General features: G+C 39.2%; 1 protein-coding gene across 3 annotated transcripts; it reads right to left on the bottom strand.

The window, feature by feature from the left end:
* Nucleotides 1-1020: 1020 nt before the first annotated feature.
* Nucleotides 1021-58765, bottom strand: KIF2A (kinesin family member 2A; the record flags this gene model as incomplete). 3 transcript variants are annotated; one of them, XM_080637835.1, is made up of 21 exons in its annotated part: nt 1021-2741; nt 3981-4116; nt 6555-6656; nt 8042-8192; nt 9297-9410; nt 11172-11239; nt 16917-17027; nt 20242-20446; nt 21157-21299; nt 21543-21634; nt 22593-22656; nt 22793-22883; nt 24067-24229; nt 27039-27093; nt 27857-27952; nt 32012-32112; nt 32694-32816; nt 34065-34119; nt 34551-34670; nt 36109-36203; nt 58702-58765. In XM_080637835.1, the coding sequence occupies 21 exons, from the start codon at nt 58763-58765 to the stop codon at nt 2656-2658; spliced, it is 2235 nt and encodes a 744-aa protein (XP_080493961.1). In that variant the 3' UTR covers nt 1021-2655. The 3 variants fall into 3 exon arrangements, with proteins under 3 accessions (XP_080493961.1, XP_080493962.1, XP_080493963.1); XM_080637836.1 differs by lacking the exon at nt 9297-9410; XM_080637837.1 differs by lacking the exon at nt 9297-9410 and having other exon boundaries at nt 32751-32816.
* Between the last annotated feature and the right edge of the window lie 2183 nt (nt 58766-60948).

The raw sequence follows: 60948 nt of genomic DNA, 5'->3' as shown, positions 1-60948 counted from the left end.
ACTCTGCAGCATCATGCAGGGGTGAAGGCACGGCTCCGTGTATTAGCTACCATAAGTAATTTTTTCATGTATTGCATACCTCCTTCAATACAACCATAGTAAGTGGAGAAGAGGCAAATTAGCAAAACCTCTTCAAAGATGTAATGTCATTTTATACACATCCAGTGTCAACTCTTACAAGTCATTGATTCAGAAACACATACAGAAACAGGCACTTGAATCTGCTGGCATCCCAAGAAGTTGTTTTGAAAAACCAAATTGCTCATTTATTTTTTAATTTAACAATTCTAGTGCTGGTTCACTGCATAGAGAACCAATGTATGGGTGAGGTAAGTAGCAACAGGAATACATTCAGACTAATACAGAAGGAGCAAATGCTGGAGATCTGTGTCACTTAACAGGAAGCTGCTGAAATGTAACTGCATCTGTCTTTCCTGTCTGCTTTGACACCTGCTGTAAACCACAGCCTGGCTGTGGCTCTAGGCTTGCATGGAGGAGTGGGGGGAATCTACTATTCCTGATATAGGGTGTCTCGATTGTTAGAGCATTTTAGAAAGTAAACTGCTGGAGAAGTCTTCAAAGAAGCCCTCTGGTATTGTATGATAACATGTACTGTACTATCATCTGCTACCAAAACCTGCTGCCTTCTATTTCACTGGTTTTTCTTACAACTGTGAAGGAGGACATTCCTAAATGCTCAGAAAGACACATGATATTTCTTTTAAGACCTGCTGCAAAACTTTCAGGACAGCATTCTGGGCAACTTCTTCATGTATGACAAATCTGTACAAAGAGCTGGCTCTTGAAGTAAATACTCGTTCTGAAATCAGAGGCCTTTTGTTCAAAAGTGTAACCCTGATGCGGTTACAAAGTGAAATCCTTCCCAAAGCACAACAGAATTTCCATAGAAGTAAACTTACTCTTAATTCATTTAATAGCTTAATTTTATTAAACACATTATGTAAAATCTACATTGTTTCAGTTCATGTTTACACACAGATAAGATTTTTTTTTTTATTTTTTTAGTTTTTTTTAACCATGATGCGACAAGAGCCTCCCATAGCCTAGCATTCTATGGGAGATAGAAACAATAAACACTACAAGAATTCCTGGCTTATTAACAATCTTTTCAATTGCCTTCCTTTTATCCCCTGCCAGGACTGGCACAAACAAACAGGCTTATATTCCAAAAGTATTTTTTAAACAATTCCAAGGGAAAGTCTGCTAATACAAACTCCTGGAAACTGGGAGAACTCCTAGAGAGGTCTACAAGTCTTCATTTGACAAGAAGTTCTTACATGAAAGGTCAACCTTTTTTGGATATTGACTTGCAAAAATAACTCGAGTGCCACCACCTAAGAAGTGCTGATACACATGGCGCCATTGGTAAGAATTCAGGTACTTGATTTCTAGTAGCGCCAGGTTAAGAGGTATTGTGCAAAATCCCCAAAAGATGCAAGTTCAACCCACTTTTCAGCTGCTGGCACTGTACAAAGGGAAAAATAGGTATTAGCTACATTTATTTTCAAAGCAACAGAGCTACTCAAACTACCTGCAAACTACAGTTAATGAACATGTAAGTTTGTCATGCATTAAAAGCCAAATTTTAACAGTATGTGAAAGGCCAATATGTACGCATTTAGCTGGATCCCTGAACTTTGACAGTTATCCATATGCAGAGGTCAGATCGTACCTTTACTCTGACAACATTACCACATACCATAACACATACTGTATATGTGCATTATCCAAAGATACAACTCTCCTTAGTACTTAAACATTACCCTTTATTATACATCCACTAATTTTTATTTTTGTGGGTTTTTTTTGATCAGTTTTTTGTTGGGTTTTTTTTTAATTACAGAATGAAGCGTTAGAATTATATCACCATTATTTATGGTACTCAAATAAATCTAAATTCCGTATTTTTACAAGGAGGATGGAATGTCCAGCTGTTTGTACACTCTTAACAGCTATTGCAGTTCCTGTTCAAATGATATGGCACATCCTATGAAATGAATCTAGCCACCAAAAAAAAGTCTCAAAACACATTAAAAATGCACGCACACTGGAAGTAATTTATATTGACAAATAAGGAATGTTATCATTAAGGCTGTGCTTCAGGAAGGTGATGCTGAGGGTTAAGTAGCCTTCATCAAGGCACAGAATGGGAAGAAGTAAAGCACAGCTGTCTGCAGAGGAGTAGTTACATACAACCACTAGTGAGGTGTGCATGCACGCAAACACAATTTAAAACTGCACAGCTGGTCTTTGTAACAAAACTGAACATAGTCAAAAGGAAACTGTGGCTTTTTAGTGGCCACAGCTTTACTTCATTGTTAAAAAATGGCAAATATTCCCAAACCAAAACCTCACGATTTGAGTAAATGAAATATTTTAAACAAAGTGCTTCACAGATCTGAACCCTGCATGGTTGTGCTGTCTGGTCTAGAAGCATTTTGTAGACATCATAGGAGCATTTCACACAAAACTTAAAAATGTCATTCAGGTGAATAAGAAACAGGACATTTCCACAGACATTTCTAATGTTTTTACACTTTCAAGTAGTTGAGTTCTTACAGCCACTGGGTTTTGTAACAAATGTGTGCTACAGCAGTACGGGTTCATGGACTCCTTTAGCAGCAAAGGCCTGTTTCAAAGGGCACGTGGTTTTTTCAGGCTGATCTGTTTACTGGCCTGTTCCTCCTCTTGCAGAGCTGCCCGGAAAGATTTCACTTTGTCTTCAATGAAAAAGAGAGAATAAATACTGATGTGCCTCTGCTCAACACAGATCTCAAAATTAAGCCCTGATGCTGCACATCCCAGCTCCAGCGCACAACAGAAAACATTCCTCCACAAAAATAGCTGACACTACAAAGTACAAAAGGATCAAGAGAAGCTTAAATTCAATACTCACCATACACACAAGTTGCAGAGCAACTCAGCAACTCATCATTCTTAGATGCTACCCCTGTCTCTAGCCAGGGCAGATCTGGAAACTGCATAACTGCATTCCTAGCATGTAACCTGTTCACACTTAAATTATCCTTCTAACTCAGAGTATAAGGAGATGCACACTACATAAATCCTTTTTCTTCTCAGCAGCTTCCAAACCATCCTTACAGGCATACAAAATTGTAATAAGTATACAATCAGTAATTTCTATACATTCTAAAACCCAGCAGCGTAAATTCTACTGCCCCTGTTTTTCTATAAATGTGAAAAGCATGTGTGATCAAATTTGGAAGTTATTCACCATAAATAGAGAAATGCATCTTTCATTAGTTTCATCATAACTATAACAATGGGAAAAACCTAGGAAAGTTAGTGTGGCATCCTTTCATACTTCTATTTCTGAGTAAAAACTAAGGTTTTATCTTATAAGGAGTTTCCTAACACAGATCAAAAACACCCCAACCCTACCCTTATACTTCTACCAGTATAGCCTGACTGCTGGAGACCAGTTACAGAAACTAAATTGAAAGATCCATCTCCATGAAGTGTACCAAGCCAACAAACTGATTTTAGAAGCCAAGTGGAAGAGTCAATTTTGGGCTCTAAGAAGCAAAATGCAGACAGAAAGGCTCAGAAGAAAAAGTAAGCTAACCACCAAGCTGCCGAGAGCTCAATGCTGTTCTTAAGCAGAGTCTTCAAAATGAGAGCAGTGTCCCTGCTACACTACAGAATGCAACAGAGCAGGAACTGCAAGTTCCTACTACTTCTTCCTCACTGCATCACCTTCTTTTTCATACAGTCCAAGCATAGATTTTTCCTTAAAACTAGGATGAACACTTATGCAAACATGTTCTTAGGCAGAAAAATAAATGCTCCCTCTACAGGACACTGCAGGGCAACAGAAGGGGAAATAAAGACCCTAAAACATAACCAGATATTTTTATCCTCATTATTACTGCAAGTCTCCATGGCATATGAAAACACATAGCTAATAATGCACACCAAAGTGATGAAAAGCAATCTACCTCTAAGTTCGGTCAGAATTTCAATTTTTTGATCTAGAATTACTTCAAGTTGGGTAGCATAAGAATCCACATCATAGTCTACTTCTTCCGTCATCTCAAGAAGAGCTTTTTCATCCTCCAGCCATCTAAGAGATTCCTAGGTAGAAGTTAAAATAAACAAAATGAAACAGTTAAATACATAAGCAATGTTTACAGACAAGTTTCAAGACAAAGAGCTGAATTAGACCTTTTCTCAGGACAACCACATTTTCACTGTCTAGCCACGTTAATATAACAGATCTCAATCTTGAAATGAAATCTTATTCCTAACTATTGAAACCTTATTGCTAATGCAACAAAATTGTAAGTGTTCTATATTCTTTCTTCATTCCAGTGGTCATACCAGCAAGAAGTAAACCCCAGCTACCCCAGTTCTCTTCAAATTCAGAACATAAAGTGCTTGTAAAGCTAAGAAACTCAGAACTTTACGCCACAGTTATGTCCCCTTAGGCAGGTATCTAACCTTGAAGTTGGGCTTAAATTTTACATATGAGCTGGTTGCCACTGATTATAATCATAGTGTCCTTACTGAAGTCAAGGAGCCAAGATAATTCCACCGTAACTGAATCCAGTTTTGAGAGAAGCTGCGTGAAAGAAGAACTATTTTAAACTCACTATTGAGTAAGCCAACTCTCCAGGAGGTCAAGAGAACAGTGAAAGTTGGTTAACGCAGCTCTTGAGCATCTTTGCACTCTGAATATTACCGTAAAAGAGGAAAAAGATTAAGTCTTGCAGCAAAGAAGAATGCAACCCGGAGCTTAAAGCTTTCAGAAACATGCAAAGCTGTGATCAGGAGAACTGATCCTTGGAAATGCTTTGATTTAAAGAAAACAACAAACCACCAAGAAAGCAGCTGACAGTTTTAGGCATGCTGAGCTTGAAATACTAAAATTAAGACTTTCCCTCTGCTCATTAGTCCAGGTAATATCAAAATTATAGTCCAAACACCATGTATGCTTTTTGGCTTTCAGAACAGATTGAGCTCATGTTGGCATAGGATTCATCTAACGTAAACTCTTAGACTGAAGACACAAGGGAAGGCCAACACTTTCAGAGCACAATTCATTCCACTGATCTATTTCAGACATTTTTGTTAGGAAAGGATGTTTTGGATCAGCAGGTTCCAGGAAGAAGGTGACAGGAGACAACTTCTGCCCAGTACAACTAGTAGATTCTGGTGCAACCCACCTCCCTCACTGGCATAAACTGAAAAGCCGTGCTGTAAATGAAGGGAGCTGAGGCTGAGACACATTTCCTCCCAGTGACTGCTGGGAGGAGCAGTAATCTTCAGAGGGACACACAGAGGTAGTAAGATCTTACACTAATGCAGCTTGTCTCTCCAGAAGTCACAAGCACTGGGACACAGCTATAGCATATGGCAAATGAGTTTCACACATCTGCATGTATTACTTCAGGGCTAATGTTCCAGAATAACTAAATCTCTACATCTGTTGTAAAATGTGTTATTTATTATCCTACTGTATTATGAACACGCATCAACGTTTCACTAAGTTAGATACCTAAACTGAGGACATGTGTGCATTTCCTACAGGCTTAATGGTCTGCTGTTCTCTTGCAGCAGATGTGTCAAATGGACAGCCTGCCTGAAGACTCTAAGGTTATGAACGGGAGCAATTCACATTTCCTCCTGAAAACTAGTAACTCATACTTACTACTACACCTTATTTTATGAATGCAAAAGGCTCTGTGGCCCTGACAAGCATCACACTGCACAGACAGTATTTCTTCCTAAGTCCTTGACTAATAACAAGTGAAAACCTTCATGTATCTGTAAAAAGGAAGCAAACAGGCAATAAGAAGTGTATGTGTCTCTCCTGTGCCTCAGTATCTCAGAGGAAGATGTCACAAAGGATACTCAGATACACTACTTGGAGGGAGTACTGCAGTATCTTGGAGGGAGATGACCAGACAGAAATGGTGCTGATTGAATCATTACTATTAACTTCCAGCTCTGGCATAGGAATGTTGGCAGTTAAATTGAAAATTTCAAGACCCATCTGAATTAATACCCTGTGACTAGAAAAAAAATACACAAATGCTGGGAAAGGACTACAACAGAAAATAAATAAATATAAATAAATATAAATATATAATACAAATATATAATATAAATATAAAATATAAATAAATTAATATAATAATTATATAATTATTATATATTATAATTGTATTATATTTTATTTTATATTATATATTATTATATTAATATAATAATATAAATATATATTATAAATAAAAAATGTGAATAATAAAAAGAAAACAGCAACTTTACTAAATTTATGGGATGATACAAAAATATGCTTCTCTTACATCATGGAGACAAAGTTTAGTGATTACAGGATCTGTTGCTATTTGTTTGCTATAACAGGCTTAGCCTAATAAAACAATTTAGAAGTCTCTGACAGCAGTGGAATATCCAGATGATATCCTACACCTTCAAGAGTATGTGCACTTTCACTGACAAAACCTTAATTCCTGGATCAGGATAAAACAAAGTAGAGGTCCAGCTTTTACCTGGAAGACAGTCCTGTGGTCTTCTACTACTTGCTCTTCCATTTCCACCATTTGTGACACAGCTTCATGGAAAGTAAACAATTGTGGAGAAACTTCTTCTTCCTGAAATAGTTACGCTTATTAGTCTGGAAAGAACCACAGCTACAGGAAATACACTGAATGTGATCCATCTTATCTCAAAACACAAAAAGAAATATGCAGAAAGCAGAACCTGTCAAAAATAGAATTCAATACTTCCAACATGAAAATCTCCAGAAATGAGTGGAGAGAGCAATAAATGCAAAATTTTCCAAAAAAGAGAACCGCAATTACATTCAATACAATTCAGGAAATCAAAACTGAATCAATCTTTTGGGAAAAAGGTGGGATAAATGTAAAGTGAGAAATCTAAAAGGCACATAGTGATTAGAAGAATACACAACATGGATTTACAAACTGGGGCAAACAGAGCTTCTTTAGAAATCAATAGTTAACAATCAAAGCAGAGAACCCTAGGTAGGCTGTAGTTCATGTTTCAGCAAGACAGTATAGTTCCGTATAGGATGCATCTGAAGTCTTTTTTAAAATATATTGTAAAGCTTAATTTAATTCCAAATGAACAATTCCAATGTGAAAGGATATCTGGCTGGAAGGACTGTCCGGTGGGAAGCTCTAGGAATCACTAGCATGATCTCTTAAAATAGACCCCTGGAAAAAGAGCCAGTTACTTACATGAGAAACACAGCTGATGCCCTGAAGAGGTGTCTGAGAAGGCAGATTCTTACAAAAAATAAGTTAAGATATTAATGATTTTAATTTCCAATCTTTCACCAGCATTTTCACAAATAAAATTTTCATCCCTCCTGAACATTTAGGGAACCAGGACTAGAGCTGGTTATCCCCCATGAGGGGAAAATGCCCTTTAGAAGATGCCTCTCAGCTCCCCAGTCCTGCAGCCCAGGGAGATACGGTGGGAACATGATGTGGCTCTCGCATACAGGACAGTAGGGTTTCATCCCATGAAAATCTGGATGTCGGGAAGAGGAATGATGGGTAACCAGGTTTCTAAATGCAGAGAAAGGCAAACTCACCTAAAATGTGTGTTGCATGAAGGGTAAATAATGTTCAAAACCATGAGAGTGTTAAAACAGATGAGTGTCCCAGGATACTTCTAACTGCCTAAAAAAATGTGAAGCTGTACCGGAAAAAATGCACGCTAAAGAACACCAGAGCCTAGAGCAGACCCTGCCTAGACATTAAAAGCTCTAATCAGTAAGGAAAACGAAGAAAAGTAGAGCATTCTGCTTCCACCCTGCAAGAAACACTTTCTGTTTTGAGGCCTTTTTTCCTGTGCGAACATACATAATACCATAAAGTGAAAAGGTGAAGAGGCATACTGTATTTTCTTAATGATCTTGTTAACAGGCTATAAACGCACAGTGCTCTGGATTTGTTCTGCCACTGCATTTATCATCATCTCTTCCCATGTAATCCTATAAACCACTCACATTTTGTTCGCAAAGCAGTTTGAGATCATCTCTCTGAGGAGAGCTCCCCACACCCCACTGTGTCTCCAAGTCATCAATTTGATTGGGAGGATGGTGTATAGTGGGACGGTTATCTCCTGTGGCAGTAGGATCGACTGTCAGCTCCTTCACCCTATGAGCAGAAAATGTTTCATTTGTAAATTAGCAGCTTCTGATGCAAAAGAGTCAAAAAATAAAACAAAAATAAAGCTCTACGGGTTTATACACAATTCAATTAATAAGGATGATGATGTCAGCTTCACAAATTTAATGCACTTTAGTGACAAAAATCTTATTCCAACTCCTAAAAAGCATGGGCCATTGAATTTCAGTTACTTGGAGGTGGATTACAGCTCATCTTCTAGCAAGACGCATTTTCTTATTGCAATCTTACTACTCATTAACAGGGCAAAAATCTCCAGAATTTCAAAATTAACTCCTTAACAATGAGTAATATTTGAAATAAAAGTTTATTCAGCACCCTAAACTAGACCATCTTCTTCTGTGGACACAAAATTGTGCTTTGAAAAAGTTAGTCAATCACTGCCCCCCTAGCTGTTATCCACCACGTGAAGCAAATAAATCCCCACAAGCACATCCACCATGAATTCTGAAGAAAGTAATAATGTCCAACCAGGTATCTCAGAGAATTAATAAATCCTTTAATTAAAAGGATTTCAAAGGTGAAAAAATCTTGAAATATTAGGGTCTCGTGGCATGAAAATAGTTTAAATGGTTTATAATGATTCTATCAAAAAAAGCCCTTAAGTCTGCAGTGTAGCAAGTTTTAGAATATTTTCATTTTTTTAAAGGAAAAAACATTTTTTTTTTCAAGTAATACTTATATACTACAATGGAAACTGTTTCATTCAGAGTGATGAAAAAATTTACAAATACATATGCATTAAAATTATTTTCTTTTTCAATTAGAGATATTCAGATCACCCTAAACATAGATTTGTCAGATTTGGTCCACTAAATGTACAAAGGTGACATCACCATTTTTTTTTTTAAAAGTATGAAGGAAACTAGCAAGAGCGTGGATGTTTAAGGAGGGTGAACAAAAAACTGGGAAGATGATTGCAGATCATGCAGAACCATTACCTGCCAAACAAAATAAAAACAAAGTATATGTGGCTCAAGGCAAGGGGACTAAATGAAAGGTTGGTCTGTAAAAATCACATAGGCAAAAAGAAAACTTTAAGAATAAATATTCCATGTATAGAATGAAGTAGACCTGGTGATTGAAGGAGAAAAGTCGTCATACTCATAGGAAGGAGAGAGATCAGAGCGACTGCCACTACCCTGTGAGAAGGGAATGTCCGAAGGACTAATTCCAAATTCCTTTACTCTGCAGCAGCAAAATACAGCAGCAAATTAAGAGAAAATGCTCTCATAAACACAGTTAAAATGACAACTCTTTGTTTAGCATTCTTCTTTAATACTTTAAATACAAAATAATTTATATTAAAACACAAGTGTGCCAACATATTTAAACCTTCTGCAAGCAGCTTACAGATCACTAAGAAAACTGAATAAAACCAATGACTGCTAATTTGCAGGAGACCATAACAGCAGTGTTCTCAGAAATCTAATTCCAGATTTCAGTTCCTGCAGTTAATATAATTTGTTCTACATTCAATATTCCATTAATTGTCTCCTTCTGAAATATCAAACCACTCCAGATACAAAACTTTGCATTCTATTCTGTCCCCCATCTTATACTGCACACACATTGCTGTCCACCACCCAAAAACTAATTGTGCTATGAAAACTACATATTGTCAGAAAAATCCTAAAATACTACACAATACACATGAAACAACTTTACAGTGACAAGCATTTACTCCATAACAGACAAATACAACACCAAGGAATCAAGCATAAGGTTTCAACACAACTATTTAGTATACTAGATATAGATGCCTAATTAGTTCTGCAGTGTCTCTTTCTAGAAACACTTCGGCACGTATTCTGTGAGGAGCAAAAGATCCATTGAGTCTTGATGAATGTGCAAGGTCCTTTGTTATGTTACTGTAAGCAGAGGAGTGCTTCCTCTTTTAGTGTAAGAGAGGAAGCCTCCTTCTCACCAGGAAGGAAATCACAGAGACTGATCCAAGCCAGGCAGATGTGCTACTAGCTCCCTTGACGCAGACACAGAGACATTAGAGTACCAAGAGGAGCAAGCAGTAAGCTTTCCTAGCAGTCCTTTGTGTGCAACTAGCGACTGGCTGTGATGCCCAGCCAAGCAGGAGCAGATGTGGTTCTGCCCTGCCTGTCACTGGGGTAAGCAGGCCACTAGATGGTAGCCTCTTCTAGCAAAACCAGGCTTTCTGATGGCCCAGAGGTGTGTTTGACACCTTTGCTCTTTGCAGCAAAGCATGCAGGGAGGTTCCTCGTTCACAGGGCTAACTGCAAGGACACACAGGACCTGATCACCCCATCTCCACAGACATTAAAAGAAGGAGAACTGCAGCAGGGAAGGCTCCTTTCACACTCACTTAAGAGACACGAACACTTTTGGAGAGCAGTACAGGTTTCAGAGGTGCTACATTAGCCTCCGTGGTGCTAACCTCCCTACAAGTGATTGTAAACTCACTGTTGGATTTACTATTTAGGGATCTCAGATATTTGCCTGATTTTGGGAAGTATAAAATTTCAGATATATATATATTTTTTTTTAATACATAAACCTGACTGGCAACCGCATGCAATTCCACCAAGGGGATTAAAGAAATAAAAGTAAAAATACTAATAATTAAAAAAAAAAAAAAAATCACATTGCAGAAAGGTGTTTCAGCTAACACCCCCAGGAATCACCATGAAAACTGACTACCCCTAGTGCAAGAGCTGCTGCTCAAAACTAATCATGGCGTCCCCCACATTCCTTGCAATCTACATTATCCATCTCTTGATAACGGCTTAAATGCAGTTTCTACTGATTCTATTGTAATCATTGTAAAAAGTGACAAATTAAATGGGAGTCTGGATCAGCAATTTATACGGTCAAATTATTCAAGTACCTAAAATAGTTATACATCATGGAATGACACTATTCCAGATGTTAGTAACCAACAGCCAATACATTTGCAAGCAGTAACATTTTCCATACCTATTTGCGTATCTCAATGTATTCAGAGTGTTTTCACATGATGCCATTCCTGGTGAAATTGTAGCAATCTGTAGAAAATAAGCCATGTGTTAATAAGTCACTTCGTACAAATGAAAGGGCAGATGAATTCAGGTTAACTTTATTTTTCCAATCTCCAGTTTCATTTGAGATCTTCTACAAAAAGTGTGTAACATGTACAGCTGTCCTTATACAGTCACATCTCAATGAGACAGATGTCAAATCAAAGCTTCAATTTAATTTTTTTTAACTATACCTGGAACATTAAGAATTCATAGAAATTCAGTCGATTTCTCTCATCTCATGCCTTGGTAACATAATATGTTAATGCAAAACTCTAACTGAAAAAATAAGGACACCTCAAAGAGGGAAACAGCAGCTCAGGAGAAAGCAATCCTAATATATCCTGCAAACAATTACCAGGCTATTTTTTTAATATATCTTCGTAGGCTGTTCGCCATTCAAGCAGTCTGTATACTGATTTAGGAGACCTATTTTGACCACAATCCAAAACTGTACTTGATATTAAAGATAAGCTTGTGTTTAACTATTTTCCTAAGTACAGATATTTTCCCCCTCAATTAAAAGTTATCTGTAAACAATACTTGACATCTAATTTATTATCAGATGTATCTGGACTCTACAGGTCTTCCTTTTCCAGTTAAATAAAATACTCTGAAGATCTCATCTTTTTTCCATCACTTAGCAAAAAATAGTAACTACGACCAGGCAACAGTAACATCATTATTTCTCCTAGTCTTTCTCAGCAGTCCAATTATTTCATCTGTGCTCCTTTCAGATGAGCCATAAGGGCACTATCCAGGACAAACACTTCTATGATCCTACACACTAACATTTTTTGTGGCAGCACAGCATCAGAAGACTGAAACTGAGGGAGATTATACATTCCTGGTCTTCTCTTTCATCCTGCTGCTGACATGACCGTAAGAAGCACATGCAGTCATCCTGAAAGGATTTCTCCTACTGGGAAAAACGGAAGAATATGTGGTGGAAGGGGGTTAGGAAGTTATTACGGTTTAACCCCAGCTGCTACCTCAGCACCATGCAGCCACTCACTCACTCACCGCCCTTCCCCCCACACCCCCACAGGCAGGATGAGGAGAAGAATTGAAAGAATGCAAACCCCACAGGCTGAGAGAACAGTTGATAAGTTAAGTTGATAAGTTTGATAAGTAAAATAAAGTATAATTACTAAAGTAAAATATAATAATAATAATAGAAGTAATACAAGCACAAACAATACTGATAATAGTAATAGCTAACAACAAAAAAAGGAGAAATGAAAATTCAGAAAAACACAAGTGACGCACAGTACAATTGCTCACCACCCACTGATCAATACCCAGCATGACCCAAGCAGCGATCTGGGACTTCAGGTGACTCTCCCCAGCTTATATACTGGACATGACGTGCTGTGGTAAGGAATACCCCTTTGGCTAGTTTGGGTCAGGTGTCCTGTCTCTGCTTCCTCCCGGCTTTCTGTGCCTCTCCTCACTGACAGAGCATGAAACACTGAAAAGTCCTTGACCAGCGTGCTACTGAGCAGCAACTAAGAACATTGGTGTGTTATCAACACTGTTCTCACACTGAAGCCAAAACACAGCACTGCACCAGCTACTAGGAAGAAAATTATGCCAGCCAAAACCAGGGCGGAAGTCTAAAAAGCCTGCTACCATATAGACTTAAATTTAAACCTCAAATGCTGGTCCGCATCGGCTACTAACGAAAACAAGTTTAGCTTTTAAAAGATTACATGATTGCATGTTTCTTTATGAAGTGTTCTAGCTGCTAATTAACAAAACCTACAAGTTCCTAAAGTCCTTCTAAAGTCATTTAACATGAAAGATGCATGCACCTCTTCCACCAGTTCGATGTTCAGAGTACAGTACACACAGCAACTGCCACAGCATCAGGGGACTGCTTCAGCATTTTGAAGGGTATACTGCAGCTGCTGTCAGCCATGCTGGTACTACATTCAGGTCACAAGAACCCATGCACAAGATCCAGGCTGTTGAATACAAACATCCAGAACATCACATGTCCTCATGCCCCAAGAAACCCAAGACAGGAGGACTCCAACTTCTCTGTTGCTCGCTTCCTCATTCATAACGCCAAATGCTGATGGAAAAAGCTGCACTATTTATGAACAGGCATATCTTTAAGACCCACAATTACCTTTCTTTCTATTTTGAGAATGTCTACATTGCTCATAAGCCATCACAATAGAATCAATGGCCCTTCTGGGACACGAAGTCTGCAGGTTCCTACTCCCATCCCAAAGGTCTCAGGTGTCTGGCACACCAAGCTTTGGCTGCAGCACTTCAAGGATGCAACAAATCAAGGATGCAGCACTAGTTAAAAAGTTAAAACTATTACATGTAGCTACATTGAAAATTTCTAATAATGATACACTACCCTACTAAGTAACTCTTCAAAACCAACTTCAGATGGTTTTTTAATCTATTTAAGGACAAGAACTTCAGTAAAACTGCAGCGACTAATGAAGTTCAAAACAGCCTACTTATGCTGACTGTATGCCTCTGGATTTCTCTAGAATGAAGCAGATCATAGTCATAACTGTCCACATTTATGAGTTATTTTTGAAGTATTTTTCTCAAATTTGGAAAAAAAAAGTTTCCAAATAACAGTTTGCCCTTACATACAGAAGAAAATGTTTCACACTAGAGATGTAACTTCAAATTGTAACAGGAAGCCCATAAACAATAACAAGAAAAGTAAAATAAAAATGAGGTGTAGAAATCACCAATTAAATTTGATTCATATATCCCACTTACAGATTAGAATGTCGAAAATCAAGCAGAAGAGCCCCAGCAGGTATTTTATACCAGAACATTAAGAATTTTAGAAAATTGAAATCACAAGTTTTTACTACATCATTTTATATGCATTCCATATTGAAAAGCTACACATATTTGCAAAACATCTTACTTTCTACACACATTGCTGCTACAATCCAGAATACTGGATCAAGCCGTTGTTGATCCCTTTACAATAAATGCCTCTTACTGGCAAGCAAAAGCAGTACCTTAAAAGAGGTCTTACATGATCACTAAGCAGTATTTTCCACTTGAATAGTATTTCTATGTGGCAAACTCAATTTATTTTGCCTGTAATAGGCTAAAACATTTTTCAGGGAAAACAATCATGACCTACATATTTCCTTGTGACAGTTATACTGGTTATCACTAAAAAGTTCTTCTATGCTTTAATTTATTTCACAAAAGACTGTGTGTCCTGTAGACACTTCTAGAGAACACAGCAATGATCTATGCAGTCACCTGTAGGAAAGTAAAAAGAAACTACTTATTAAACAATATCTGAAGTAATTTTTAGATGTTTGAAGCAGCACAGTTAATTACATGGCTCTGCTGCAAAACAGCAGTTAGCACACCTGCCAGAGAAGTACTCTTTTAATTTAACAAAATATCATTCAACTTTAGCTATCATAAACCATAATAACTTGCCTTTTTCTTTTCCTTTATATTCATTAGTAAAATTTTGCTCATGCATGATACAAAATCTGCACATGAACATGCTTACAAACCAGGCACACCCTGCCAAGGAGCCAAGTGTAAATACCACATTGCAACACTGAATAAACTGTCCTCATAAAAGAGGCAAAAGAAGACTCAGAACACAGGTAAAGCTGCTGATCATTATCAACTATTCCCATCACTTGACCACTGGAATGCAAATCTCTCCTTTTTCCAGGGAACTGGAGAGGACTGCAAGTAATTCCAGGCTAAGTTATCTCCTATACCTCCCTCAATTCAATACATGCTGTTCAGAAAGCTCTCAGATCTCTCTACAGGCAGCTTTATTCTGTATCCATATAGTTATCGCAGAATCAAGTGCTACAAATGTGAGAGCTCAGTTCAAACAAACAGAAGGATGCACTGTAGGTTTCTCTTCTTTGCCCGCTTCCTTTCAACTGTAATTCAAAGTAAGCCACAACGGAAGGAAAGGACATATAAACTTACTTCCCACATCAGAATGTGTCCTGGTTTTGGCTGGGATGGTTACTTCTCTTTCTAGTAGCTGCTGGAGTGCTGTGTTTTGGATTTAGTCTGAGAACAATGCCGATTACACACGGATGTTTTAGCTGTTGCTCAATAGCACTTACTCTCAATCAAGGACTTTTCAGTCTCTCATGCTCTGCCAGTGAGGAGGGGCACGGGAAGCCACGAGGGAGCAGGGACAGGATACATGAGCCAAACTATCCAACCACAACTACAGGCTGGGCAGAGAATAGACTGAGAGCAGCCCTGAAAAGGCCTTTTGTGTGCTGGTTGACAAGAAGCTGAACTGGCATGTTGACATGAAGTTGACATGAACCGGCAGTGTGTGCTTACAACCCAGAAAGCCAACTGTACACTGGGCTGCATCAAAGGAAGTGTGACCAGCCGGTCAAGGGAAGCAATTCTCCCCCTCTACTCCTCTCCCGTGAGCCCCCACCTGCAGCTCTGTGTTCAGCTCTGGGGCCCCCAGCACAAGACGTGGACCTCTGCCCAAGGATTCAAGATGCTCAGAAGGCTGGAGCACCTCTCCTACGAGGACGTGCTAAGAGAGTTGGGGCTGTTCAGCCTGGAGAAAGTTCCTGGGACAACTTAGAGAAGCTTCCAGTATCTAAAGGGCCTACAAGAACTCTGGAGAGGGGCTTTTTACACGGGCATGTTGTGACAGGACAAGAGGGAATGGCTTTAAACTGGAAGAGGGGAGATTTGGATTAGGTATCAGGAAGAAATTCTTACTACGAGGGTGGTGGGACACTGGAACAGGCTGCCCAGAGTAGTTCTGGATGCCCTATCGCAAGAAGTGTTCCACGCCAGTTTGGACAGCGTTTTGAGCAACCTTTTCTAGGGGAGTCTGTCCCTGCAAGTGGCAAGGGGATTGGAAGTAGATGATCTTTAAGGTCTCTTCCAACTCAAACTATTCTATGATTCTACCAGCTAGAGGAAAGATTAAGCTGCCCTAACACAATAGTTTTTTTGTGGTCTGCAGACTTCTCTGGCCTCTAGACTAATTAACTCCAAGGAATCTGAAAAGTAACCAACATAAATAAGCCTGCCAATCAGCATCCACTGCAGAAAGTTTGCATTTCAATAAGGAGAAATGTTAAGGATGCACAAATAAAATGACTGCACACCAGTGTTATTATCTGACAGAAGAACTGGTTTTCATGCTGTTGCAACTGCACATTTATACAATACATAACTATGTTTCCCATCTATCTCTATTTCTCCCCTTGACAGCCTAGAACGTACTCTGATGTCTTTGATACCAACTTTAAATTTGTCGTTTAAAGATTGTAACTCACTGTACTTCCAGTCTACATATCTTTTTCCAAAATTGAGTGAACAAACACTGCTCTCATAATTCAGACATTACTAAACCAAATCAACCAATCAAACAAACTTTTTGAGCTAGAAGTGTTTCTAGCTAGATGCCTAGGTAGAAAACTAGAAGCAGCAATAAGAAACACCAATAAGAAGTGAGAAGGGAGCAAGTTAGCTGAAATGTCTTTGCTGAAAGTCTCATTCCCCATATAGTGTTAGTGGATAAATTTAAGTTCAAACCATTGCCAGTAGCAAGCAATCAATTTTAAACAGAACAGTTTAAAACTGCCTAAATTCCCAGCGTCTTTCCTTTTTGTAACTGTTAGAACAAACAGTTAAATCAACTTACCATACAGGTACGGGAGTTTTCTCCGATGAATGAATCTCTTAGCACCTGAGTAAGTTTACTTGCTCTGAAAGGTGTATGAGGTTTATTTCGGCCTAAGGCTCTAATGCACTCCTGAAAGAAATAATACATTTATGTATTTTAATTTAACATGTGTTGAATAAATATAATACAAATACAGCTCAAAATCATTATACACATGCCTTAGTTATGTTGCTGTCCCCTAAAATATCATTAAAATTTACCATTAAAACTTGGATTCATAAAGTGTTTTCACATCTCATTAAGCTCAACAGAGACATAGGAAATTAAAATGTACTTAGGAACCTACAAACTTTCTGAATCTCATGCAAAATATTTACATTTGTTGTATCCAACAATAACAAGAAAAGAAAAAAAAAAAAATCAGTGCTGATGTTGAATTTCTGATTACCAGCTGTAAAAGCCAGAATGATCTATAACCTCCACTAGCAGAAGCAGTGTGGACAGGGACATATGCTAATTCTACCAATTAAAAGCAGTAGCTTTGATTCTGGCTCTACCACTGACTTTCTTTACAGCTCAGAATCTTCTGAAAGCTTCCACAGGTCACAAACCTAGCAAGCATAGCTTTCTATTGATGTACTTGATGTTGTAAGACACTTAAAAACACAAGTTATTCCCTGTTTTAAAATACTCTAAATATCAATAAACAGAGATAGGTCTCTTCTTTCACTTAAAAAGTTATGGGGCTAAACTGGCATTTGCAATCGGTTGGCAAGTTCCAGTGAGAAATACTGTACAGATGTAAATATTACAAAATAACTACAGAAGTTGCAGCAGCAACTAAGCACAACAGCACAAACCAAGACCAAGCTAAACATCACTTCTGCTCACTCAGAGCTCTAACATCAGTTAATAAGTTACTTCTTACACAAAGAAAGTTTAAATTTGAATTTCTGTGGTGTTGTCATCATCTCCATATTTTGCTCATTAATTCCAGTTTCTAACTTTGCATTAATATTTTGTGTACAGGTATGTTCAGATGCATGGTTTCCTTAGTACGGTTTTGACATGTCTACACACAAAACTTCTTTGAACAATAGTACTTCAGAATCTTTTCAAACTAGAGGTTTGCTTTTAGCAGCACTAAAAGATTAAATGGCTTTTGTGTTACACAAATAGTTTGACAGTAGTTCAGCTAACCCTTCAGCTACAGCCATAATCTTATGGATTTTTGAAATTTCCTAGAACAGCTTCTTCCAAAAACCTAGAAGCTGCAGGATGATAATCCAAGAAAGCACTGCAACTGTGAAACAGCATAAAACAGAACTAAAAATGGGATCGGAGTAAAACTGCCGTAATACAGAACAGAACAAAAACAAGTTGGCTTTAACTGAAGCAATTACTGAAAAACTCATCAGCTGAATTTTACAGAATGGACACAGCTCAGACAAACAGAAAGACTGACGCTTGTTGAATGTGAATTTCAAGTGCAAATGCTAAAAAAGACTCAGTACTTATAGGCAAGCAAGGCAGTGAATTCCTTGGTTATTTTATTGTGCATTAATACTATACATAAGGGAAAAGATTATTAGATAGATTGTTAGATACAAAGAGGGGCAAGAGATTTTCAACAAGTGATATTATAAATGAAAAACAGTAACGCATGTGTATGTTGAATTACTGATATGGCAAACAACAAGTTTAATTATGATATTTTAATTTACTATAATCATTTTTAGTCTGCTTAGTCCTGAAAAATTAGAATTGGATTATCTCCTTATTCGTTAAAGGATCATAGGAGGAAACTGCCAGCTTCTAAAACTAATGGAATTTTTAACTACTGCTTTTCATCAGAGCTCAGAAAACCAGGTAACAAAATGACACTACTACTTCCATGTAGAGACATTACAGAAGGAAATTCTACAAAAAATGTGAACAGATCAGCAGATACTGATACAGAATTGACAGCTAAACTGATACAGAACTGATACAGAACTGATAGCCAAATACAAATAGCAAGTCATGGATCACCACCAAAGGTCACTCCTCAGAACACAGCAGTTTACTTTGAACTTGACAATAACTTCAGGGGTCTTGAATAGAAATGGAAAAAGCTGTGTAATATTTTTAGGGATAAAAAAAGAAAAACACAAAAACTAACATCACTGACAAACTCATATCTTCTTGCACCACTGTTTAGACCTCCATTTGTTTTTAGTTTCCCTTCCCCATATAATTTAGATCACAACCAGTAGTACGGCAGCAGCAGAACCTTTCACTGTAATTAAAAAGCCAAGCTGAATGAAAATGAACCAAGTATATTGTATGGGTATTGACCTGAAGGTACTAGCTAGTACAAAATAAATGAGTAAAGTGGAAAAAAAAAATAAAAACCAACCCCCCTCCAGCACAAACCAGCTTTATTTAATTACATTTGGAAACGTGTGATAATATCAACACAGTCTTGCTTCGTTATATACTTTGATGCTAAGTCAAAATAGGCCACAGTTTTGGAACTACTGCTTCTACTTTTTCAACATGCCATACAATTTTGTAGTGATACATTGTAAGTTACAATTTTGTGATGTTTTATGAGATCTGCTTAGTCAGACACCAGTCTTCTCCCAAGTTCATACTGTGGATAAAAAGTAAGCACAGTGATTTTGGGATTCAGTTCTTAATATAAAACCACAGGGCTGGTGCTGACGGTAGAAAAACTAAGCAAAGGTAACCAGCAACAGAGGTAAATTCTGTGATATTCAAGATTGGTCTGCCCAGTTAAGACTAAAATATTACTTTCCTTATTGAGACTAAACCTCTTCCAAGCATTATCAAACACACACACACAAGGCATGTGAATGTTTAAATAATATTTCTTAGCTGTCTTGATATGTCCTGGACTGATGTATGAAAATCTATAAAGTGACTGGATGAGACAATCTGCTGCAAAGGAGATCAGTCAAAAATGGATTCCAATTTTCAAGGATTATTTTGATCTGTTTGTTAGTCTTGAGTAGCAAAGTCAGATATCTGTTCCTCCCATTTTAGATGTATATCACTAAAGCCTTCAAACTCCACTACAGGGGAATTTTTGTTGATTTTTTTTTTTTTTCCTTTTTTAAACTACATGCAAGTCAATAGCACATTTTAGCAATATTTCTACTTGGTAATTATCAAGTGTTCCTTCAGGCATTTAGAGGAAAAATCAATACATTATTTTACCTGTCACACCAGTAGATAATGTAGAACAGCAAAGCTTGCAAAAACACTCATTTTCATAATCATTGCTATTCTCTGTAGAAGGCTTCCACCTACTCAAAGGCAACAGAAACATTTCACCTACCTTGAGTGCTAAAAGGCTCTTGTTAATTTCTGCACCTTCCAGTCGAGTCTGCCTATCTGCACTGGAAGTATCTGCTCCTCTTTCATTGCCAGCCAAATCAATCAGAGAAAATTTACCATGCAATTTGCCTTTCCTTCTGAGAATAATCTGAAACACTGCATGGCTTCGAGATGAGTGTGCATTTGCAGATGTCTGGCCAGACGTCCTTTAAACAAAAGGAGAGAAAGGAAGAACATACAAACAGGTGAAGGACCATACATGTTAAACACAATAACCTCAGAACATTATTTTTTTCACAGCAGAGACCTGTATTTGCTTACACGTGTTGACAGCATGTCTAACATTGTAGACACTAGAAGTACAACCCTACACAGCACAATTATACTCCTGTTTCATCTCTTCAGCTATAAAGGGAAGATTAGCTTTACCTCCCTTTTAAAAGCAATAGTCAGATCTTCAAAGATTTCAGATTATCAGAGTTTACATGTAGGAAGCCATTGGCACTTTTATCTGATCAGGCAGCTGTCTTTGTATCTGGCTGATTTTAAAAACAATGAGGCTGAGTTCTTAAAAAAATACAAAAAATTTTACACTTAGCCTCTGTCACTACATATCAAGGCCTTTAAGAGGTGATGAATCTGGCAGTATTCCAGATTACAAATCACATGAATTTAAGTCAGTGAGATGTTTACATAACGCATACAATTCACCTACTGCAGAAAAATCAGTTATTTCTCTCTAGGAGACAGAGAAACTCTAAACATTTATTTAAAAGATAGGCAGGTTCCTAAATTGTAGCCAACATCATCAAAACACCCATATTAAAAAGCCATCACTACAAAGAGACCCCAAAAAATATTCGTATTCTGAATCTTTAATGTATAATGAAAAACTGCTGTAAGTTATGGGAGATACCTGCAGCTGTTGCCTATATCAATAAGCTTAAGAACATCTTCAACACACTTAACTTCCCGTTCCTGTAATCCCACCACCTGGACTTGCTGTTTACCATCTTCTAACACTCTTAATTTTGTCTTCCTGTTCAACAAGTCAAAAACCTTAGGAAGTGGAGGAAAACAGAACAGTTAAAGAGGAGCTTTAAAAGACACTTCTGTTTCAAATCCTGAATCAAAAATATGCAGAGCGTTCCATGGAAAACATGACTGCAAGGGAAGTATAAAGAATTATGTAAAATACAATTTTTAGTACAAATAGGGGAAAAAAAACTTTTATGTGACAAGCTCAAAATCTTGTTTGTGAAAGAGAAATTCCCCTTCCTTAGAGAAAGATCAGGTACTCACCTTACCACTGTAGATCTCAAAAAACGTTGCATATACTTGGAGTTCTAACTTCTTATTGTTTGGTTTCTTTAGCATGAGAAAGACATCTCGAGCTGTCAATACATTTCCAGAATAGAAAGAAATCTCATTATGTATTTTTGGTAAGTGAAGACTCAATGTATAATAGTCTATTTTACAGCATCTGTCATATTTTGCAAGTATAACAGATATGGTCAGTCAACCAAGCCCAAAACATTACAGTTTAAACTGCCACATTATATCAGAAGATCCAAAAGACTCTAAAGTTATAAAATTAACTACTCATCTATTATTACATTTTTTAATGATCTACATATACACATTTACTTTACTGTGTAAAACCTACATGCCTAGGAACTACTTATGATGTTACCAAAGCTCCACTGTAACGCAAAATATCACAGAATGATAGAATGGTTTGGGTTGGAAAGGACCTTAAGTTCATCTAGTTTCAATCCCCCTACCATGGGCAAGGACACCTCACACTAGACCATGTCACCCAAGGCGCTATCCAGCCTGGCCTTGAACACTCTCAGGGATGGAGCATTTACCATTTCTTTGGGCAACCTGTTCCAATGCCTCACCACCCTCACAGTAGAGAGCTTCTTCCTTGTATCTAACCTGAACTGCCTCTGTTTAGGTTTTAACACATTGCCCCTTGTCCTATGGCTACAGTCCCTGATGAAGAGTCCCTTTTCAAGCATCCTCAGAGGCCCCCTTTAGATACTGGAAGGCTGCTATGAGGTCTCCACGCAGCCTTCTCTTCTCCAGGCTGAACAGCCCCAACTCTTTCAGCCTGTCTTCATACAGGAGGTGATCCAGCCCCCTGATCGTCCTCGTGGCCTCCTCTAGACTTGCTCCAACAGCTCCATGTCCTTCTTATGCTGAAGACACCAGAACCATACATAGTGCTCCAAGTGGGGTCTCACGAAAACAGAGCAGAGGGGCATATGTAGGCATACATAGAGGGGCTTTTTAGACTTTGATATTTGTACTTCAGGGAGTAGAAAAAACAAGCCAATAAGGTTTCACCTGCAAGCGCATATATGCCTTTAGAACAATCCTGGTTCTTTCCTGAAAAGTCACCACCCATAGTCTAAATAAAAGAAAAGATTAATCAATAAGTAAAATGACAGAACTGTAACTTACATATTTGTTACTTATTAGAACTTAGCTAAGTGTACCATACATAAAAAGAAATGTCTTGCTTACATGTAGAAGAAAATACTTACATGGGTTTTTCCACTGCCTGTCTGCCCATATGCAAAACAAGTTGCCATTCCCCTTTCAAATATGGTCTCCACTAACGGTCGAGCTGTAAACCTTAAATACAAAAATCAATAGTACTTAAGAAACTGAATTACTTTGAGGTGCCATTGCTATAAATTTATAAATTACAAAGGCCAGAAGAGACAAAATTGGTCCTCTACTTTAAGGGGACAAAGGACATTTCTACATTAACTCCTGAACTAAAGAGACTACCAGCCCCAAGGCATAAAAATATCCCAGACAACCAGAGAAAACTACAAGGTCTCACACGTTTATTTTCCAACAATATTATCCTCCTTTAAATCCTAAGAAAAAAAAAAATTCCTCATTTGAGTACCACAGCATAGCTCACTACATAGAGTTTGGAGCTTCCTAAAGAAGACAGAATTAAAAGACAAAGTAGGACAGTGAAGCAGATAAATACTTAGGTTTTTCCAATACTAAAATTCTGCTATAATTTTGCGGCTGTTTTTTTAATTCCCGAACACATTTTTTTAAAGCCTTGTGTGCATTATTCTGTGCCAGCTGAGGAAATGAAACAGAAAAAAAAAGGAGAAAATGGAGATCCAAATACCTTGGGGCTGAAAATGGATGTATGTCTTTGTTGTAGTTCTTTTAAATTAGAAAGATTGAATATTTTCAGCAAGATAACTTAGCTCCATGCACCTGTATGTTACATCAGCCAGATTGCTTCCAGTAGCCAAGCTAGCTCAGGCATCTCAGGAACACAATATAACCTCTCTCACTTTCTTTGCACTCCTTCTGTACCCTCTCCTGATTTGTTTCCATATCTTAATTATCTTATATTCAATCTACAAGCTCTTTGAGGATGGAGCTGTCCTTTTCTCCCAAGTTTCCTGAAGATTAAAAGCCATAACTCAGGTTCCTCAGGTGCTGCACACACACTAATTAGTAAAATAAGCCTAAGGCAAATGGAGAGCTCAAGAAGTTGTTCATGAGGAGGCAGGCAATATATACTACAGCCTGGAGACCAGGCAGGCTTGGAGAACAAATGAGAGGTGGACTGAGGTTAATGGAGGTGGAGATGAAATTGCAGGTTAATAACTCAGGATATAGTTAAACAAAAGTAAACAGGTAAAGGAATAAAGGTAGCAATATACATATCTGACAACATAGAGAACAGGGGTAAATGCCCAAGGGCTAAGCCCACAGTTATTGACATGAAGTCACTCGAGAAAAGAAGATACACAAAAAAACAAGAAGTATATACACATACCTGTAAACCATTTCATTAGGAGACGTTTCATCAAAGGTATAATCAAAACGGAAAGTTTGGTTTTCTAGGTACCGTGTTAAATCCACCTTTTGTTTTGGTTCATGTACCATCACAACATCTTTACTAGGAATTGTTATAACATCAAGGTCTTTCATTAAAGTTTCTATAAAATAAGTGAAATATTTAACTAGCAACACATTTTTTCCTTTTTTCATTGTGTACACTCTTACAACATCTCAGATAATGCAGCTCCTCCAAGTAACAACACTGTAATCTGTTAAGTAAGAGATTTCATTTTGGAAGACTAGTCATCCTATCCTACCAATTGCTTGAAATTAGACAGGTTGTACAAAGCTGGTAAGAAAATAATCATTAATTTTATCGTTATCATTGTAGCTTGTTATGTATTCTATAACAACGCTTTCCAAGGATTTCACCTGTTTTCTCTCAGAGCTTCTATGCTGTTTTACAGATTACTGACATATCCTTAAGTTTTTATAGATTCTCTACTGGACAAACTGGACACTTATTTTCCTTAAATCCTTAATATTACCATCACATGTTCATAGCCTTCCAAAAGAATTTTGCTTTCATTTTATACCGACTTTTTTGTGTATTCCTCCTGTAACCTAAAGTACACACCTTAAATACAGAATTTCTCCAAAGCAAAATACTTTCTAAAGATTATCATGTAAGCAGAAAAAGCTGAAAATGCTAAAAAAATTCTTCCTATCACTGGAAATGATCAAAAGCCATCTAGATGCGATTTCAACAGTGAGGTCCCAGGTTATAATTACTACACAGCACTACAATTTACTGGTAATTGTTGTATGAGATAAAAAAAACCAGCAAAACAGAGAACCCAGTGATCCATGATATGCACAAAAATAAAGATCCTTTGTGTGTACATTCAGGATCACTCATGTGTCCTACTTACATTTCTACGTAAAATTTCTTAAAGCATGCAGTTCAGGAATTTGATGTGGCTGTATGCAATCAGATAGAAATCTTTTCACTGGCTAACAAGCTGATCAAACAGTACAATGGTTACCATTGCATAATACTATACATCAACAGAAATATGCATTCAATCACTATATAATAATTTTTTCAACTGCTCTGCAATAAAATAAGATGCAATTATTCTGCAGTAATCACAAAGAAGAAATAAGGAACAGGGATAAGAGATGTAAGATGGTAAATTCTTTGCAGCAAAAGCCTTTTAGTTTAGGCAGTCAAAAGCTGTTTTTTCTTAAAGAGTTGCTCAGAATAAGACATTTATGTGCTCCCAGCTACTTGTTACATTCCTTGCTGATGAAAATTTGGAATACTGTCTCTGAAACCCATCATACGTTTCTCAATTATATGTCACTGAAATAAAATCTCAATGTCAAAAGAAATTGAAAATAAGTTTAATTTAATTTAAAAAAATTAAATATCAAAACATTTTTTATTTAAATTATATAACTTAAATGCTAATGTGAACACCTACTTCCTGCAAAGTCAATCCACAGAAGGATTAGTACAGAGGACTCTAAAGATCCTGGTGATAATTTTGTGTTTACAAGACTGACAAAACAAACTTATTTTTTTTTTTAACTCTTCAGGGAGTTAAACTCTAATATCTTTGATTCTTCAGTTTTAAAACATGGCGCGAGAAATACTCTTTCCTAGGAAGTGTGCATTTTCAGAAAATTGTATCATGTGGGTAATAGATTATGTCTATAGATTATTTCACTACAGGTTATTTTTGAAAATGCAAAATAACTTTAATACCAACCTCATTTTTTCATAGACACTCATCTTCCTACAAACAATTTGAGCTATTTTTTTAAATAGCCTAAACCACTAATAGCTAAGATATGCAAATTCCACAAAATCAAATCCTACTTTGGATCCAAATTCACGCTCCATGACAACTTGCTTTCATTTACTGTAATCTCATTTTGTCCACCTTCAGCAGAAGGTGACATTTCCTTTAAATGCACATGATTTCTAAGTCAAATTTTATCCAAGAAACCTCCAATGATGAAACAGAAATTCAACTGCTATCAGACTTGTACATTGAACACAACATTAAATAGGTTGTGCACAGTATTTTCAAGCAATGAATTCCGGAGATTCTGCATTCTTTTCAGATTGGTACATGAGAAAAACAGAGGGAATAGGAAAACAGTAAAAGTAAAAATTAAGGACAAAACTAGGGTAAGCTAAAGGTCTTTTCCAACCTAGTTCATTCTATGATTCTAAGTAGCAACATGGAGGGGGGAAAACAAACCAAAAAAAAAAAGACAAAAATTAATGATATAGTGGTATCAACATGTTTTCCCTTTCCCATACAATTCTCATGTTTGCCTCTGAATATGCTCCAGATAATCTTTCACGTGTAGGTCTGACAGTACAAAAGTAAGAAAAGCATGCCATGCTGTCTCAAGGGAGTGATACTCTTTGAGTCCTTTAGCTAAACAAAATATAGAATCATTGAATCATAGAATGGTTTGGGTTAGAAGGGACTTTTTAAAGATCATCTAGTTCCAAACTCCCTGCCTTTGGCAGGGACACCTTCTATTAGACCAGGAAAGGGAAGGAAAAACATATTTCAAAGTGAAAGTCCGCTTACTTAAGCACTGGATTCAAGCAGAAGCATCTGCATTCTTAATTTCCCACTGAAAGTAAAGAACTTCATGGAAGACTGGAATTTTAACTGGAGTTGGAAACCTCAACATTTTCTTTTTTTTTTTTTATTTTATACAGGCTCCAGTCTGATGAATAAATAGTAAGAAGTTGTAATACTAACCTCATATTTAACTAGTGACTATTAGCATAATAGTTTCACCTTTGATCAGTATTCCTAGGTCTCTAACATGAATATTGCTATCAGAAGCAGCTTTTCAGAGGGGAAAAAAAAAAATAGCCAACAAAAATACCACCCCAAAACACCAGCAAAATCTTTAATGGTTTAATGGTCATACCTTTTTTATTGAGTGGTCGTTTCCGTACACAAACACATATCCTGTGCTCATCAATCTGCAAAGGAAATAATCTTTCAGTGAACTATACCCCAATTCCAGTTATAAAATAGCATTTTACTTCTATTCTTGAATTAAACAGTAATTTAAACAAAGAGAAATATTCAAGACAGTGAGTCATCTGAACATGGAAAAACCCCTTGTGTCTGCACAACAGCAAAGAACACAAAAGGGAGAACCATGCCTTAACAAAAGCCCTGCAGACAGTGGTCTAGTCCTGTAGCATCCCAGGTGCATCTTGGAATATTGCAAGCAAATCCAGACCTAACAGGGTAGATATGCTATTGACAGAAATGATCACCATCTCTGATTTCCACAGAGATCTGATAATCTTCCTTTAAGAATCCTGATCTTCTGACTTCTCTGCAAATCAAATGCCCTCATCACCTTCAAAGATCAAATATTAAACTTTATACTCAACAAGGTTTTTAAGAGAAGCTTAATGGTTCTTTGTGCATATCCCCTAGCATCCCAGGAAAATTTACAATACAGAGGCTGAGTGACTACTTAGTACATACTGGTATGATTTTATAGTAAAAGGATATTTGAATAACATAGCATAGTAATAATTTAGACTTTCAATACCTACTAATTTCTATATCATCAAATTACTGGAAAAATAAATCCATGTGATAATGGACACTAAACCATATTAAACTACTTACTTTTCATGTTTACAGACATAAGTACACATTGAAAACATGGAAAACATAGCAAAAATACAGACCGATAAGAAACTTCAATGTTATTGGGGTACTTACAGGATCTGCATTTGTCAGTGGTCTGTAATCCAAACTTGCCCTGAAATCTCTTATCATACACATAATTTCATAATTCGGGTTTGTAGCATCAACATCCTAGGGAAATAAACAATATAATTTCTAATATACTTTTTCTACTGAAACTGACAAACTTCAGTATCTTCTATATTTATTTATGAGAAAAAAACGCATTAACAGAAACCTTAGTTTTTCTCCAAAATGCCAGAAACATCCCAATATGCAAGTCTAATGCCTTTTTCCATTCTGATGCAGCTAATTTACTGATCACAAAACAATTACATGCCTTCTATTTAATGTTTTTGGTTGGCATATAATGGAAAATACTTTTTATTGGAGGACTTGGTGACAGAAGATACAGAGATGGCAGAGTTATTGAATGCCTTCTTTGTCTCAGTCTACTCTGCTGGAGGCAGTCCTGAAGAGCCCTGTACTCCTGAGACCTCAGATGAAGTCAGGTCAATGGAGCAGTTTGCCTTAGTCGACGAGGAATGGGTTAGAGACCAGTTGAGCAATCTGGACATCCATAAATCCATGGGCCCAGATGGGATGCACCCGCAGGTGCTGAGGGAACTGGCGGAAGTCATTGCTAGACCACTCTCCATCATCTTTACCAAGTCTTGGGAAACAGGAGAGGTGCCTGAGGACTGGAGGAAAGCAAATGTCACTCCAGTCTTCAAAAAGGGCAAGAAGGAGGACCCGGGTAACTGTAGACTGGTCAGCCTCACCTCCATCCCTGGGAAAGTGATGGAACACCTTATCCTTGATGCCATCTTAAAGCATGTCAAGGATAAGAGGGTTATGAGGGGCAGTCAACATGGCTTTACCAAGGGGAAGTCATGCTTGACCAACCTCATAGCCTTTTATGAGGAAATAACATTGTGGATGGATGATGGCAGAGCAGTGGACGTGGTCTACCTTGACTTCAGCAAAGCATTTGACACAGTCTCCCACAGCATCCTCATAGCTAAACTGAGGAAGTGTGGTCTGGATGATCAGGTAGTGAGGTGGACTGCGAACTGGCTGAAGGAGAGAAGCCAGAGAGTTGTAGTCTATGGGGCGGAGTCCAGTTGGAGGCCTGTATCTAGTGGAGTGCCTCAAGGGTCAGTACTGGGACCAGTATTATTTAATATATTCATCAATGATTTAGACGAGGGAATTGAGTGTACTGTCAGCAAGTTTGCTGATGACACTAAGCTGGGAGGAGTGGCTGACACGCCAGAAGGCTGTGCTGCCATCCAGCGGGACCTGGACAGGCTGGAGAGTTGGGCAGGGAGAAACTTGATGAAATATAACAAGGGAAAGTGTAGAGTCCTGCATCTGGGCAGGAACAACCCCAGGTTCCAGTATAGGTTGGGGAACGACCTGTTAGAGAGTAGTGTAGGGGAGAGGGACCTGGGGGTCTTAGTGGACAGCAGGATGACCATGAGCCAACACTGTGCCCTTGTGGCCAAGAAGGCCAATGGCATCCTGGGGTGTATTAGAAAGGGTGTGGTCAGTAGGTCGAGAGAGGTCCTCCTTCCCCTCTACTCTGCCCTGGTGAGACCGCATCTGGAATATTGTGTCCAGTTCTGGGCCCCTCAGTTCAAGAAGGACAGGGACCTGCTGGAGAGAGTCCAGCGCAGGGCAACTAAGATGATTAAGGGAGTTGAGCATCTCCCTTATGAGGAAAGGCTGAGGGAGCTGAGTCTCTATAGTTTGGAGAAGAGGAGACTGCGGGGGGACCCTATTAGTGTATATAAATATATAAAGGGGGAGTGCCATGAGGATAGAGCCAGGCTCTTCTCAATGGCAAACAATGATAGGACAAGGGGTAATAGGTACAAACTGGAACACAAGAGGTTCCACTTAAACTTGAGAAGAAACTTCTTCTCAGTGAGGGTGACAGAACACTGGAACAGGCTGCCCAGGGGGGTTGTGGAGTCTCCTTCTCTGGAGACATTCAAAACCCGCCTGGACACATTCCTATGTAACCTTATCTAGGTATTCCTGCTCTGGCAGGGAGATTGGACTAGATGATCTTTTGAGGTCCCTTCCAATCTCTAACATACTGTGATACTGTGACTCATTAACAGACTACTCAAGAAAGAGAAATGACTTCTGCCTTCAACAGATTCTTCACGCTAAAACACCTCTGAATGACTGCACAGCACCTGATAGCATACACGATCAATGCTTCTTAATCAGAAGTAAGGTAGTCCAATGGACAGATGGATACACTCCATTACACAGGTATAACACACACTGCAGAAGACAGTGACAATACCCAGCTGCTCCAAACACAGCTCTGTTGGATCCAACTTGGTTTAAGGAGCTTTATCCTATTACTGGTCGTGCACTCCTACAGTTACTTAGATGCATTGCAAAAGCTTCCAGCACTCTTAGACCCTTGCGAACGGAAGCAATTCAGAGCTACAACCGGGCTCAGAAGGCTTCCCATCCTTAAAGCTGGAGCCATCAGTACCAGAGCAAATGGATATAAAAGAGGCCTTGCATGGATCCCCTCCAAGCCTTGCTAAGCCTAAGCCTACTGTGAGCTGAGTTGGTTCTCTGAAGAACTGATCAAACGCCCTTCCTGTCACTTCTCCTTCAAACTTTTTACACCATTTCAGGACAAGCTAATGATGCAATACATAGCCAGCTCTGGTGCAAGTATCTTCTTAAGTTTTGCATGGCTCCCTCAAATTATAGAATGATTTCAAACAATAGGAAACTCCTTCTGGGTCACAGCTGGTTGTGGAAACAGCACAGACACTCTCAGAGAGCACTGCACTGGTGTTAACAAGCCAAAAGGGAGCCAGCTCATGTTCCTGTACCTGTGACACAGCTGATCCTCACCTCAGCTAAGACTATGTCCTGGAAATCAGAAGTTGACCGTACTTTCATGTTATTCAGCTTGACAACAGTGAACTAAAAACTGCTGACAGTAAATCCACAAAAAATGTATTCCCACTGAATTGTTTCCTTCTAACATTCAGAAAGGAGTACCACTTATTATGGAAAAAGCATTTGCCTAAAATTCTTCAAGCTCTGCTTAAAGGTCTTGTCCACTAGAATGTAGTACCTGGCCAATTATTGCTGCATTTCACATCAGTATACGCAAAGGAACACAAAGCACAGATACATACAGGTTACCAAGACAAACAGAGCTTCTTCATACAGAGATTTAAGACTCAGATTCAAAGGGAAGCTTGACAGGAGTGATAAAATTTTAGCTGTAATGCTAGGCTAAAGTATTTTAATGCTTGGGGATTTTTAGTGTTTGTTTCTTAGACATAAAGACACAGTAAAGTTTTGCATTTATATAAATGGATGGAAATTAGAGAACATGAATTCAACACACGAGATTTTAGGTCAACTAAGAAACATCATTAAACCCTGATGTAAATTGTCTAAATTATTTACCTGGTGGTGGTACTTCTCATGTCAGTAGCGGATTCCTAGTATCTCTTTAGAGACTAACACATACACACAGGACTGCCATCAAGATTACACTACTAGTTTTGCTAAAGCTTTTACACCACTGCAACAGAAGGTCATTTAATATTAAGAGATCTTTCTCACAGGATTATCAACTTCATTTTCTTTCACACAAGTTTTTAACAACTTGCTGCCAACCTGCTTGCATGATGAATATCTAAATTAGAAATGCATAGACTGGCTCTAAAGGGGAAAAAAAAAAGTCCTAAAAGTTAATGATCAAACTTAACCCTTAAATGAGCCTTAAATGGATCTCCTACAGAGCATCAAAGATCATAAATAACAATTTATCATCATGTTGCAACACCTCATGTACAACAACACGGATATCTAAAAGCTAGAGGTTTGATTATTTTCAATATTACATATTCCCCAAGAAATAGCTATCCATTACCAGTATTTGATCTTGAAAGAACACGCAGCAAGACAGGCAATTGTAATTTCTTCTGTAGAAAGAAAAATAGGGGTAAAACTGTCTAAAGTAATAGTTATGAGAGCATTGCAACCAAGGACCAAAAATACTTACCAAGCTTGTATGCAGGATGAAAACACTTAATTTCAATATTATGAGAGTTCATACATAAACAGTGAAAAAAAGCACTACAATTCTGCAAACTTATCTGTCATACATTTTGCATCCAAGCTAAATATACTAACCTGAGCTCTTTTTTCTCTAAGTTCCTGCTGCTGTAACCTTCTTTTTTCACGTTTCTCTTGCAATTTTTCAACCTCTTTTACACAATTAGATTTTCTACGTGCTTAAAGAAAACAATATAATTTTTAAATTTCTTCAACATTACATGAACTTAGTATTTACACTGTTACAGTTCAATTAGATTAATTTATCACTGGAATGCATTTATATCAACTATCTTTTCAAGCAACTCATATAATATATAATAATTATGGCAGTCATTATCATACCAAATTATGGCAATTTAATTTATAAAATTCATAAAATTAATTAGAAAAAAGTAATGGGAAAGGTACAGTAAGTACACAACCAAATATGTAAGGACAATGACTATCAAAAAAATAATTGGACAGTTACATGTGATTTCATGGTTTTAATTAAAACAAAGCCCAAGCAAACAGAAAAAAGAAACAAACAACACTGCCGTGGTCAAAACAAGATAAAGGAAAACCAAATTCCAAATACTAGTACAACTATGACAAAAGTGAATATTTGTTTAGCCACAGCTCTCTGAAAAAGCTCCTCGGGGAACCCAGAGACAACTGCGCTTGTAGACTGTTTGTCTTTTATTGACGACAATGTAATCCACGAGAATGTACATGTAATGCCCAGAATGAACGAATCCGTGATACACGGTTTACATACAAGGGGGTCCAAATTCCTTTTTTGCAGCTTGAACTGGAGATATATCTGAAACACTACCATTCTGTTGAGAGGAGAAAGTCTGATCGGGAAGCTGAGAAGGTCGTGCACGTGCAGAACCAGACACTGCAACGAAAAAGCATAAAGCTTACCTGGACAAGGAAGAGTAACATTTCTACCTGATTCTGAAAAGCTTTGTTATGGCAAGATAAAACAAGACCCCTTTCCAAATATTTAGAACATCTATTAATAAAGATATTTGGTGTGCAGGCTTTTTTATCCTAGTGCTATACACTAACACAAGATAATTATTAAGCACCAATGCTGCATGTGCACATTTTTAAATACTCCACTACAGGATCAGTACAACTTACTATGTGCATAGATTGAAACACGTACTTGGGAGACATTCAGTCCTGAAGTTTAAAGTGCTGGAATTTTATTTATATTGTGATTATATGAAAAAAGTTAGTAAGAAAAGCCCCACTGTTCCACATTCTCTAGAGCTCCAGATGATCCCACCCCCTTGACCTTATGATCTCTGGAGAAGCAAATTGATACAAATGAAAGCAACAAAGTACAGTTCAATCTGTGAGTGGAACTAAAAAAAAAAAAATAAAAAAAATAAAAAAAAAAAAAAATTTTGACACTGTGCTGGAAGGGATACAGATACAATCAGTACATCTAAACTTAGGCATTGATTCTATATGTGCCAAGGATGTCAGCTGCTGAAGATGCAGTGTTGTCTGCTCCCAGTGAATGCAGTGGGAGTGGTAAGCATGCAAGACACTTTGGTAGAGTATTCTTTCTCATGTTGTAGATTCATGACATCTGTATTAATCCAATATATTCTTTTCACCTATCCTCCTGTTGTATTTCAGCATTTTTTGTAGATTTTTCACAACCAGCTTAGAGTGAAAAATAACCCCTAGAGCCTAAGTACTCTTTGAATGAATGTATACACACACACACAGAGACTGTTACAAAACTAAGTTAAAAAATTGAAAGTGCAAGAATTTTAAGTGTATTACTTAAAATATATTGAAATGCTCAATTATAGTGAACCAAAATTGAGGGTGCTTTAACTTGGAAAAAGCCACACAGGCTTTGATATAGCATAATTAACTTAAAATTTTTGCATCTTCAGTTCATTCAGCTTAACTTTCCTAATGCTACATTGCCTGCACATAAATACTAGTCATACAGTAAAATTTCTAAGTATACATAGGAACTGTAGGAACAATGTACCATGTCTTTTATTTCTCACATGCATACGTGCCGAACGAGAAATACAGAACTATTAAAGAGTGCTAGATGAGCAGGAGGTTAAAATATTCCCACATGTTTTACTTCCTTGAAAAAGGTAAAATTTACCTCTGTTATCTCTGACAGGGTTCTCATTCTTAATAGGCACCACAGCTCGACGAGTCTATAAAGAAAGAAATATGTTACTCAATCACCATCTTACTGAAAATGTAAATTGCAGTCTCACTTCTGCTTCTTTCCAGTGAATGAAAATAACATGACATCAGCAATAGAAAGAGGTGATTGCTGCCAAATCCCTCCATGAAAGCCTAGGGTGAAAACTACTTGAACTATATACATACTCTGTTTCAAAACAATCTCCGTAAACATTTTTTCCTTGAGATATATTTATTTATATAAATATTAGTTCCCCAGTTCCTCTCCACCAAAACTATTACTAAAAAAAATTTATAAACTCATATTCATCATAGGAAGAGAAACATGGTTATCAAATAGCTCCACAGACACAAAAGTTGAAGTGAAAAATTCAAACATAACAACATGTATAGGAGTACTACAAGTTTAACATGAACATGTTGCATTGATACTACCAACCTTCAGGATTTTGTTTACTTTGGCTGATGGAGCAGGTGGTGGTAGTGACTCTGGACCAGGTTCAATATCTTCATCAGGTGCAAGATCTGGATTAAGTGAACATATACTCTCCAAGTCAATCTGGGTAAAAGAATATAAAAAAACATTAATGAGTCTTAAAACAATATTCACCCTCTTCATTTCTCCTGCTACATTTGAGAATAAACATTAAATGTATTTAGCTGGTTTTACCTCACAATTTGTTAAGTATACAACCTGAATTATCTTGTTTAATGTTCACTAAAAACAGTGTAACCTTTGGTCTTTGTATTAGTTGAAAATACACCCTTCAGGAAAGGTATGAACTAAAAATGACCAGGAGATATTTATGATTTTGCAAACTTATTAAACTAAACCAAAAGTAGACAGTATAACTGTGGTAATTTGACAGTTACTGCAAAATATGAAAGGTATTTGGTAACAAGGTATCTCAATTCTTTGAAATATCCCTGGCAGTGAAAAATAAGCAGACAAATTACAACCACCCAAGAAATATAAGCACAGTTGAATCCATGTTGAATTTATCATGTTTTGGGTTTTGGTTTGTGGTTTTTTTGTTTTTTATTTTTGTGTGGTGTGGTGTTTTGGGGGGAGAGGGGGAGGGAGTGTTTTTTCCTTTCAGTTTCTCACTCATTTCAGTTTCTCACTCATTTCAGTTTCTCACTCATTTCAGTTTCTCACTCATTTCAGTTTCTTATTTTCCTTTCAATTTCTCATTCAAAATACTGTACAATGTATGGGGGAAGGGGCAAGATCTTAAAAATAGCTGGCTTCAGATCTACTGAAACTTGGTTTTCTAAAAATCTGAAGTAGCTTTAGTCTCTACAGACTCCCACTTCCCCTGACTGGACCTTTCAAAAACCTCACTACTGTAGATTCTCTGTGGCCAGAGGGCCAAGCTCTGGTGATGAGATCACCAGGACCATCTCACTTTTTCTTTTTTTCCTCCTTCCTGTGTTTTCACAAAACTGGTGAAGAGCAATTATTTCTGAGATGCTTCACCAAATCTTGGCTGAAATTGGCTTACACGGTCCAAAATTTAAAGGAAGAGGGAGTACAAAGATGTTACACACAAAGACAGAGTTTCTCAAGGAAAGCAAGGCTGGAAAATTATTGCCAAAACTACATACATCGTAAACAAACTGGCAGTTAAGTTCCTCAATAACACTAAACAAAAAATCTCTCTAATCTAGCTTTTACACCAGTTTCCTGTCCAAACTCAGGTCACTTCTCTCAAAAATTTAATTTTTCTACTTGTAAGAAGAGGATAATGAGGTCAGCCTTTGTTAATCAGATGAAAATAACTACTTAAAAGCTATGACATAGCTCAGAAAGTCAAATTCCATACAAAAGAAACCAGCATTTGCCCAGCAGCTTCCCCGCAGAAAAGTCTGTAAACAAAGAATCAAGTAAATTAAGACTTATACCTTGTTTTTGTTTCCAATGCAAATTCCAAAGTAATATTCATGTAGACCACATATTTTTAAAAAGAGAAGAGCTCCAAAATAATTAAGTTTACCTCTTTGCCTTTAGTATCTCCATTTTCAATCCATTCAACAGTAACACTTTCATTTTCTTCATTTAGGGATGTTACCATAGCTTGGTGGATTCGGCCTAGAAAGCAAACACAAATGATCATTTACTAACTGGTGGGAAAGCTTTCCACAAATTATTTTCATTCCTGCACCAAGATATGCAGAGAGAGGCAGGAAGAAGAGGGTTAAAAAGACGTAGATGATAAAACACAAAATGATTCCTGGCCACGCTCTGTGACATGGCTCAGATCAGATCCATCAGTGGAGAAACTAACAGTCAGCATACTAGTGAAGAACAAAATTAATAGAAAACTGAATGGTAAGTAAAGAAAATACTACATGAAAGCTACACCACTTAGACTCTCTTTTCATGAGAGAGAGGGAAAATCCAATACCATGAGTCTCCCACAGGCCATAAGTCTACTAAGGTATGTTCCACATCAGCTTGTCTGTCCCCCTTCTAGGCTGATACTACACCATATGTCCCTATACAGGAGTGAAGCTTACTGAAATTGTACTCTGATATCCATTTCTTATGGGCATCCAGACAGTTGGTAACTTAACTATAATTAAACTGCCAGCAAATACAATATAAATCCTCATTTTAAAACCAGCTGTTTTACACAGACTGCTGAGCTGGAGTTAAGGTGCCACTGCTTTGACTTAGAATCATAGAATAGATAGGGTTGGAAAGGACCTTAAGATCATCCAATTCCAACCCCCTGCCACGAGCAGGGACACCTCACACTAAACCATGTCACTCAAGGCTCTGTCCAACCCCACCTTGAACACTGTGGGGGATGGAGCATTCACAACTTCCCTGGGCAACCCATTCCAGTACTTCACCATCCTCACAGTAAAGAACTTCTTCCTTATATCCAATCTAAACCACCCCTGTTTAAGTTTTAACCTGTTATCCCCTGTCCTACCACCACAGTCCCTAATGAACAGTCCCTCCCCAGCATCCCTATTCATCTCCAGTGAAAGACCCAGCAAGCTCCCATAAAGTACAATAAAACCAACAGGAGTAAGGATTCTTCTTAAATACTGGGTGTACAGCAATTTTATGTCCTACTTGCTAAGCACAGTGGCAAGGAGCAACTGGAAAAGCAGAACAGCCATGCACTTACACAAAAGGATCAGGATCCAGGTGTCACTTTGGTTTCACATCTTTGCTTTGCTCTAAGACTACTAAGAACCGGGGTTTCTAAAGAAAACAAGCCAAATGCAACTGCTCCTCTAAGACCCTCCTTTAATGAGCCACAGCACAGACAAGCAATCCCTCACTCCATACACCCCAAGCCACCCCCATTCCATGCCCAAGACCAGGTACAGCTCCCATTCTGGAGCAGTCCATGCATGTTCTGCTGCTGCTACCTGGCACCCACTGCCAGGCAACAACAGCATGGTTCTTACCCATCTGCTCTGGCCTGCATCTCCTCTGCCTTGTACCTTCTATTCTCCTTCTCTAAAGCTCCCAGACCTCCAGATCCACTCTGATGATTGTTTCAAATTTTTGGTTTAGCCATTTCAGTCATAATTTGACACTTTTTTACAGTTAATGTTCTTATACAGTTGTCGTGGTTTAAGCCCAGGCCGTAAATCAGAACCACGCAGTCTACTTCCCCCCCCACCTTTCTTCCCTCCGCTCCTGGAGGGACGGGGAGGAGAATCGAAAGAATGCAACTCCCACGGGTTGAGATAAGAACAGTTTAATAACTAAGGTATAACACAAATCACTACTGCTACCACCAATAATAATAATGATAAAGGAAATAACAAGCAAGAGAATACAACCGTTCACCAACCGGTACCTCACCCCCACCCTGCCATGATCCAGCCCTTCCGGGAACTCTCCGTTCTACATCCTGGGCATGACGTGCTGTGGTATGGAATACCTCTTTGGCTAGTTTGGGTCAGGTGTCCTGTCTCTGCTTCCTCCCGGCTGCTCCTCCTCCCTGGCAGAGCATGAGGCTCACAAAGTCCTTGGTCAGTCTAAACATCTGTGTTATCAGCTCTGTTCCCACGCTGAAAGTCAAAAACACAGTGCTGCAACAGCTACTAAGAAGGAGAAAAACTGACTGCTACTGCTGAACCCAGGACAACAGTCTAAGCCTCTTAGGACCTGCTGAGGACAGAAAAGCTTTGCCTGATACCTTGAATTATGGTTTAAACCCAATCAGTTCTCTGTTCCCTCTCAGCTTCTTGTGTTCCTCCTCACTGGCAGAGCATGAGAGACTGAAAACTCCTTGACTTAGAGTAAGCACTGCTGAGCAACAACTAAAATATTGGTGTGTTATCAGCATTGTTTTCACACTAAATCCAAAACACAACACTGCACCAGCTATTAGGAAGAAAATTAACTTGATGCCAGCCAAAAACAGGACACCGACCTAACAGTACAAGTAACAAATGTATACTGTTAATATTAATTTTATTGCAAAGGCTGCCTAAACATTCACACCTAGTTAAAAATTAAGCAAGAAGAGTGACTACGGGGAAGCATCATGGAAGGTAACAGCAAATCTGTGTACTCTAATATGACGGGCAGAGGAAGAGACTAACTGAAATTCAGGCAAGGCATATCACCAAGGGGGTTCACAGGGCAGGTGGCCCCCCTGGGCAGCACTGCTTTCACATCTGCAGTGCACATCTTTTACCAGCAACGTATATTACACATATAGTTACAGCCTCTGCACTTGTCCTTGGCCAAAGCATAAGATTCACTCCACCACTAAAGACAGTTAAGTGGGTTTTTTACCTAGGAAAAGCCTCCCCCTTTGCTTCACTTGGCTCCCTTCCCCCAGCATTCACTCGTTTTTATTTCCATGACCCATGCTTTGTCTTACTAAGCCCTTCCTTTTGTGCTTCCCGAGCACCATTCTCCTGGTGCCCCAGCTATGTGCACTGCATCTGTCCTGCATTCTCCACCGAGGCACGGCCAGATGTGCGGACAGGGACCACCACCATGCACAGGCACTCCTTCCTTTCCCCTCACTCTAAGGAGGTTGTACAGGCATGCATCCTGCCCTCAAGACTCCTCCTGAATTCTGCTGGTGGCTGGGCTGAAGCAGCCGCACTAAGCATGATGCTCTCTCTCACCTTATTTTCTTGGATGAGCATTTCTGTGCAAGTTTTCTTTGTGTAAGGTCCTCAGCACCTTTCCATCAATTTTTCTGCATTTAATAACCTCTTTTGTACAAGAACACTTTGTTGTAGAGCTGTTTCAATTAGCTATCTGGTTCGCCAGCGAAGTAGCAACAGAAGCTACTATCTTCCTGTGGCAATGCCACCTTGCCACTCCCACAAAGAGCATGCTGATAACACATAAGGAGAACAGCAGTGTGTTATTAGCATTGTTCTCAGACTAAAGCCAAAACATAGCACTGCACCAGCTGCTAGGAAGAAAATTAACTCTATTTAAGCCATACAGGGACACAAAAACTGTGGGAACTGGAAGACACTTAATTGGTATAATCTGCAACTGTTTTAAGGCTTGATCCAGCTGTCAATCCAGAATCAACAGAAATATGATACATTAAAAATGCAAGTTTAGCTAAACACATTCTATACAATGATAATAAGCTATAGTATGTGTCGTGGTTTAAGCCCAGGCCGTAAATCAGAACCACGAAGTCCACTTCCCCCCCCACCTTTCTTCCCTCCACTCCTGGAGGGACGGGGAGGAGAATCAAAAGAATGCAACTCCCACGGGTTGAGATAAGAACAGTTTAATAACTAAGGTATAACACAAATCACTACTGCTACCACTAATAGTAATAATGATAAAGGAAATAACAAGCAAGAGAATACAACCGTTCACCAACCGGTACCTCACCCCCACCCTGCCATGATCCAGCCCTTCCGGGAACTCCCAGTTACATCCCCGGGCATGACGCGCTGTGGTATGGAATACCTCTTTGGCTAGTTTGGGTCAGGCGTCCTGTCCCTGCTTCCTCCTGGCCCCTTCTCCTCCCTGGCAGAGCATGAGACTCACAAAGTCCTTGGTCAGTCTAAACATCTGTGTTATCAGCTCTGTTCCCACGCTGAAAGTCAAAAACACAGTGCTGCAACAGCTACTAAGAAGGAGAAAAACTGACTGCTACTGCTGAACCCAGGACAGTATGTTACCAAATCTTACAAATTTTGAAGAAAAGCACTATTCAAAGTTAAGATGTGTGACACTGTATTAGCCATGCAGCCATCATGTAAGTCCTATTACCTTCTCCTGTGCTCTACTACTTTTGACATAGAACGAATAACAATAATAATTTAAAAAGGCTTTATCTTTGCCCTAACAAGGGAAAAGAGATCAAGGCAGGCTGATCAATGAACAGAAAATACTGAACTCTCTTCACAAACACAGTAAGCCAGCATGCTGTCACAAAAGAATCACAATAAATCTTCCATCTCTGTGCCAGATTTCATCTATTCCCTGGCCAAGAAAATCAGAACCGAATAAAAAAAATAAAAAAGAAAAAAACAGTAGAAAAAGTTATGTCCATCTTTCAAATATTCTCAAAATGTTCTCAGCTTAAATAGAAAATGTATACTATAATGTTTAAACTGGCAATCTACCCATACAATTTTTTCCTAAAAATTCTTTCGTGTTACTAAAAGTTACACGTTATTGATGTGCCAGAAAGCACATTTACATCTTTACAATTGCCTCTTACTCTCTGCAAACAGTATTCCATTATATTTTTCTAGTACACAGCTGAATACAGCAGCTGGGAAATTCAGGAATGCCAGCAACCAATTAGGCTGGCATAAACCTCGTCTAGCATATAAAGCAAGACCAAGCTGCAAATACTAAAGCATAAGAGCCAAATCAATGTGCATAGAATGGTTGAAAGGTAACATCCCTGATTTCTGGTGCATTTTCTAGAGTCAGTATCAGAATATGAAATGTAAACATGCCTATGAAAACACAAACATGCATTAGGACAAAGAAAAAGAAACAAGTGGTTCAGAAAGACTATCTTCACGCACACATCAAAAACAAAAGAAAAAGAAAGTAGAGTCATAGTGCTAATACGTTGACTCTTCACTTGGCATTTCTTTAACTTCAAGTGCCTTTCCTCACACAATTAGAATTCACATCACAGGCAAAACCTTTTCTGGGAAGTCATTCCATTGTTATATGGCTCAAAACTAAGGGAGAAGTTATTTGAAAAGGCTACTACTTGTGTGAATATGTTCTGTCATACAGTGCGTGGCATCTGGCTTATCTCCTACTGACCAGAGAATGTAGAAAATATTTCTGCAAATACAGCAATACAATACTTTACAATTACCTAAGAAACATAAAAGTTACAAAATTCTTCCCCTAATCAATACAAGCGAAGAACATCAATTCTCCATTCCCTCCCTTCCTAGTCATCTGATGAACATCTGACAAACAGAAGAAAGCAAGCATAAACATCTGCAGAAATATCAGATAAGTCTCCTCTATTGTAAGAGTTCTTAGGGTAGCTATTCGTGCATAAAAAGGTTCAGAAAGTACCAGCAAAAGCAAATAACCAGGACTAAATCAAACATTTTAACTAACCTCAAAGGTAGCACTGCCAACAGACTGCAAATACCAAGCTGTACTTAGATTCCTATCCCTAAGCAAACTGAACAGTTTCTACTTGCAAAATTTCTCCAAATCAACAAAATTTTGAAGCACTGATCAATGGCAGTACTAAAACCATGGTACTAAAGCCATCTTCTTCATACTTTTCAAAAACCTGTGTTAGCAGTATTAAATATTGGTTGATGTTTTCCAAATTACATCCCAGGAAACAGCTAACATGTAACTCAAACCCCTTTGCACTCTCCAAGATGACTCAAGAAATAAGGCTGGAAAAAGACCACAGCCTTCCACACTCTTTCTCATAAAATTTCAAACCCCCTCACCCTCCTAAAAAACACTGTACTCACAGATCTCATGCAAGAGTTTTGTGAAGTTTTAGAAATATCTTTGAGTTGTAATAGTTACAAATCTACACATAGGCTCTGGCTCAGGCCAGGGACAAGAAAGGTTCATAATTTCTACTATGATCCTCTCATTCCTCCCCCAAAAACAGTAGGAGGACTCTGCCCAGCAGCGTTATGCTATGACTACACTACAGTTGTTTAGTCTTGTCAGCTCAAAGTCAGGCAATCATTTTTAGCAGGACCAGGCTATGGCAATGCTAACAGACCCAATACTCAGTAAAGGAAACTCACAGCTTTATGTTATATCCTTGCCACATCTTTAGTAGCACAAATGTGTTATATTAGCTCAGGCAGTGGCCCACTAGCAGAGCGCTTAGCTTTCTAAGTGTATCAACACTAGATGTTTCATAGATGCATGCAAAAATATACTAGAGCTTGACATCTGCTACAGAGTCCTGCTGAGGATGACCATTGCAACAGAAGCTGCCCAATCCCTTAAAGGATTGCAACAGGCATTTGTGAAATAGCTGAGATTTTCCTAATCACATTAATGAAGGATTCATCTCTCATCTAGAGACACCTGGATAGGATTGACCTTCACCTTCTGCCACTTGAAATTCAAAAAGTAGGATCACAAGAAGTAAAATTTTCTTCACTCCTTTGAACATAATATAAACTCCAAGTTGCATATAAAATATGTATGTGTATATATATGTGTACATACTTTTAGGAGGAAAATGAGACTGCAAATCCAGAAGCAGCATTTACAGGAATTACCATGGTCCAGAACACAGTCTCCTGTGCTCTGGGCTGCAATCCTGGCAACTCTTATGGAAGGGTTTTCCTGCTGTCACAAAGCTCAGGGGGGTGCGAAATAATCCTGTATTCACCCAACAATGCCTGTAACCAGACTTGCAAGGACAAAGATAATTTGAGGTTTGGTGTCTCCAGCAATGTCAACTGCGGCGATGTCCCTGTGCAAGCAATCAGTGCTTGCCATGGTCTTCCCTGCACTACACTGACAGTCCTGCTGCTAATCCCCCAAGGGAAAAACAGCAGTTACTAGTGACAGATGCTTCTGTCTCCACAACAGAAAACATGTTTGTGGATATATGAAACTTTGAAACAAAATAACATCAAACAGGTAGCCTATTTTCTTTGTATCTACCACAGTTACACTCCAGATTTGTTTTACTTAATCATATACACTTTGGTTTTGCCAGCCTTCCTTGTTGTCTTTTCTGTTACCCTAGTTACAGTGTTATCATACGCAGTACCTGACTTATTTCTAAAGCAAGTTCTTAAATATGTATAAAAAAAATATAATTTTAAAGATGTATTTTAATATTCATTGTGAATGATCCCTAGCTACTAACTCACTTTTATTCTCTAAATTATTACAGCAATACCCAAGTCCTTCAAATGACAAGCATGTTACAATCCCATTTTATGATCTCTGTAAACCTCTACAGTGTAACAGACAGGGATTTTGGGAACAGAAACTCATATTCCCCAAATAAAGTTTCCCATATCTGCCTGTGTATTTCAGCTTTGAATTAAAATTCAGCTTATTCTTGATCCCATCTAGAAAGTTACCAAACTCAGAAAAATCCTCATCTAAGATATGTATCTGATTTCTGTGCAAAACCCAATCAAACAGTGGTTGAGGAAAACAAAGTTCACAGATCTTACTGCAGTCCACCAATAAATGAGGAAGGGAAAAACCCCAACACACACACATGCCACAAACAGCACATTTAATGTCCCTCATCCAGAAAACAGGACACAAGTGATTTTTTTCATTCCCCTTGCATTCAACACCAACAAACCCATCCACTCCAAATCACTAAACTGTCCTTTGCCATGCTCAGTCTAGCTGAACTTGTTAGCTGGCGGTACTCTGCACCTTCCCTAAAGCACCTACCTAGAGCTAAAATCCCAGCACTGCTGCCACAGCTTATGTTTCTCTAATAACCATGAAATCTCCAATCTTTTCACATTGTGATTCATTAGGTTTTTCTGCTGAAATTTTATTTCGCAAGCCAATATGTAAAATTTCCCTTTATGCTCAAAACAAGTTTTCTGTGGTTTCCCCAATTAAATGAACATTTTGGTTTTTTACTTCTCTTCAAGGCAAGTCCAGTTTCTTTAGGGGGGCAGGGAGCTAATACTCTTTTAAAGCACATTTCAAAGTGCATTATTTTACACTAATGAGTTCCTCCTAAAACATCGTCCCTTTATTTGCTTTCAGAAGCTTCAATTGCCAGTGAAATCAATGACAGCCATCCCATCTGTCACAAGAGTCTTTTAAGGCAGGAAAGATTGATTGTCTGTGGTGTTGGACTGTTCCATACTAGAGTCAGTTCTGATTGCACCACTGTTGCGCTTGCCTGATTTCATCAAAGATGCTTCTTCATTAACATGGCAATCGAAAGGGAGTAGGATTCAGATCCCAAATCTGGAGCAACAAAGATGGGTGCTGTGCCAGTACAGTGATGGGCATATAGCCACCACAGAAGTGATAATATACAGTGTTATATATCAGTTAACATCATAGTAAGTAATTCATTGGTTATTCCCACCCAAAATGAAATCACCCTGAGGTACACACTGGATTTTCCCATTTTCCCTGCATTACCCACCAGGTATATCTGGGTACCTGAGCAAAAGCAATCCCACAAGTGGGTTTGCCTTTACCTGAAGCAGGAATAACCCAGACTGTCTTCCCCAGCAAATTCTTTAATGTGCACCACAAGAACTTCATCCCCTTCTACAGTATGTAAAAGTTCTGACTGGGCTGGGCCAGCCCTGTTGGCAGATCCTCTGGTGTTGACCAACCAGGTGGCCTTCAGTAAATGTGTATCCCAATGTTTGAAAGTCCCACCACCCATTGCTCTCAGTGTAGTTTTTAACAGCCCATTGTACCGTTCAATTTTCCCAGAGGCTGGTGCATGGTAGGGGATGTGATATACCCACTCAATGCCATGCTCTTTGGCCCAAGTGTCTATAAGGTTGGTCCAGAAATGAGTCCCATTATCTGACTGAATTCTCTCTGGGGTGCCGTGTCACCGCAAGATTTGTTTCTCAAGGCCTAGGATAGTGTTCTGGGCAGTGGCATGGGACACAGCGTATGTTTCCAGCCATCCGGTGGTTGTTTCCACCATGGTAAGCACATGGCACTTGCCTTGGCGGATTGCTGGAAGTGTGATACAGTCAATCTGCCAGGCCTCCTTATATTTGTACTTCAGCCATCATCCTCCATATCAGAGAGGCTTTAACCACTTGGCTTGCTTCACATTTCATGTTCATGGCTAACTTGTGTGATAGTGTCCACTGTCAAGTCCATCCCTCAATCACAAGCAAATGTATATGTGGCATCTCTGCCTTGATGGCCTGAGGTGTCATGGGCCCACTGGGCTAAAAATAATTCACCCTTATGTTGTCATTCTAAATCCATCTGAGCCACTTCAATCTTGGCAGCTTTACCTACCTGTTGGTTGTCCTGGTGTTCTTTAGGAGCCCAAATCTTGGGGCACAAAAGACGTACCTTCACCACCAGGTTCTGCAACAGGGCAGTGATATCTTAACTACAATGCAGCAGGACAGATGGGTTTACCTCTGTGCTGCAAGTTACTCTGCTTCCAGAAGTGAATAACTAATGAATGGGAAAATCAAGCCAGTCAGTCCTAAAACTGATCTCAGAAGGCATACTATTAGGTTGAAATTATTAGGTACGCTGTCAAATTCATTATCGTTCTTGTATTTAACTTCATCTGAATATTTTTTCATACTCTACTTTCTACTTCTACTTTCTATTTTTATACTTTTATACTTCTACTTTCTACTTTTTTTTTTTTTTTCATACTCTACTTCATACTTTACTGAAATTCAGAGAAACTTCATAATAGATCAATACCAGTAATACTGCACAAAGCCTCTCCCATACTGACAAGAAAGCAGGACTAAGCTCAGGTCAGGTCACCCTGCACTCAGCCCCAGGATTCAGCACTGCGTTTACCTGTTCCACCTCTAAGACAGCAATAAATAGAAAGAAGCACTTTGGCATTTGTCCTCCACTATTTGCTACTACTTTTAATCTAGGCACTACACATTTCTACAATGTTTCGTTTAGATTTACGATTTTTCCCATTCTTTTAGTGTAAAATCAAGTAGGTTGAGCAGTTATCACTTCTAAAATTGATGTCAATGTTATGGCCAATTGCACTATGACCTAAAATCCTTCTATTCAGTTATGCTGGTTTTGTTGTTGGGGTACCACTACATTCATTCTTTTTTCGATGGGGTGTGGAGGCAACTCCTGTAAGGCCCTTTCCCTTGCTGTCAAGTTAGATTGTGTCATACTCTTACTGAAACACGGCATAACCCATGACCAACCTTGTCATTCTCAAGCAGCAGGCAATGCCAGGTTGCAATAAAAAAAAAAAAAAAAAAGAAAAGAAAAAAAGAAATCAAATCCTGGATATACTTCTGTGTCTTTTCTAGACCCACCATAGACAGAAACTCTCAGACAACTGGCACAGGTTAGCTCATGTTCACTACAGCCCTGGGACAGACCTTTCACGGCACATTGCTCACAACTACAGCACTTAGTGCCCAGCTCAGGCTCCTTAGCTGCGCCTGCGGTGGCAAGTAGCAGAGCTGCAGAGCAAAGCAGGCGGTGCTGGGGATCAGATATTCACACCACACACTTCAGAAGGGACTGGGGGGAGTCTAGCGTCACGGACTGAACACCTCTTTGAGTGCATCATGTACATATCTGGAGTGTACCTTCCAGCTAAATTTTATCCAGAAGGAATTTTGTGTACTCCAAGGCCACTTTCAAAGTGAACTAAAGCATAGCATGAGGAAGCAACGGATGATCAGAAGATGCATGTCCAAAGTCCATTTTCTGTTTCAACTGAAATCCTTCTAACAGATGCATCCCTGTGGTCCCAAGCGGCATGACTTGAGCCCTAAGATATCTCAATTTTTTTTACTGTTATTCACCCTAACTTACACAAAAGTGAGAAAACTGCTTTGCATCTTCCAACCATGATGCTTTTAAGAACATGAACAGGAGCATATGCTGTACATCTAGGGACATATGCAAGCGTATGGAAGTGCAATGCTTACTAAAACACAGAAGGACTGTCTGAGCAGTAAGAGACAAATGATGCAGTTCAGGTCTCCTAAGAAGACGTCAAGGAAGTTTAGGTTTCCTGTAAGAGGTAGGTCATCTGGTTCACTCAGATGGGAGCCTCAAAGTGAACCAGCGCACGTGGACTGAGAATGTTCATGGTACCAGGACATGAGAGTAAGATAAATTTACAATCTGAACAATCCAGACCATGAAATACTGTAATCCTCTGTACAAGAAGATTGCATGCAAACAAGTGCTAATGAAGGACAGGACTGGGGAAATGAAGCATTGTCTTCTTTTAGGATACAGGCCTTTGAAAATATTAGCTGGAAATTTACACATCATCTTTCAACCTAGTGTTCAGTCACACTCTGAATTACACTAGTTGTGGACCATTGGGCAAGACAGCATTTTGGGTAGTCAGATGCCATGACTTCAAAAGAGCCTCTCAAATACAAGGGAGTACACAAAAAGGTGGCAAATGAGCTTCAACATAGACAAAAGAAAGTTAATGCAGCCAGAGAAAAATACTCTGTATTATGGGCATACAATCCTGAAAATGAAACTGTAAGTTACACCTCAAGTAAGAGATCCTTAAGTTAACACAGTCCTTTTAAAACTTTGACTCAACACGCAGCTACAACAGAAAAAAGAAGACTGTAAAACATAAAAACAAGTGCATTTTTGAACTATAAATAAAACTTTGTTACATGCACATCTCAAGTACTGTGGCACTATTCTTCACACCTCAAAAAAAAAAAAAAAAATGCAGCAGAATAAGAGGAGGTAAGGAGAAGGACATCTAAGACAACAAAGAGAATGCAGATACCAAGGTGGGTGAGACTGCTCACTTTTGAGGAAAAGACTGGGTGGATTTGACTGCACTTTACAACAATAAAGGACAAAATGAGTAGAAATCATTATTAAACAACTCCTGCAACACTGGAGGTGGGAGCATTCCCTTAAGGCACACTGGTTGCGGTAATGTAAAAGCAGTAATGTACTTTTCCATGTAGCAAGCAGGGAACTTTCCAGTCTTGCTTCCAAAAGAGGTTGTGGAGGCAGACAGTGTACGTTGGGTCAGAAAGGTATTCAATAAATTCAGACAATAGGTCTACAAATGGCTATTTAATAGGGCTAGGCAAAGTTGTACTTCTAATATCCCAGCTATAATTCTGGGTATCAGGGGAAGACAAAGATTGCAGACAGTAATAAGGCTGACCTGCTTTCCCTATATAGTCTCTCCTATTATTGTTGGGCCCCATGAACCATCACTTCGATTCACTGGAGTACTTCTTATGTAGTGGTAAGTGTACTTTAAAGAAATGGAGGAACCTCCAAAAAAGCAGAAACACTTCATTAGTGTTTTGCTGTGGGTTTGTTGGTTTTTTTTTTAAATAATCACATTCTCCAATAAAAGTCTTGTAAAGGGGGAAGGGGAGGAAGTTTTCATTTGCTTTTCTTAAAGTAAACTTCTTCACACAACAATCTCCCTTTGAAGTGTAAAAAAAAAAAAAAAAAAAAGCCTAAAACAAATTAACAATAATCTACTTGTTTTCAAAATTCCTGCAAGGTTTTTTAACACTACTCCCTTTCATGACCCATATAAACCCCCTTCAGTTCTTAGATTTAAGAAAGATGAAGCAATCAGAGCAGCAAGCTTCATTCAAATAAGAACAAGATGTTAATGTATGCCATGATAGTATTATCTGTCCTCTATTACACTTTCCTTTTACTGCTGCTGTGTAAGTGAAGGTTTTCATTCAATTTCTGGTATGACATTCACATTTCCTATTAGTTGACAACTTGTAAACAAGTTCCAGGAATAGTTCAATGTCCTCTCATATATTTTTTTAACTTCATAAAACTGAATATAATTTGACATATTTTTGTACATTTAGTCAGCAGTTCCTTGGAGCATTTACGACAATTTCACAAGCAGCTTCTTTAAAATCTTTTAAAACTGCTTCTGAAAGTTCCTCTCCAGAATACTTTGCTATATGCTTTTGCAGAACAGTCTTGTGTGTTCAGTATAGATTTCAATGCAGTTATGGTATATAGAAGCAAAAACAGATTCAGTCAAGTATTTCTTTCAAACAGCACTGGGGTTTAGTGGATGTTGAAATTTTTTTAGCAACAGGATTTAAGATTGTGGTGGATTCCATCAGTGTGGTAAATACTCCCTGCCAAAAGATTGAGATGACTTGGCCAGTCTTCTGTCTCCCTTCCTCCTTCCTCATTTTGTTTGTTGCCTGAATAAATGGCAGAGACCTTCTTTTCATGATTTTCTCTACTTTCTCTGAAGCTGACAGTAGCAGCCTAGAACAATACCTTCCTGCGTCACACAGAAAATTTCTACCAGCACTTTCTATAGTTGTTTCCAAATAGTAGCATTTGCCTTTCATAACCCACCCTGTCCAACAGTGTTTTGTTGTCTGTTTGCTTTTCCATGTCCCTTACTTTACTATGATTTGTTAGTAAGAACATGTATCATTACTCAATTTATTAGAGCTGCAGACTATTGCTTCTGGTTAAAAATCAGAAACCTGTACCCTCGAATGCTGTATTTTTCCCTTATCTCCACAAGGTTCTAAAAGCTCAAACCAACAAGAAAACTAAGTAACATTTTAATTCTGTGTTTGATGAAAGCTTATTATAACTTAAAAATCATCAGGTTGTGATTTATATTCATCTCATTCATCATGATCTGAATTCAACAACATGAAAACATAACCCAAAATTGAATCAAAACCTTGGAGCATTCCAAAATCCAGGCGTGTATGTGCTTTTCAAACTGAATTCATCCCCGCTGCCTTCTTCCTAGAGCCAGAGATCTCATGATCACATCGCTATGCATGCCTGCATCTCTAGCAAATGCTTTTATAGATCTGTCTGAAATACACTTCAAAATCCACATGTAGTTCAGCCACAAAGAGAAAGTAACAAATTTTAGTGACTGTCAAATACGCACCACTGTGTAACAAAAATCCTAAAGCAAAACTCTGCAAGGGCACAAGTATGCAATGCACCCTTCTTCTGATGAGAAAGTTTAAAGCAAAGCCCACCTCCGTCAACTCACACATTCAGTGCATTCATCCACTGAAGGCAGTTCTTAACATACTATCTGTAACTAACAGAAGAGACTGAAAATACTCATGCTTCCAACACCTGCGATTACACAAAGCTGCCATTGCCTGACAGTAGCCATGAGAAGCTCAAACTAGCACTTGACAAAACTTCAGTGGAAACTTGAAAGATAGTAACATTCCCTTGCACGAACAGCATGACCCCCACCCCCCATCAAAATGAAGCAACAGTAAAAGACACTTATTTGCACATTACCTTAAGTCACTTTGTTACTGCTTGCGATTGGATAATTAGTTTCACAGTGTCAATGTTGCAAAAGTGGTAAGGAACTCATCAAACTAATCTCTTTACAAGTCTGGGAAACTTATTAGCAGGTTATGCTTGATGCAAAAGCAAAATTAAGAAACTCTACTACCTCATTCAAGTCTTTAAGGAGCAAATTTCTTCATTCTTCTTTCTCAGAAGTCAAATACAAGATCAGAATTAGTGTTGCTAAACAAGACCCCATTCAAAACAAACAAAAAAATCCCAACAAGTGGCTTAATTACTAAATCTAACTGATAATTCACATTTTTTAAAATGTCACTTAAAGTTTTGGTTGGGCACACAGTTTTATAGCATTATCTTCAAGAATCTCTACCTACAGCTTTTAACTAAACAATTCTAAAATTAACCTGAGTTCCTAGCAACCTGGAACAACTGAATTTAGACTGTAAAGAGTCTTCTAGGCATGTTCTGCTCATGTAAATGATTTAGTCCACTACACACATTTTATAAAAGCTAACAAGCATAAGCCTGATAAATTCATTTTCTTTTCCAGGAAAGGTAATTCTGATTTTTCACATAGCTTTATTAACTTTTGTCTAACAGATGTAAAATCCAGTTTTACATATTTAACAATGGCCAAATTCAAACACAGCAAAATTAACTGCACAGAACACTTTTTAACAGGGAAATGGCAATGTCATCTTTGCAACATCCTCCCAGAGAATGACAGTCTGTGGCTGCTCTATTTTCCAGGAGTGATTACCAGGCATGGAGAAGAATGGCACAAGACAAGAACATCTACCCCCTCCTCTACCTCCAATGGTATCTCCACTTGAGAAAAATATTTAACATGGTAGGTGCACTCTACCAACTTCCAGTGACTCAACTGTTCATGGATGATCTAAGCCACAACTGACCTGTTTACCATGTGTGCCTTCCAGGGACATGAACAAAATATATTTCTAGAGTATCAAACACAGTCAGTACTGCCTCACAGCTAAACACTTACTACAGAATTCAAAGCATTCCTTTACAGAGGTTAAAGATGTGGGAAAATCATGTCAGTCACCTGTCTACCTATATACTGGGAACACTATAGGAAACTATAGTGCTTTTTAATTCGAGTGAAAATAAAAGAATGGTACTCAAACAGCAATATAAAAAAAAATAAAGTTTTAAGGAAAGGAACAAGGACAGAAAAAGAAGCAACAGAACATGTGTCTGCACATACACAATATGAACAGATTTAAGTATATAGCTAACAGTAGTTTAAGACAATCTACATCTGGATTACAATAGTTTTAGTTCCCTGCCCGCCCCTCCACCTCTTCCTCCCTCCCTCACTTCCCCACAGCACATTTAACTAAAAACTAACACAGATGCAGTGCACAGACAAGCAGCCCAGAGTTAAACATCTCAAACAGCTGTGGAATCACATCAATAGCCAAAATTAACTGTCACTAACTTAATTATGATGGGTGTCTAACAATCTTACGTGTGTATAAAAATATCTCCTACAACCCAGGAAAATTTGACGCAAAGAATATAGCTATGAACATTTGTTTTAGTGGCAATGTTCAGTATTAAGAGCAATTTAAACAAAACCCCAAATACCAAGTAGCAGTACAACCCCAAGTATCACGTCACAATAAAACCCAGCAGTTTGGAACATATAACTGCAAGCAAAGTAATTATAAAAGTAATTATTTCCTCCAAAAATGCAAAAAGACTTCTGAAAAGATACAAGTGGTGGAACTGGAAAACATCCATAAGCTTTCAAGCAAGTGAAAAGAATTGTTCATACACCTGAAAGCTTACTTGTAGTTTTGAAACAGTTTAACAGATATAACAAAGAACATATTACAGCTCCACAAAACCTTTCTCCCCTACATCTGGAAATACACACTGAAAGCATCTATGTTTCCAAATAGTTTTAACTATGCTACAGAGGCATGACTATTAAAAGCCTATGTCTTCTTAAATACTCTTCAATTTGAAATTACAAACACCATCCTGCCTGATCATGTATTTTGCTTACTAGACATTCTTACTACTGGATAAAGTCAAGACTGTTTCATAGTCCTTACTGTGGACTTCCATAGTTTGCATTACATTAGAAATTTAACTTACCTCTGAAAGGTTAACATAAACCCTTAATGTACCAAGAGCCATTTAATTCTTTTCCTCTATGGAGTAAACATACTGTGAACAACTATAATGAAGACCACATTTTAGTGTTCACCATGGGCTGAACACAGCATTCTCTTCCTGATCTCAGATCCAGTCATACAGTATGGTGAGGAAGAAAAGCCAAGCTAAAAAACAACATGGGAAAAAGCTTAAAAAAAACCCAAAACAAAACAAAAAAACCAACCAAACAAAAAAAACACAAAAGAAAAAAAAGCATGCTTTATGATGCAAGCAATAAATGTTTAAAAAGGAAGAACTTAAATAAGAACAAAGAAATGAAGCACATTTAGTGCACTCTGTTACTTATTCCTCAAGCACAAAAACAATCACACTGGCCATTCCACAGGTCAAACCAATAAATATGCTACAGATTTTGTGCTCCAGGAAAGGATTTCACCTGGTAAATACTTCATTTCTCTACATTGTCAGAGAGTAAGTGAATGTATTAAAAGACCTCAAAAGACTAATTTATCTTCTAGAGCAAGTAGAAAGAGATACTTCTGCAATGACATTACTCTCAGGTCAAGCATGACCTCTTCCCAAACGATTTATCATCTCTTCCCACCTCAACAACATAGGAAGCTGTGCTTGTTGCCACAGTAGCACAGCAAAGTCTTCATTTCATAAAGATGTAAGAAGAAAAGACAAGTAAAACTGGGCCCAGACAACAGGCCACTATACAGACTGTGAGGAAAGAGCAATAACTTTACCTATCAGAGACAAAGGATAGACTCCCTTACATGATCAGAAAGGAAAAAGACATGCAATGCAAACTGTATAATCCTAGTACCCATGTACAGCTCTAAAGACATATTTGCCAGTATGCAATGCTGTATTAGACATGCTTATGGAGCAAAGATGAGAAGACTGTCTGAAGATTTGGACTCAGCTCTTGTCATTCAAAAGCTATTTATGCAAAACATAGAAGGTCTACAAAAATATCTGAGAAGCTGTGAGTTACAGTGAAAATCCACTTACTGATTAACAAAAGCTGAACTCTTAAAGTGATTTTAAACAGAACAGGGAAACTCCAACACATCTTCCTGGTGAACAGTTCTGTAAGAGCAATCCCCAGAAATGCTGTATGAAACAATATGAGAGCCATAGATAAGTAAGCCAAAATTTTGGACCCACAAGCGCAACCAGCAAGAGCAGATGTGAAATCCTGTGTGTGATCTGACCACAATAGAAGGACAAAGACATGTTGTGTCTGTATGGCTTACATAAGGATTAGGTAATTTAGTCAAATAATCCAAATGTGGTAACAAGAAAATCTTAATCACAGGGAACAAATAGGTGTATGTTACCAAATGAAAGAGTAAAAGCACATTACCATTTAAATCTATCCTCAAGAGCTTGTAAAATAGTGTGACTACCAAAACCTGAAGAGAATTTTTATAGCACTGCTATGCCCTCTATCCTGCTATAAAATCATTGTTGCTACTTGGAGTTGCATGTAAAGATCAAGATCATCATACAGGACTATCCAGCAGACAAGAAGATGCTACAGACTCTCAAAACTCTGAAAAACATCAATTTCACAGATGCTGGACTTTAAAGAAAAAAAAAAAAAGTACAGCCCTGACTGCTACAAAAATTTAAGCTTATTTGTATTTGAAGGTGAAAACAGCTACCATGATGTTTTGGAAAGCCTAAGGAGAGAGAAGCTGCCAGTAGGTTTTTGGACTAGATAGATTATCTTTGACTGTGACCAGTTCCAGCTGCTTCAGAGACAAGAAAATTCTTAAGTAGGCAATTAAAAAAATAACACAGCCACAGGCAAGATTTCTTCCTACCTTCCATCCCAGTTAGAGGTTAATTAAACCCAGAAAGAACTGAAAATACCTTTTATGGTTGCTGGTATATTTTTTTAATTTTTACTGTAAAACTGGATATTCCCACCTTAATATTCTGCTACACTTCTAGCCTCCACCTCCCCTGGTAACAAACTCCTCACAATAACTATACCTAGTCTATTCTCCTTTATCAGTTTAACATTTTCTTTCAAGCACTGACAGCTATCCTGTTCTTGTGTTATGAAAAAATGGGCACAAACTCATGATCTTTCTTTTTCACACCATTTGATGGTTAATCCCTAAAAACTCAGCATTTTTCCTTTCCTGGAAGTTCAGCTGAATCTTTAGTCACTCTTCCAACTACAAGAATGTCCCATTCCTCATACCTGCTATATTATTTCTGACACCACAAGATCAGAATTGTAGTCTTCCTGCTTTCAAAATGAGTAAATATGTAATTAATTTATCTGTCTTTATAAGTATTATTTCAGATCTGCAAAGACAGGGAATAGGAACAGCCTGAGGACAAAATGGACAGAACACAACTAGACTGAAAAAGGAAAAACTATCAGCGAACTAAAGCGCTGCAGGGAATAAGAGATTTATCCGATTTCAGAAGACTGAACTTATGGGGGGGGAAAAAAAAAACTCAGCTGTTCTTTGTGAAAGTAGTTATTTCTTTCTTATCATTAATGGGATAATGCACAAGTGCAAATACAGGTGTAAGTTCACAGATAAAGTGGTAGGCTATTATTATTTAAGTAAAAGGAATCTATCACCAGGCAAATGTCCATGTTTAGACCTCAACAAGAAGCATGATCTGGACAGGAACACTACAGCAAGTCTTCAAGATACCTTCTGGTTACCTCCTGACTTCCCCAAACTTCAGTGTGTTAAGGCACATGTTTCAAGACTGGAAACGCTGTCCACTCTTAGCAATTCACAGCCTAAATGGAAGGAGGTCTTTCTTGTTTCCAAGATGGATTACCAAGGCGTATTTCAAGCAACATGCTTAAACTATATTGAAATAATTAGTAAATCTCAGTAGCAGAAATTATTATAAAAAGCCAACTAGCTGACCACTCAGTACACTCATGTTACATAAGCATAAGTAGTTATTCCAGTTATAACTGGAAATATTACCTGCAACTTTTTATATATATATAACATTTAATATAATAAATAAACATATAATATATATATATATAACATTTATACCAATGTTTACCCACTGAGAAAAAACAGATACACAGTAAGCAGCTTGGCAGCGTCAGTCCTTGAAAATTTTGAGTTTTATCCAAACACTGTTCTTCGTGTGTTTTTGGCCATGATTTCTAACAATGCCCTTTGTTTATACAACATCTATTTTCTATTCAGTCCTATAGGAAATCTCTCATGAAACACTGAAGACTAATTAGAACTAGTCAAGAAGTCAGAATACGTAACTTTTCTTTCCAGAACGTTCTGGATTCATTCTCATATTTACTGTGTTTTGCATGCCTTTGCAATTTTATTGTAGTGAACAAGTATGACTTCTAACATTCATGGTTCACAAAACAGAACAAAAAAAAGCCTCACAAAGACAGAACCTTTTCTGTTACGTTTTCTTTTTATTTAAGGAAAATTAGAGTTATATGGAATTAATAAAACTCTGTATTCAGAAAGGGTTTAATGTAACTGGCAGATGAGAAAAAATTAATTTTTCAAATGAGCCAACTAACAAAGCGAAATATTATTCTTCCCCAGCTTCAGCAAATAAGCAGGTAAATAACATCTAAAAGAATTACTACACATACCTCTCGAGATAATACTTAGTTTTAAAAAAGGACTTCTTATAGACAAGAATATATATATAAAAGAGAAAAAGCTCAGACCAACATATGGCTTTCTCCAAGTTTCTTCAACAGTTTCAATGTTGCTTTCAGTCAAGGGTAGCTGGTTTAATATACAGCCCCAGTTCTCTACCCAGTTCTGGGTACAGCAGATCCAGATAGCTCTCTGTTACTGAACCAGAATACCATATATGAAGACTTCCACTTCATCCTGGCCATGCATCTCCTACACACCAGTACTGCTGGGGTCAGAGCTTCCCCTGTGAGCTTCTGGAATTCACTAATGATGTAGAACCCTAGCACGCACAGAAGTTTTCTACTGTGTTTAGTGACTCAAGTAAACAATTATTGTATTAAATCATATGAAAAAAAGATCATTGGGCACAGTGGGTGGCAGAGAGGGTTTATAGAACAGCACAGCTGACAGAGTCACAGGCAGGAAAACCCTCTTCCCTTGTTCAAAGCAGCTAGGTCAATTTCAATTGCCTGTGTAACCACAGCTCAGGCTGGAAACCCACCTTGTGAAAGGCAATGCAATCTATTGCCGGTTCTCCTTTGATATCTTAAAATGCTCCCTTCCACATACTCAGGTCAGTTTCTCCTATGGCTTAATGGGAAGAGAATGACAAAGCTGCAGTAGCCTGAGACAGAGCAGGCCACCTCCTCCTCCATGCCCAATCAAAACCAAGCAAACCTCACAGTAACCAGGACTGTATGACATGGCAGTCTGGTTGCTCACATGAAAACCAACACAAACAATCAAAACCCTACAGCCCAAGCAACTGCTGTGAAGGCACGCCCCCAGTATAGTACTGATACGTTATGTATTTAATGTGCTGTATCATAGGTGTAAGTGATGCAGCAAAACTTGTAAACCACTAACAGTAATCAAAATAAGTATTATCACATTCAAGAGTTACTGTCCTCACTTCTCACATAAGTGAGCAGAACACTGCAGAGGCAGGGTAGGGAGAAAGCAGCAAAGCATCCTCATGCCCTATTTTCTGAAAGCATAGAAACCAAACAGTAGCATTCATTAGAAGTTCACACAGACCACAGAAAAACAGCTTTACAAGTTGCTACAGTGAGGTTTTCTGAAACCCCAGGCAAAGATCTGCAGAAGTTATGCAAACAGCAGCCAGACCTATCAGATTCTTCATGTGACACACAAGCCATTAAGCATAAATTGAGGGGTTAGATATAACAGTGTCCAGACAACACCGACCATTACTTTATCATAGTGTTGAACTGCAGTGTAGGACACAAGACAGGCAAACTGCATAAAGCTTGCCAGCTGCTTCTTTCCTGCCTAACAACAAAACCAAGCTAGCTAACTTCAGTGCCTTTGACCTCCAGATCTATCCTCCCATAGAAACATCTGCTTATCCTTTAGTAAGCTCCAAAACCCTGAGGAAACTAAAAAAAAATAAATTAAAAAAAAAAAAAAAAAGAAAAAAAAAACACTCTCAACAAAACCACATCTATCTTCCCAGAGGATCCCAGCAAAACCCCACCCTGGTTCAGCAGGCTTCACAGACCTCACAGAGGCCAAGAACAGATGACATATTCACACCCAAATGAAAGAGCTGAGGTCACGGGTGACCTGCCATTGATTCAGCCAGTGAACTTCCCATCTTAGCTCTCCTCTACCAGAGGAACGTGAAGGGTTGGCGCCCCAGACCTGTCACACACGCCTCCTTTATTCACGTGTGTTTCTAGACAGCACCACACATCCTCCCGCTAGATGCTGGGCAAGATGAGGAACACTGGGTCCCCAGTGGAGCAGTAACCACTAGTGGGCATAAATAGCAAGTACTCATCTTACATTTTAATCACGACAAACACCTGAAATAACAACATCAACCCTTTTGTCCAGGGATGGAAGGGCCCGAAGGCATCCTGCCGGCTGTGCCGTGCTCCCAGAGCGCTGCCCGTATACCACACAAGTTATTCCCCCGCGCTGAAGGCCCTTCCGCCCTCCATCACCTCATACCCCCTTCAAGGCCTTCCCCGCTCCCTGCCGACAGCTCCCCGGCCTCTCCCCCCCCGCCCCTAGGCCCCGCTCCCCGCCATTGCCTCCCGCCCGCTCCCCTCGCCCGCCGCACCCCGCCCTGCCGCAGCGCCCCCCCCACCCCGGGCTCCGCCGCTCGCGCCCCGCGCAACCGCGCTGCGCCGCCAAGCGCGAACGCTCCCCTGACAACCGCAGCGCGCGCCAGGCCCGGCCACTCCCCGGCCCCGCGCACACAATGGGCCCCTCGCGCGGCTCCCCCCCCCCCCCCACCACCACCACCACCACCACCACACCACCCCACCCCGCCGCCGCCGCCTCGCTGTCGCACTGACCATCGCTGCGCTTAATCTCCACGTAGATCCCTATCTGGATCTTGCCGAAGTTGGCCGCTGCCATCGCTTCATGGGGCAGCCGGGCAAGTCGGAGGCGCTGCCGGCCAGGCGTGCGCAGGGCAGGAGGGACGGAGCGCACGGTACAAGCAGCGAGTGCGGCGGCTCTGACAGGGCGGGAGGGAAGGGCAGATGGATGGACGAGAGAGAAAAGGCGCCGGCCGGATATAAAAGGCGCTTGGAGCCTCTGCGCCTGCGCGCCGCGCGTCACGGCCCCACCTCATGGGTGTGGGGGAGGGGGAGAGGGAGGCGGGGGTGGGAGTGCTGCCGTGGCCTTCGTCAGAGGTCTGCGCTCCGCTGCTCTTGTTTTATATCCTCCTTCCGCCACGGCTGGGGAGCCGGGCACGTCCTGTGGCCTCACCTATAGCCATAAGCAGCCCCGCCACGCTCTTGTTCTTATTCGCACCCTTCCTGAGGGCTGCAGCTGGTCCTCGCCGCCTCCCTTCGCGGCACCACGGCCGCGCTGGCACAAGATGGGCGCCTTCGTCGCCCCGGGGCCGGCGCCCTGCGGGAATGCAGCGCTTCTGGCCCCGCTGCCGCCGGGAGCCGCCGGTCCCAGCGGCAGGCCGCCTGTGAAGCCTCGACCTCGTGGATCTGGCCCCGACTTAAAACACAACACGCGCCGGTTTGGCAGCAGATGGTGACTGAGCCGCTCTGAAGTTTTAATGTAATAGTTTTATCTACCTACAGTCTGCTTATACAGTTCCCGTATGCCAAGTAGAACAGCCTAGAAGCATTCTCCATGCTCCCTCAACCTGACAGCAGCTGTTGGGTCCTGCTGGAGGGCCACACAGGCAACAGCAGTCCATCTTGGCCTCATGGTTGGCCCACACCTTTATGCAGTTTAAATGAAAAACAAAACATACCTTATGTCCCTCATTTCCCTATAATGACTCCTGTACCTCAGGCAAGCCACTTCGTTAAACAGTATCCCTTGGGTTTGCCCTACAAAGGCAGATACTGATGCAATGAAGCCAGCACCAGTTTAAAATTGGCCTTCCTGCACAGCTTCCTGGTCACCTTGAGCAGCATAACAATAAATACCTCAAACACACAACCACTTCTTGCCCAGCAAAGCCAGCCTGTTAAAAATAATCCCCAATCCAGTCATCAACAGATAATACATAATGACACCTGACACTGAGACCCCCACCTTGAGCTGCACCCTCCCCGCAGCCTGTCATCCTCCTTGCCTCACATTTTCTCCCTGATTCCACTGACGGTTTCACGCTGAAATCGGTATGATACGTAGCAAATCAGAGTAATGAAATTATGTCTTCCAATTTCTACATGCTTTATGTGTATGGACAGACATACTAGAGAGAACAGCCCTCTGGAAAAGGACTTGGGAATAGTGGGGAGTGAAAAACTGGACATGACCCAGCAATGTGTGCTTGCAGCCCAGAAAGCCAACCAGCAGCATCAAAAGGAGTGTGTCTAGCATCCAGCAGGTCACGGGACCCCTTTACTCTGCTCTTGTGAGACTCTACCTGCAGCACTGCATCCAGCTTTGAAGCCCCCAACCAAGAGGGACATGGAGCTGTTTGAGTGAGTCCAGAGGGGGCCACAAGGATGCTCAGAGGGCTGGAGCACCACTCCTATGGGGAAAGGCTAGGAGAATTGAGGTTTTTCAACCTGGAGAAGACTGCATCGATACCTTAGAGCAGCTTCCAATACCTAAATGAGCCTACAACAAATCTGGAGTGGGACATTTTGCAAGAGCATGTGGGACAGGACAAGGGGGAATGGCTTTAAACTGTCAGAGGGTAGATTTAAATATTTAGATTAGGTATTAGGAAGAAGTTCTTCATGGTGAGGATGGGGAGGCCCTGGCACGGGCTGCCCAGGGAAGCTGTGGCTGCCCCATATCTGGCAGTGTTCAAGGCCAGGTTGGACAGGGCCTTGAGTAACCTGGTATAGGGGAAGGTGTCTCTGCCCAAGACAGGGGGGTTGGAACTAAGTCATCTTTAAAGCCCCTTCTGACCCAAATCATTCTGTTCTATACACACACAACCAAGAGCCAGAAGAGGAAATCAGAGAAAGTTAAAGCAAACAGCAACAACCATCTTGCACAACTCGATTGCTATGTTTATTGGCTTTAGTGTGAAACACCCTGTTGATGAAGTTTTAAGGAAAAAATTAAGACTAAAAGTTTAACACTTTTTTAAAACTGGGCTTTACTCTTATCCT

This window comes from Psittacula echo (genome assembly GCF_963264785.1).
Source record: "Psittacula echo genome assembly, chromosome: Z".
NCBI lineage: Eukaryota > Metazoa > Chordata > Aves > Psittaciformes > Psittacidae > Psittacula > Psittacula echo.
Note: the sequence above shows the minus strand (reverse complement) of the source record. Positions and strands in the feature narration are given on the sequence as shown.